Source organism: Ovis aries, chromosome Y, assembly GCF_016772045.2.
Source record: "Ovis aries strain OAR_USU_Benz2616 breed Rambouillet chromosome Y, ARS-UI_Ramb_v3.0, whole genome shotgun sequence".
In the NCBI taxonomy this organism is placed as follows: domain Eukaryota; kingdom Metazoa; phylum Chordata; class Mammalia; order Artiodactyla; family Bovidae; genus Ovis; species Ovis aries.
In genome coordinates, this window is record NC_082741.1 from 2621787 (window position 1) to 2693875 (window position 72089).

General features: G+C 41.7%; 3 protein-coding genes across 4 annotated transcripts in view; all 3 read left to right on the plus strand.

The window, feature by feature from the left end:
• The window catches only part of LOC114111263 (odorant-binding protein-like), an 11682-nt gene extending 9337 nt beyond the window's left edge, over positions 1–2345 (plus strand). For both annotated transcript variants that reach the window (XM_027962982.3, XM_027962983.3), the window contains exons 5-7: positions 205–306; positions 501–547; positions 2136–2345. In XM_027962982.3, the coding sequence (XP_027818783.1) occupies positions 205–306; positions 501–523 (125 nt within the window). In that variant the 3' untranslated portion in view covers positions 524–547; positions 2136–2345. The remainder of the gene's footprint in view (positions 1–204; positions 307–500; positions 548–2135) is intronic.
• A 23221-nt stretch (positions 2346–25566) lies between these two features.
• Positions 25567–33018, plus strand: LOC101116018 (odorant-binding protein-like). Its single transcript, XM_060408479.1, has 8 exons — positions 25567–25641; positions 26974–27186; positions 27670–27809; positions 28685–28755; positions 29742–29852; positions 30906–31004; positions 31282–31329; positions 32808–33018. Exons 1-7 carry the CDS (start codon positions 25567–25569, stop codon positions 31287–31289), a joined length of 717 nt encoding a protein of 238 aa, XP_060264462.1. The 3' UTR covers positions 31290–31329; positions 32808–33018.
• Positions 33019–52367: 19349 nt separating this feature from the next.
• LOC114111162 (PRELI domain-containing protein 1, mitochondrial-like) lies at positions 52368–53604 on the plus strand. Its single transcript, XM_042241778.2, has one exon. It carries the CDS (start codon positions 52553–52555, stop codon positions 53201–53203), a length of 651 nt encoding a protein of 216 aa, XP_042097712.1. The 5' UTR covers positions 52368–52552; the 3' UTR covers positions 53204–53604.
• The last annotated feature ends 18485 nt before the right edge of the window (positions 53605–72089 follow it).

The following is a 72089-nucleotide window of genomic DNA, read 5'->3' on the forward strand; positions in this document are numbered from 1 at the left end:
GTGGGTGGAGGGGACTAGCTACAGAGCTGGACAGGGGATAATTTTTGAGAGAGACAGCAGACATCTGTGTCATGGGAAATGGTAACTGAGACTTCTTAAACTATTCCAAGTGAAATCTGATAGGCACATTGTTTTTATTCTGTATGAAGACATGTTTAGGACTTCTAACACGTAAATTTCTACCTCTTGCATGGTGATATTCAGGCAAAGAAAATGACGTTGATAAGGAAGGCTTAGAGATATTCAAGAAGGAGACTCTAAGTCGGAAGATTTCAGAAGAAAACATTAAGGATTTAACCGAACCTGGTAATGGAAGTGTATTTTTTCTGAACATACCTTTCGCCTCATATGTAACTATGCTGTCAGGAAACAAATCAAGTTATTGACAATATGTTCTTCCATAAGTAATCATTTATATAATCTCTAAATTGAAAAAAAAAAACACTTGCAAAGTTTAGGGAATGGTATTAATTGGTGGGTTGTTCATTTTGTTCCCCCAGATAAATGTCTTGCTGTGGCGTGAAAATAACTTCGAAACGCCCTAATTGTAAGTAAGCATAATCTGTTATAAGTGCTGTTTTATCAAATAAGTCACCAAGTAAACTCTGTGATTTCATACTTTCCAAATTTTGCAGGTAACACTTTTTTTCAGTGCCAATAGCTTACTTTCTATCACTAGCGATGTTTCTCTTACATTAGACAATTTCTCTTCTTTCGAGCCATATTAAATTGCAGAAGAGTTGGTAGATTCATGCTGAGCAGGTTTGGTGGGAAAGCCTTCACGTGCAGGAAGCTTGCAGACCAGAGTCATCAGAGAGAAGCAGGAATGGCCACAAGCTGGTGGAAACTAACTAGTATTACTGTCAGTCCTGACCTCATGGTTGTTCACACACATCCCTCGTGCAGAAGAACTGAAAACAAAGAGCTCACGTTTTCTGCAACACCTGTGTGTAATCTCACATGATTCTGACAGAACCAGTAAAGTCCTTCCACCTGGACTGTCTGAAACACGTATTTGAATTATATTTGCATTTAGAAGGTGATTTTCCTAAAGTGAGATCTTTCAACTTTCTCAACTAAGACAGCCTCAGAAAAACAATACAGATAAGGCTAAAGTGTGGCTTATAAGTTTCTGTGGAGAAAGAAAAATGAAAGAAAAAGAACAAAGAAAAATTCTCGCTTCCAGGTGAAAATGATAAGAAAGGTGTGGTACCTATATCCCATGCACTATTACTCAGCCACAAAAAGGATGACATCATGCCATTTGCAGCAACATACATCGGCCTAAGAGACTGTCATACTAAGTGAAATCAGTCAGACGGAAAGACAATTACCATATGATATCACTTATATGGGGAACCTAAAATGTGACCTGAAGGACCATATTTACAACACAGAAAGAGACACACAGACATAGAGAAAACACCCGTGGTTACCAAGGGAGAAGGGTAGGGCAAGAGAAGGATTGGGAGTTTGGGGTTATCCGATGCAAACTATTATATGCAGGATGGAAAGACCAAAAAGGCCTGCAGTATAGTACAGGGATGTACATGCAATTCTCTGAAAAAATGTGATTGGGAAAATCATCTGAAAAAGAATAGCTATATGTATGCAGAAACTCCACATTGATGAACACCTGAAACTAATAGAACATTAATAACCAGTTAGACTCCAATATTGGCTTCCCTGAGAGCTCAGTTGGTAAGAATTGACCTGCAGTGCAGGAGACCCTGGGTCAGTTCCAGGGACAGGAAGATCTGCTGGAGAAGGGTAAGCTATCCACTCTAGTGTTCTTAGGCTTTTCTTGTGGCTCAACAGGTAAAGAAGAGTTAAAAAATAATAATTCTTGAAGACCCAAAAGACAAAACGTGTGTGATTAGAGGCATGTATTCTGAAATCAGTACTCCTAGAATCCATCCCAAATGGGAAAGTTGCCCCATATGTACATACTGGGGAAATTCTACATGGATCCCCACCTACACTGTTGAGATGTGGAGTAAGAGGTCTGCCAGGATTCTGAGGTTGGATTCCCTACCAGCTCCTGTAGCCTGGACATCGACTGTGTGAGGCTCATCCCTGTCAGCCATCACACAGCCAACTCTACTAAAGCTCTGGTTCTGTGTTTTCACCTACAGAGAGAGTCACTGAGACTAGACACATCCTCTTCCCCATGGAATCAAGATCAACAACATGAAGATGACTTCCTTGTTTCCTGATTATCATGATCCTTCTCTCTTCACACTCACATTCCTTCCCCATCTCATCTCTCATGGCCACTGGTCATGTCCTGTGTTGTGGTATTTGATTTCTGTGGGTTTAAATAAATTGGTTTAATATAGAACAGATTCACTTGGGTCTTTACTGAGTGTCTGTTTTAAAACACATAAATATGCACAGTAAATTTAACTATCTGGAAACATATGCATTTCCTAAGATAGGTGTTTATCAGAGACAATTCCAAGAAGGATGAACTGGAGATGCCGTGGAGGTGTCCAAGGCAGAAGGAGAAAAAGGCCTAAACCATCACAGAACAAAGGGCAGGGTTATGAACCTCCTACTGCAGCGGGAGGGGGCAGTCTGCTCAAGAAGGATGTCCCTAGGAAGCAGTGTGCTCATTACAGGGGAAGGAGGTGGTGTTCCACTCTCTGAGCTTCATAGAGAGGAAATGTAAGGTGCCATGGACCACAGTTGTGGGGAAACGTGTAATCTCACAGCACCAGCACTTCTGCAATTGAGCTGAAGGATGGATAGTTCTTAACGATTGGATCAGTGGAAAGGAAAGAGTCTCTGAGACCAGACTGGTCCTTCTCTGCACAGCATCAAGGTCAGCAACACAAGGATGACTTTCCCGGTTCCTGATCAACACGATCCTTCTCTCTTCACACTCACACTCCATTTCCCATCTCATCTCTCCTAGACACTAATCACAACCAGTCTTGTGGTGTTTGATTTCTGAGGGTTTAAATAAACTGATTAATTTAACTTATGTGTGTTTGTTCCAAAAGCCCCCATTTTCTAACACACAAAAATGCACATTAAACTTAACCATCCAGAAACATACGCCTGTAAGAGGTTAGCTGTCCCATCAGAGACAATGATGGAGTAAATAGAGATATCCTAGAGGTGTCCAGGGGAGAAAGAGAAAAAGGACTAAGCAATCAAGGTCAAGGGACAGGGTTCTGATTCTTATACTGCAGTGGGAGAGGGCAGTCTGGTCAAGAAACACATCCCTAGCGAGCATCTCATTCATAACAGGATGGGAACCTGAATTCCAGTCTCTGAGCTTCATAGATAGGAAGCGTAAGAAGGCATGGGCCACAACTGAGGAAAAATGTGTATTCTGAGAGCACCAGCACTTCTGCAGTTGAGCTGAAGGACGGACACTCCTTGACCTTTGGGTCACCGGGAATCAAAGGTGGAGCAGCCCTGGAGCCTTGGTCAGTTCACAGGACCACCACTCAGGGCAGTGTTCACAGGTACCAGATGACTGACAGTGCAGTCAAGAGGTTGTGAGTCTTCATGACATTTAAAGGTGGTCTTCCAGCCTCTTATGTTTCCAACACCTGTGGATGCTAGGATTTCCAAGGAGTGGCATTCCCACAGTCATGGGCAGAACATACCGGTCAGCTCCCCATGGTGGTCCAGCTGTTTGCAGACTACAAGAACTAGCCTCCTCAAGATGTAGAACTGATTCCAAGGGTTGGGGCCACAGCTCCGACATTTGATCTAAGAGCTGGGAAAATAATACTAGAAGTAATGTAACAGAGTAAATGTTATAGATCCTACATAGACATGGCCTCCAAATGGGCTACAGCTGGCCAATGTCAAAGCACCAGTAATGTTTTCATGGCTTACTTTGTAGTAATGGAGGTCGAGGACAATGTTTAATTGTATAGCAGACTGTATGCAGTTAGAGTTGTGACTCTGGTCTTCACAGAATGTCTGGAAATCCTGGACTGGATGCGTGGATACACAGAGAGGTAACTGAGCACACAGGGGGTGAATCTCTTAAGAAATTTTGAAATAAAAGACCTGGCATAAACAACGCAACAGTTCTGGAATATCATATACACGCATTTGTATTTTATATATACATATACATATATATATATACTTATATATACACACATATATATATACTTCTATATACACACGCATATATATATATACCTATACATATTTGTGTGACTGTGTATATGTAAAAACTAAATTAATAGAAATGGATTATTACCACAAACTCAAAAGATAAAGAGTATAGGGAAGCTGTAAACAGAATTGTGTTTATGGAATTAGTACTCCTGATGAAATGTACATATTATTTGCACAATGTACTAAAAAAATTAATGTTTTAAATCCCAAAATTTCTAATGTGCTTTACTGCAGGGGTTAATAGTCAGCCACCCGTTGCTCTGGCTAAGTCATGAAAAAATCACCATGGAAAAAGAATAAAAGCAAAATACAGCAATGCAGCATAACCCAAATAAAAGAACATCAGGTTGATTAGTTGGGGTCAGCATATCCTGCTAAGCTAAGGGAAAACGTATAGCGTGGACCTTGGAACGCTGGGCCGGCGCAAGTTCAGAACGCTGCTTGTGAACACACTAAGATGTTTCCCCAAGGTGTATGCAGGCCGATGATCTCCAGCTAGGCGACAGTCCTTGTACAACAAAATAACAGAGATAGTTTAAAGTAATCAGTAAAATGGGAGGCGTGACCGGGGACACATGAGCCCGACTTCATCGTAGCACAACAGAACTTTCTGTGGGTCAAGACACTAAACGTGGCTCCGAGGAACAAGGTTCTTGATCCAACAGGTCTTGAGTCCCCTGGCCCCATCTTAAAAACTACAATTATATCTCTAGTTTCTTTCTCCCAAACTGTGTGTCACCACTTTCGACGCCTACCTGCTGAACTGGCTTCAGCACTTTAGCTATCAAAGACATTGAGTAGAAATGTTCTATAAATTTGCAGGTCAAGAAGAGGCAATAGAAAATTATTGAAGAAGTAAAGAAGAAATATCATTGAACTTAAAGAAAGCTGTCCACAGACACATGATCATAGTTCAGTTCAGTCGCTCAGTCATGTCTGACTCTTTGTGACCCCATGGACTGCAGCTCACCAGGCCTCCCTGTCCGTCACCAACTCCCAGAGGTTACTCAAACTCAAGTCCATCAAGTCCATCATGCCATCCAACCACCTCATCCTCTACCATCCCCTTCTCCTCCTGCCTTCAATTTTTCCCAGCATCAGTATCTTTTCAAATGAGTCAGTTCTTCGCATCAGGTGGCCAAAGTATTGGAGTTTCAGATTCAGCATCCATCCTTCAAGTGAATATTTAGGACTGATTTCCTTTAGGATGGACAGGTTGGATCTCCTTGCAGTCGAAGGGACACTCAAGAGTCTTCTGCAACACCACAGCTCAAAAGCATCAAAACTTCAGTGCTCAACTTTCTTTATAGTGCAACTCTCAGATCCATACACGGCTACTGGAAAAACCGTAGCCTTGACTAGACAGACCTTAGTTGGCAAAGGAATGTCTCTGCTTTTTAATATGCTGTCTAGGTTGGTGATAACTTTTATTCCAAGGAATAAGCATCTATTAATATCATGGCTGCAGTCACCATCTATGGTGATTTTACAGCCCAAGAAAATAAAGTCTGTCACTGTTTCCACTGTTTTCCCATCTATTTGCCATGAAGTGATGGGACCAGATGCCATGATTTTCGTTTTCTGAATGTTGAGCTTTCAGCCAACTTTTTCACTCTCTTCTTTCACTTTCATCAAGAAGCTCTTTAGTTCTTCACTTTCTGCCATAAGGGTGGTGTCATATGCATATCTGAGGTTATTGATATTTCTCCCAGCAATCTTGATTCCAGCTTATGCTTCCTCCAGCCCAGAGTTTCTCATGATGTACTCTGCATAGAAGTTAAATAAGCAGGGTGACAATATACAGCCTTGATGCACTCCTTTTCCTATTTGGAACCAGTCTGTTGTTCCATGTCCAGTTCTAACTGTTGCTTCCTGACCTGCATACAGATTTCTCAAGAGGCAGGTCAGGTGGTCTGGTATTCCCATCTCTTTCAGAATTTTCCACAGTTTGTTGTGGTCCACACAGTCAAAGGCTATGGTACAGTCAGTAAAGCAGAAATAGATGTTTTTTTGGAACTTTCTTCCTTTTTCTATGATCCAGTGGATGTTTGCAGTTTGATCTCTGGTTTCTCTGCCTTTTCTAAAACCAGCTTGAGCATCTTGAAATTCATGGTTCGTGTGTTGTTGAATTCTGGCTTAGAAAATTTTGAGCATTACTTTACTGGCATGTGAGATGAGTGCAATTGTGTGGTAGTTTGAGCATAATTTGCATTGCCTTTCTTAGGGATTGGAATGAAAACTGACCTTTTCCAATCCTGCGGCCATTGCTGAGTTTTCCAAATTTGTTGGTGTATTGAGTGCAGCACTTTCACAACATCATCTTTTAGGATTTGAAAGGGCTCAACTGGAATTCCATCACCTCCAGTAGCTTTGTTCATAGTGATGCTTCTTAAGGCCCACTTGACTTCACATTCCAGGATGTCTGGCTCTAGGTGAGTGATCATACCATCATGATTATCTTGGTCATGAAGATCTTTTTTGTACAGTTCTTCTGTGTATTCTTGCCACCTCTTCTTAATATCTTATGCTTCTGTTAGGTCTATACCATTTCTGTTCTTTATTGAGCCCATCTTTGCATGAAATGTTCCCTTGGTATCTCTAATTTTCTTGAAGAGATCTCTAGCCTTTCCCATTCTACTGTTTTCCTTGATTTCTTTGCACTGATCACTGAGGAAGGCTTTCTTATCTCTCCTTGCTACTCTTTGAAACTCTGCATTCAGATGCATATATCTTCCTTTTCTCCTTTGCTTTTCACTTCTCTTCTTTTCACAGCAATTTACAAGGCCTTCTCAGACAGTGATTTTGCATTTTTGCATTTCTTTTTCTTGGAGATGGTCTTGATCCCTGTTTCCTGTACAATGTCAGGAACCTGCATCCATAGTTCATCAGGCACTCTATCAGATCTAGTCCCTTAAATCTATTTCTCACTTCCACTGTATAAGGGATTTGATTTAGGTCAGACCTGAATGGTCTGGTGGTTTTCTCTACTTTCTTCAATTTCAGCCTGAATTTGGCAATAAGGAGTTCATGATCTGAGCCACCGTCATCTCCCAGTCTTGTTTTTGCTGACTGTATAGAGCTTCTCCAACTTCGGCTGCAAAGTGTATAATCAATCTGATTTCGATGTTGACCATCTGGTGATGTCTATGTGTAGAGATTCCTGTTGTATTGTTGGAAGAGGGTGTTTGCTATGACCAGTGCATTCTCTTGGCAAAACTCTGTTAGCCTTTGCCCTCTTTCATTCTGTACTCCAAGGCCAAATTGGTCTGCTACTCCAGGTGTTTCTTGACTTCCTGCTTTTGCATTCCAGTCCCCTATAATGAAAAGGATATCTTCTTTGAGTGTTCTAGAAGGTCTTGTAGGTCTTCATAGAACTATTCAACTTCAGCTTCTTCAGCATTACTGGTTGGGGTATAGGCTTGGATCACCATGATATTGAATGGTTTGTCTTGGAAACGAACAGAAATCATTCTGTCGTTTTTGAGATTGCATCCAAGTACTGCATTTCAGATCCTTTTGTTGACTATGATGGCTACTCCATTTCTTCTAAGGGATTCTTGTTCACAGTAGTGGATATAACGGTCATCTGAGTTAAATTCACTCAGTTCAGTCCATTTTAGTTTGCCGATTCCTAAGATGTTGACTTTCACTCTTGCCATCTCCTCTTTGACCACTTCCAATTTGCCTTGATTCATGGACCTAACATTCCAGGTCCCTATGCAACATTGCTCTTTACAGCATCGGACCTTGCTTCTATCACCAGTCACATCCACAGCTGGGTATTGTTTTTGCTTTGGCTCCATCCCTTCATTCTTTCTGGAGTTATTTCTTCACTGATCTCCAGTAGCATATTGGGCACCCACCGACCTGGGGAGCTGATCTTTTTGTGTCCTATTTTTCTGCCTTTTCATACTGTTCATGGGCTTCTCAAGGCAAGAGTATTGAAGTGGTTTCCATTCCCTTCTCCAGTGGACCTCATTTTGACAGAACTCTCCACCGTGACCCATCCGTCCTTGGTGGCCCTACAAGGAATGGCTCAGAGCTTCGTTGAGTTAGACATGGCTATGGTCCATGTGATTAGATTGGTTACTTTTCTGTGATTGGGGTTTCAGTTTTCCTCCCTCTGATGCCCTCTCCCAGTGCCTACCATCTTACTGGGATTCTTCTGACCTTGGATATTGAGTATCTCCTCTCAGCCGCCGCTCCTGATCTTGGGCGTGGGGTATCTCCTCTTGGCCACTTGCAGTTCCAGCATTGTGCACAGTCGCTCTCCATGGTGGTGGTTTAACACTAAGTCCAACTCTTGGGCCCATATGAGTCCGTATTCAAGTATTTTCATTTTAATTTGCTAATTAATCCTTTAGACAGAATTAGGGCCTTCCAGCAGATTTGTTTACATTCTATATACTCAGAGAAGACGCCACCATGCAGCAGCACCCTTTACAATAAACAGGACATGGAATCAATGTAAATGTCCATCCACAGATAAATGGGAAAAGATGTCATTGTTTTTGTTGCTGTTTACTCATCATGTCATCTGACCGTGACCCCATGGACTATAGCCCCCCGCCCCCCGGCACCTCTGTGCATGGGATTTCCAAGGCGAAAATACTGGATATACACAATGGAACGATACTCAGTCATTTGCGGAGATCTGCATGGAACTTCAGACTGTCAGACAGAGTGAAGGAAGTCAAGAACAGAAACAAATATCATAAATTAACGCATGTATGTTGAATCTAGAAAAGTACACACACATCGAATTCCAGGGAAGAAGTAGAGACTCGGATATAGAGAACAAACTTATGGACACCAGTGGGGAAGAGGAGGCTGGGATGGATTTGGAGATTGGGATTGACACATATACACAATTGTTGTTGTTGTTGTTCAGTTGCTAAGTCATGTCCAGCTCTTTGTGACTCCATGGACTGCACTATGCCAGGTCTCAGTCTTTCAATATCTCCTGGAGTTTGCACAAAGTCATACCACTGAGGTGGTGACACCATCCCACCATCTCATTCTCTGTCGACTCCGTCTCCTGCTGCCTTTAGTCTTTACCAGCATCTTTCTCTTCTTTTGTCTTTTGATACAACTGATACTATGTTCTCTATCTATAGAGAACTATGGAGAACCTCCTGTATAGCACAGGGAACTCTACTAGTTGATATTTGGTGATCCAATGGGAAGGAATTTAAAAAAATAAGTTAGTATATGTACGTGCTCAGTCACGCAGTTGTGTCCAATCCTGTGATCCTATAGACTGTAGCTTGCCAGGCACCTTTGTATATGGGGATTCTCCAGGCAAGAATACTGGAGTGGGTTGCCATGCCCTCTTCCAGGGGATCTTCACAACACAGGGGATCTTCACAACCCAGGGATTGTACCCAAGTCTTCAGCACTGCAGGCAGATTCTTTACCATCTGCGCCACCAGGGAAGCAAAGAATACTGGAGTGTGTAGCCTATCCCTTCTCCAGGGGAATCTTCCTGACCCAGGAATCAAACTAGGGTCTCCTGCAGTGCAGACGGATTCTTTACCACCTCAGCTACCAGGGAAGCATATGGATAGCTGATTCACGTTTTGTAAGCAGAAACTAATACAGCAATGTGAAGCAGCCATACTCCAACAAAAATTTCATAACAATTCTATACACATATGCATGCTTTCTTGTTACTGTACAGACACAATGGCATACTGGAGAGCAGTCTTTGTTTTACACATTCACGAGAATTAAATATAAAGAGCATTGTATTTCTGTTTATTTCAAATGCTAACAATTTTACAGATTGTGTCGATTCACAGAGAACTAATTTATACATAAAAATTCCTTTGTTTTCCACTATGAGTGTTGGAAAATCCCATGGATGGAGGAGCCTGGTAGGCTGCAGTCCATGGGGTCGCTAAGAGTCGGACACGACTGAGTGACTTCACTTTGACTTTTCACTTTCATGCGCTGGAGAAGGAGATGGCAACCCACTCCAGTGTTCTTGCCTAGAGAATCCCAGGGACGGGGGACCCTGGTGGGCTGCTGTCTATGGGGTCGCATGGGGTCAGACATGACTGACGTGAGTTAGCAGCAGCAGCATGAATATACAATAACCATGAGATTGTTAAATTTATTTCTAAATGTTTCAACACCATAATCAACAAATCAGTTACTAGTTTTTTGTCTGTATGAATTGTTCAAAATTCCTTTAAATGGAATGCCTTATCAAAGTGAGTAAACTTCCAGGGACTACCTACATGTCCAGAGATGAGGACTTCACTTTCCAGTGCACAGGGTGTGGATTCAATCCCTTGTTGGAGAGCTAAAATCACACATGCCTTAGTGGCAAAAAACCAAAAGATAAAACAGAAGCAAAATTGCAACAGATTCAAAAAACAGTTAAAAAATGGTCCCCATAAAAATTTGTTTTTTTTTCTTCCTTTTAATTAATTAATTATTATTATTATTTTTACTTTACAATATTGTATTGGTTTTGCCATACATCAACATGAATCCTCCATGGGTGTACACGTGTTCCCAATCCTGAATCCCTCTCCCACCTCCCTCCCCATACCATCCCTCTGGGTCATCCCAGTGTACTGAACAAACTTGTAGAATTGTGAAAGACACAACCAACAAAGGCAACCTTTCGAAAGACATTTGTACTTTGTGCTGTTGAATCGTGTTGTGTTCTTCTCACAGATACACACTAAACTCTCTCTTCCAACTATCCTCAGGGCACCACTCAAAACCTTCTCTAGGATTATATTTCTTCCTTCCAAAACAGGATTCAAATATACTCTAAGTTCCGCCATCTTTATCCTTCATCCCACAAATTATAAGCAGTGATTTATTTGGCAACTCTTTCTTAGCTTGTATTAATATGTATTGACTCCTTTCACAGAAAGGCTATTCACTGGACAATGTTCTGACTCTGCTTCCTGCTGAATTCTGAGGCTTGGGCTCTCTTGCTGGCACTAAATCAGTATTTACTGAGTTCAGGACAAAGGGTGGACATGCGGAATCTTACAGAACACACACGTTCTTTACGATGCACATGTAGGTAAACTTTTACAGCACGTGGTACTGAACTGATTCTCCAGTCTGTTCCTGTCAGATAAAGGAGAAATCAAGACATTGTGCATAGAACAAAATGCTTTTTTCACTGGTGCACCCTCTTTGAGAAGGGCAGGTCTCAAATTTACTGCTTATATTGGCTCTTGTTTCCAACCTAACATTAGTTAAGACTCACCCTTTATTACATAGGTTGGAGGGGTGGAGAACTTGCATCTCTATAAACGGATATTAATAACACACTCGGATCAAGGAGTGAGTCAAGAAGCTGACTGACTGAAATATCCACAAAGGAATTAACTGGTCATAATTCAGCAAAACGAACATGCATGATGCAAAGAAAACAGACATTGACTGATAATCACCAATACTGGAACACAGAAAGAAAGGTGCCGGTGGTGAGACACAATGGGGCCTTTCTCTACGGGACCGGTCCTCCCTGACATGCGTAGGAAATTTCCTCCTGCCCACGTCAGCCTGGAAGCCGAAAAGTTTCCAAAGGATTAGGAAGGTCATGGACCTATCACTTTTCTTTTTATTCATCTCTTTGTTCCTGTCTACCTGGAGAGCTTCAAGAGGTTCTCAAAGGCAATACGAGCTCAAAGGAAGCTCCGAGTGGTGAGAATTTCTAGCAGAAACCCTGAGATAAAGCATAGATGCTACCTGCTCCGTTCATATTGAGTGCTGATCTATCTTTTATTCGACTCTGTGCACCTCAACGTGTTTCCCTGATATTTAGTGAAAAACATAATAACTCTGTCCTTAGACTAATGGGGGACCCTTGGGAGTTATGCTGAAATGTCCAACCTGGGTAACCATCAGGGCAAACTCTACTCTGTGTTAACATGCTTCTAGGTGGGGACTCCCTAGAGAACAAGATGGATGTCTTCCTTCTGTCCTTATACAATCTTGTATGTCTCACTGGGCTTTCCTAGTGGCTCAGATGGGAAAGAATTCGACTGCAATGCAGAAGACCCAGGTTAGATCCCTGGGTTGGGGAGACACCCTGGAGAAGGGAATGACTCCCCACTCCAGTATTCTTGCCTGGAGAATCCCAAGGAGAAGAGCCTGGTGGAATACATTCCATGGGGTTGCAAAGAGTCACACACAACTGAGGGACAAACAGCATCACTTGTCTAACTAAACCTTGATGACTGGTATCATAGGTCTCAGGGACAATCAGTCACTGTCGGGGTGCTGGGTGTCTTCTAGAATCTCCTGGGCCAGTGTCCCCAGCCTTCTAGATCCTTCTTCCTTGACCAGTGGACAGAGCTGACCAGGACCCCTACTTTTGAACCCACACTCCCACGCGTGTGACTGGATGAACCTTGGACGTGGCTCTGGATTCAGAGTCCTTCACAGGTCTTTTTGTCTTTCTTTTCACCAAGAGATGGTCTTGTTATACCCATTGTTGCCCAAATCTGCCCATCAAGAACAACCCCCTCCCCCCCAGGAAACACCCTGAATCAGGACAGCCCTGGTGGTCCAGGGGTGAAGATGCCACATTTCTACTGCAGGGGCTGCTGGTTACATCCCTGGTCAGGGAACAAAGACCCCTGGTTGAGAAAATGAGTAAGAACAGATTCTTTGACTGTTTGAGTGTGACCTTGAAAATAACTAGGCATTTAGAATTAGGAGGTTTTTTTTTTTTTTTCCCCTTCAAAATCTTAGATATTATAAGAACTACTGTCTTGCTTTCTCACTTGCCTGAGAAAAAACTGAATCAGTGAGTGAATGATACATTACAGATTGGATGGATTAAGGAGTGTCTGGGAAGAGAGAGATGAAAATGCTTTGCTGACATACCCTTTCAGAGCACGTTAAGGGGCACTGGTCAGATCGTGCTCTTGGTTACAAGGAGGACAGAACCCACTGTTGGGAAGGAGGAGGTGATTAACTTTGTGCTGATGTCCTCCTCACTTCAGAGAAGTAGGAGTCTTTCTAAGGTTCTCTTAGGAAACAATTTAACTTTATGAAACCACACACTCAGTTTTACTTTAAGGAAGTAAATTTTAAACCACTTGCTCAATGTTAGGGAAAAAATAGGAAGCAATACAGGAGTGGGGGGTGTGTGTCCTGGACAGTTTATTCCATTTTGGATCTCAAGATACGAAGGAAAATAAATCCTCCTGACCCGAAATATGGGAAGTGTATTGTGATTTCTCAGTCACTCTAAAGGTCAAATGTCCAGATTCACTCAGCTCAGTTCAGTTCAGTTCAGTCGCTCAGTCGTGTGCGACTCTTTGCGACTCCATGAATTGCAGCACACCAAGCCTCCCTGTCCATCACCAACTCCCGGATCTTGCTCAAACTCATGTCCATCGAGTTGGTGATGTCATCCAGCCATCTCATCCTCTGTTGTCCCCTTCTCCTCCTGCCCCCAATCCCTCCCAGCATCAGGGTTTTTTCCAGTGAGTCAACTCTTCACATGAGGTGGCCAAAGTACTGGAGTTTCAACTTCAGCATCAGTCCTTCCAATGAACACCCAGGACTGATCGCCTTTAGGATAGACTGGTTGGATCTCCTTGCAGTTCAAGGGACTCTCAAGAGTCTTCTCCAACACCACAGTTCAAAAGCATCAATCCTTCGGTGCTCAGCCTTCTTCACAGTCCAAATCTCACATCCATACATGACCACTGGAAAATAGCCTTGACTAGATGGACATTTGTTGGCAAAGTAATATCTCTGCTTTTGAATATGCTGTCTAGGTTGGTCATAACTTTCTTTCCAAGGAGTAAGCGTCTTTTAATTTCATGGCTGCAAACACCATCTGCAGTGATTCACTCAACCTTCTCCTAAAACAATCCTCATGATTATATGACAAAATGCCATAAAAGTTCATCCCTGTGAAGCAGGATATTGAAGATGACTTCTGTATAACTTTGGGCTTAAGAGGGATGACCATTGGTTCATGATATCGCACCAACATAGCGATCCTATAAAAAGTGTCACAATTCTCACCCTCTCCAACCGCTGGGACACCCTCAGCCTTGACAGAAGAATGTCCATGAGAGACCCAAGATGAAAGTTCTCTTCCTGACTCTTCTCCTTGGTCTGGTTCGTGCCGCCCAAGAAGAGGAAGCTGATGGTCTGATCTGGGAGGTCTTGTGTGTGTGTGTCCCTTTTGTGATTTTGTTATATGGATCCATAAGCTGAACTATTTCCCTGCAACTCAGCTCTGCTCCATTTCCTGGCTCTATACCTCTTCCATTTGGTCTCTGCAGCATCTCTACTCTGTATTAACTGACTCTCATGCATTTTTCCTGCTGTTGTAACAGAGAAAGATGATCAGCCAAACAGCTGTTGGAGTTCTTGCATTTGACATCAGAGCTCAAGCTATGTCAGAAATGTCTTATTTTTTTCTTTCACTCTGAGTTCAGTTTTAAATTTATTTTATCAGTTGCTTTCTTCAGTCAAGCCAGATAGCATGTGCTGATTTGCACAAATGGTGGGAGATTCATGAGGGATGATTCTGGATGAAATAAAAAGACAAGGACTGAAATTTCTAAGGGGAATTTTGCGGTTAGCTCTCAAGAGAATGGAGAACTTTCTCCATTGCATCCAGTGACAAGGCAAAGACCGCTGAGAATGCGCCTTTCAGGGTTTACTTGTATTTGATGATACAAAGAGCACAGGAGACTCTACTTTTTTGTCAAGTAAGTAGAAATAACCCAGAGGGGAGACACCTACAAACCCTGAGCCTGAGGGAGAGTGTTTTCCCATCTGCAGGGAGCTCTCTGGACGATGTTGAGAGCATGATGCCCTGAGCTGTGGGGCTGAGCAGGGTCTCTGAGCTGGGGGTGGAGGCGGTGGGGGGGGGGGAGCAGTTCCCCTGAGAGCCTCCAGGGAATTCCTGGAATCTTTGCTTACAATAGGGATAGGGGGGTCCCAGAAGCTCCACTTTCATCAACTCATTGAAGGAAAGAGGGATAGAGCAGAGGGAAGAGGCTCGTGTCCTGGAACCCACAGTCCCCACCAAGGACTTGACCCCTTCCTGCAGAATCTGTGAGAGACGGTTCCCACTGAGCCCAGAAGCTGAGGGCGAGGGGAGATCACACCGTGAGCTCTGCCAGCGGGGCATCCTCATGGGAGGTTTCATCACCACTGAGTTTACTAAAGACCCACAGCCCCAAGGACGACTCAGGGAATGTCCATTACACTGCACACAGTTTCCTAAGAACATGCAAACTCAGGGATGTATAGGGAGGGATAAACCTGTGAAGAAAAAAAAACAACTAAGAGATTTTTGCTTGGAGAGATTGGTTTAAAGACATATTAACATATACAAGTTATATATCATTTATTGCATATGTGTATGTCTATAGTACCCTTGCAAACAAACTACAACCACACAAATAGGTATAGATGCACAGACGTACATATATCCTATGTCAGGAGATGTAACAGTCTGTTTTCACTAATGTTTTTAAGAATACCATAGTATCTTTCTCTGTTGTTTTTGCAAGTTTTGAGTTTTATGTTTCTATTTGCATGAGGCTGCTCTTTCTGAAATTCGCTTTACTGAAGTGTATTTAGGTGTTATTATATGCACCTTTATGGGGGGCATAGTTCATTGTTTTTTATCAGAAGCACAGCTTTTTCATGACCTCCACAGTCCAGATCTAAAATTCCGCCATCTTTGCCAAAAATCTCCTTTTCCTCGCCATTAAATATCTACCCCTTGAGCCACAGGTAATAATGGATCTAACTATTCTCTCCTCTTCTAAAACTTCAGATGACAAGATTATGAGCCCTGCGTCATTTTCCCCATCAGCATGAATATTTAAAAGTTTTTCTCTGCGTCTGCATATGTAGGGAGTCACATTTTTCAAGCCACGTGAAAGGATATTGCTTGCATAGAGAACAGTTTGTACGTTCTGCAATTCTGGCAAACTGGGTTTTCTTCCGAATTTGGTTGTTTTGAGTAACTTCAATGCCGTCTCATAATGAGTAACAACAGTGAACACAATTCATTGTGGAAACTATTTTCCAAGGTATCTGACCAAAAGTTAATCCGATTTTTGTTGGGTTATTGTCTGTTTAATATTTGTTTCATGTGTATGCTAGGTGACAAATACACCTTTTTCCACACATGATATATATGAAATGAAAGTCTTTTGTTATATAGTGACAATATATATTTATCATATATTATACATATATATTTCCTTATGTGATATAAGCATATCATGTGTATTTGTGTGTCTGTCTGTTTTTGTCAATGTGCATGTATACATACAAGTGACTTTCAATATTTAACCCTCTTATGGTGTTGTGATGGAAGAATAGTGTGTGTTTTGATAAAATCAAATGTTTCTTTCTCTAATTGTTATGATTTTTTCTCAATATATTCTCTGATGAATCACTGCCTGGGTTGTGAGAACCCACAAGGTCTGTCATGGTGGCGATACATGTCTGTTTCCAGGGACTCATTTTTAGAAGGTGTTTTCTGTTAATTTTTTCTTAAAATTCTACATTTCTCCATGTTCATTTGGCTCTCAACACGACTTGCTTTGCATTTGCAATTTATCTTTGGAACTGCTGCTCAGATTTAATGTGAGCACAAACCATCCCTGTCATTCGATAGTGACTTGACCATAGAGAACATATGTCTTCTCTTTGAAGAGGTCACATTGCTCACAGGCACTCTGGTGACACCTCACACAAAACCTTTGAGGAGAAACAAAGAAAATTCTACTTATATGTCAAATGTTTTCATGACGATGATTAACCACATTGCATATGTGTTGTTTTTAAGGGTGAATGGAGAATGGGTAGAAAAATATGTCAGGGGAACAAAGAAAGCCAGCAACACTTAAACTGATGAGTATAAGTATGAGTGTTTCATTGGGCAAAGCATGTTTGGGTGGAGATTTTGGCACAACTATATTCAATAAGCTCACACATCTGAATTCTACTCCTACTAACAGTCAGAGGGATGAGCAGGCTGCAGTCCCTAAGATTTCCAATCAGTTTACTTTGGCGTGATACCAGGGTTCAAACAGACCTGAACCCTGGTCTCCTCCAGGGTTCTCCTCCACAGGTCTCTCCCAATTATGAGTGTCACTCATTAAGAATAACTTGTATAGACCTCTTTTTCCTTTAGTTCTCATAGACAATTTACAACAGTCTTACAAACTGACATCTCAAGGGTCCATTACGAGTGTGCACATCATTGTCATTCACTTTTTAAAAACAATCTTAAAATATCTTCATCCATCCAAGGTAAAGTGAATGAACCTGAGCCCAAGGAAATCATCCTGAGTTCAACCAAAAAGGTAGCTTCTGTTCAAAGCCTTGGGGATGCTGGCTAAAATTTATATCCCTAAATTCTTTATAATGGCATAAACAACATTCCTAATTTTACATGGCCTAAGGAGTACATATTTGACTACAATTTACATGTATCAGGTTGATTGTATGAGAAGGTGGAATAAAAAAGTCTTTCCTGTTTTCCTTGATGTCATAACAATTGCAGCATTCAGCCCACACACGGAGTGAGACACAGATCAATACAGGATATACCACTGCTAATATCCTCACTTTGCCACCATAAATCTGATAGAAGGTAGGGTCATATATATGTATCTTTTCTCTCTCACACAGATGAAGGTACAAATGTATTTGAAATTGTTTACAAGTCCAACAAAGTTTTGGTAGCACGTGTTGACAATGTGTATAAAGATGCAAAGACAAGATTTGCTGTAATATTTGGTATGTATGATACTGTCTTAATCACATCGAAATTCTCATGTAACATTTCCATTGCCAGTACTTTTATTCAGAATATCAATGTTTGGTGAAAATGTCCATTATGCAGTCTACAAGGCTTGCCTCTTTGTTCAGTGAGTTAAGGATCCTGAAACAAAATCTACCAACAAAAAGGAGCTTGTACAGATGGGGAGACTCGGATCATCAGCCATTTCTAATAATTTTCACTCTCAATATTAAAACATGAAAAATTGAATTTTACTAAAAATCTTAATTAAAAAAACTTTTAATAGGATAATTGCAATATTGTGTTGGTTTCTAGTTTTTCCTTTTTAACATTCTAATTTCAATGATGGTGACAATGAGGCTTCTCTCAATGTCTTCATGTTATACCAGTGTTCCAGTGCACTCTAAGCCTTGGAACAGAAACTTTTATAATAAATCTTCATCCTGATCAATTTTTTCAAATGCATCGTTCTTATAAACACTGATGTCACCCCACATAACAACATAGAAGTAGTGAGAAGTGTGAATACCAGTAGCAGAAGATGAATCTATTTCTGAACAGGTATTGAAGCATTAGTTAATTAACTAATAAATTATCTCTCATTATTATGTGTGATATGGTGAGTGTGGTTCTGTCAGAGCAGAATGGTGTTTCTTATTTATTTTGGTTCAGAACAAGACCTGCATGGCAGATACAGGTATTAGAAGTGGGTCATGGAGCAAGTAGGATCCATCCTGTGATGGATGGAGCCCCAAATTCATGGAGCTCTTGAGTCTTTGGGGTCCTGCTGTTGATGCTGGTGGGAGTCTAGTTAAAGTTTGACACAGCTTAATTGCTAAGACAGACAGCAGACATCGGTGTCATGGGAAATGGTAACTGTCTGAGGCTTAATTTATATCAAGGGAAGATCTGACTTGCACACTCAACTTTTTGTTCTGCGTTCAGAAGTTTCTCTGGGTTCTAAGGGGCAAAAATTCTGCTTTCTGTGTGATGTTTTTTTAGTTAAGGTAAATGATATTGAAGCTGAAGCCTCGGAGAAGTTCAATGAGTTGGTAAAAGTAAAGAAGATTGAAGATAAAAATGTTTTGAAGATCCTTGAGACTAGTAATGGAATTAGACTTTTTCCTAAATATGAAATTTCCTTGACATGTAAATATACTAACAGGAAAAAAAATCAATTTATTCAAATTTTCTTTGTCCATAAATAATGGTTTTCATAATCCCTTATAAAAAAAAAAAAAGAAACAGCCTTGGAAATCCAGGGCAATGGTAGTAATCGGTGGATCATTTCTTTCCGTCCTTTTGATTTCCTGCTAGGGGAATGTCCTCCCTGTGCAAAACTATGGAGTTCAAAACAAGCTGAGTGTAAGTGAAAATGGTCTGTTACTAATGTTGCTCCACTAAATAAGTCAAAAAGCACACGTAGTGATTTCACACCTAGCAAATTATTCAGGTAAGGATTATATCCCAAACACTTACATTCTACCCTAAAGAACTGTGTCTGTTACATTAATTAATTCCCTGCTCCTGAGCCATATTAAATTGCAAACAGTTTAGTTGATTAATGCCGAGCAGCTTTGGTGAGAGAGCTTTATGCTGCAGGAATCTTGTAGACAAGGGTCATCTGAGAGAAGCAGGAATCCCCAAAAGCTGGTGGAAACTAATTAGTGTTCCCATCAGTCCTAACCTCATGGTTGCCCACACACTTCCCTCCTCCAGAAGAACCAGGATTGAAGAGAGCTCAGAATTTATTTCTACAAGGTCAGTGTTTAATCTCGCATGATTCTGACAGAATCTAAAGGCCTTCCAACCACACTGAAACATGGATTTGAATTCTATTTCTCTACCAGGGGCTTCCCTGATAGCTCAGTGGGTAAAGAATCCGCCTGCAATGCAGGACACCCTGGTTCAATTCCAGGGTTGGAAGAACCCCTGGAGAAGGGAAAGGTTACCCATTCCAGTATTCTGGCCTAGAGAATTCCATGGACTCTTTACTCCATGGGTTAGCAAAGAGTCGAGCCCAACTGAGTGGCTTTCGCTTTCCCTTTAAGGAAGTGATTTTCTTAAAGTGAGATCTTTAAACATTCTAAACTAAGACAGCCTTAAAAAACCACACTGATTTAGACTAAACTGTGGCTTTTTAAATGTCTGTTGAGAGAAAATTTGACAACAAAAAAAAAAAAGCAAAAGAAAACCCACTAGCTTCCAGATTAATATGAAAAAAAAATGTGCTTCATATATACAATAAAACATTCAGTTCAGTTCAGTTCAGTCACTCAGTCATGTCCGACTCTTTGTAACCCCATGAACTGCAGCATGCCAGGCCTCCCTCTGCATCACCAACTCCCAGAGTTCTCTCAAACTCATCAATAAAACATTACTCAGCCATAAAAAAAGAATGAAATCATACCATTTGGAGCAACATGGATGGACCTACAGATTTTCAACCTGAGTAAGTCTGAAAGGGAAAGACAAGCATCACGTGATATCAGTTATATGTGGCACCTAAAATATAGCATAAAGAAATTTATTTACAATACAGAAGTAGGCTCACAGACATGGAGGGCAGACTTGTGGCTGCCACAAGGGGGAGGGGCTTGGTGATGAGAAGGACCGAGAGTTCGGGATTAGCAGATGCAAACTAATATATACAGGATGGAGAGACAAAAAGATCTTATTGTGTAGCACAGACAACTACATGCAATACTCTGAGAAAACGTAGATAAGAAAGGACTCAGAAAAAGAATAGATATAAATGTGTTTATGTTTAGACTAATCACATTGATATACCCCTGAAACTAACATATCATAGCTAATCAACTATAATCCAGTGTAACATAAATATTAGAAATGAATTCTTGATGAACCCATCAAAGATGAGACTCGAGTGACTAGAGGCATGTGCTCCACTTACCGAGCCTGAAGATGCATATTGAAATCATTATTCCTACAGTCAGTCCCCAGTGGTAAAGGTCACCCCATATGGACGTGTTGGGGGAGATTCCACATGGACACCCACCTATATCACAGAGCTGTGGAGTAGTGAAGTCCACCAGGATTCTCACACTGGATCAGCTACCAGCTCCTGTACCCTGGACAGCCTACCGCCTGAGGCTCACCCCTGTCAGCTGTCACACAATCAACTCTACTAAACGTCTGCTTCTGTTTTATTCACCTACAGAAAGAGCCTCAGACCAGACATGTCATCTTCTGCGTGGAATCAAGATCAACAACATGAAGACGACTTTCCTGGTTCCTGATGAACATGCTCCTTCTCTCTTCACACTCATGCTTCCTCTCCCATCTCATCTCTCCTGGTTACCAATCATATCCTGCTTGGTGGTGTTTGATTTCTGAGTGTTAAATAAATTGGTTTAATACACACCTAAGTTATGTGTGTCGGTACCGAAAGCCCCCGTTTTAAAACACACAAATAAGCACATTAAATTTAACCATCCAGAAACGTATCTCTTCAAAAGACAGGCGCTCCACCAGAGACAGTTCTTAGGAGGAGTAAAAGGGGATGTCCTAGTGGTGTCCAGGGGAGCAGGAGAAAAAAAAAAAGACTAAACCATCACGGGACAGGGGACATGGTTATGGATGCCCTTACTTCAGTGGGACAGAACAGTCTGCTCCAGAACAATGTCCCTAGAAAGCATCTTATTCATTACAGGGAAAGGAGCTTGTGTTCCCCTCTCTGATCTTCATAGAGAGAAAGTGGAAGATGCCTTGGGCCAAGACAGGATAAATCAGTATTCTGACAGCACCAGTATTTTGGCAATTGAGCTGAAGGACTGATGTTTCTTACCTTTCAGATCACTACGAATCAAAGAAGGGCAGGAGCTGAGCCTTGGTCAATCCATAAGACCATGAGGTCCATGTAGTGTCTGCAAGAACAAGATGACTGACCGAGTCATACAGGAGGTTGTAACTGTTCACAGTATCTGAAGGTCGTCTTCCATCCATTATCTTCCATCCTTCTCAAGATGAGAAGCGGATGCTAGGATTTGCAAGGACTAGGTGTCCCCACTGTCATGCACAGAGGATACTGCACAGCCCCCGTGGTTCTTGCGATGCTTACAATCTAAGAGATCATCCACCCACAAGATTTAGAACATACTCCAAGGGTTGCATGAAAGTTGAGAGATTTGGTGCAAGTCCTGAGAAAACAACACTAGACCTGAGTGATACTTAGCAGAATAAATATTTTAGTTTCTACAAAGACACAGTCCAAATGTCTATAGCTGGCCACTGTCAAATGCACCAGCAATAAGTGTTTCTATGCTTTAGTGCATAGTAAGGGAGGTCACGGGCTTTCTTTAAGTTCTCCCACGTGCATAGCAGAGTGCATACCTTTGGGGCTCTGGCTTTGTCTTCACAGTACGTCGGGAAATGCTGAATTGTATGGGTGGATACACGCAGACGCGATTGCAGAGAGTAAAGGCTTAAAACTCCTAAGGGATATTGAAAGACAAGACCTCATGTATACAAGACAAAAATATACTGATATATCTTATATATATATATCTTATATATATATATATACACACACACATACATGTGAGTGACTGTGTGTATTTAGATAACTGTATTTATTTTTTAAAAATGAATTTTTACCACACACCATACAAAGAGGATGAGAAAACTATAAACAGGTTTATGTTATTGGAATTAATGCTCCTGATGAAATGGACACATTCCTTGAAAGCTGTATTACTGAAATTCATATGTGACAAACAGAAAATTTCTACAGCCCTTTATCTATTAAAGAAATTTAGTAGAATGCTCCACAAAGTTGAAAGTTAAGATGACTGGACTCAAAACCAAGAATTCAAGAAGAATTATCATGAAGCTCCTAGAAAGCCAGCCCTAGACACATGATCATATGAGTTCATGAATTGTTTTCCATTTTAATTTGTTCCTTAATTCCCTAGACAGATGTAGGTAATTCTGACAGATTTGGTAAAATTCTGTATACCCAGAGAAAACCATCATTCCAAAATGTGCATGCACCCCAGTACACAGCAGTAGTATTTACCATAGCCAAGACATGGAAGCAATCTAAATGTCTACCACCAGAGGAATGGATAAATAGGTGGCTGTTGTTGTTTAATCACTAAGTCATGTCTGACTCTCTGTGACCCCACGGACTGTAGGTGACCAGGCTCCTCTGTCCATGTGATTTCCCAGGAAAGGATACCATATATACTCAGTGTAATACTACCCAGCCATTTGCAGAAATGTAGATGGAACTATAGACTGTTATATAGATGGAAGTAAGTTAGAAAGAGAAAAACAAGTATCATATATTAACTCACACGTTAGATGTGGAATCTAAAAAAGTGGTAGAGAAGATCCTAGTTCCAGGGCACATATAGAGACACAGATGCAGAGAACAAATCTATGGACACTTAAGGGGAAGGAGAGGGTGGGATGGATTGGGAGATGGGAATTGACACAAATACTCTGTTGATATTATGCATAAAACAGATAACTAACGAGACTCTGTGAGAGCACAGGGAACTCTACTCAGTGCCCCACGGGGACTTAAAGGGGATGGAAATTTAAAAAATAAATTAAAAAGAGCATAGATGTACATGTGCCCTGATTAACTTTGCTGCACAGCAGAAACTAACAGAACAGCATAAAGCAATTGTATTCAAGCAGAAGTCTTATAACCAGTCTATATAATATCATATGCTTGCCTTCTCATTAATCCACAAATGAATGCGATGAAGAGCAGTGTTTTTTAAGACATGCATGACAGTTAAACTATAAACAGGATCATGTTTCTCCTTAGGTACTATATTTCTACAGACTGTATTGACTTAGAGTTGGACACGACTGAAGCGACTTAGCAGCAGCAGCAGCAGCAGCAGAGATCTAATTTATGAATCCAAGATCTGTATTTACTGTTATGAATGTATCATAGCTACAAGATGGTTAAATTTATTTCTAAATGTTTCAACACCACAATCAACACACCAATGAATGTTTTTTTTCTTTTTATTATCAACTGTGTCACAATTTCTTCAAATGGAACGCCTTATCAAAGTGAACACACTTCTGTGGACTTTCCTGATGGTCCAGTCATTAGCATTTTGCCTTCCAAAGCAGGGGGTGCTGGTTCGACTCCTGATTGGTGAGGTAACATCCCATATGCCTCGCAGCCAAAACACCAAAATATAAAACAGATACGGTGTATGATGTTAGTCACTCATTCACCTCCGACTCTTTGTGACCCCATGCACTGTAGCCTGCTAAGCTCCTCTGTCCAGGGAGAATTCTCCTGGCAAGAATAGTGGAGTGGGTTGCCATTTCTTTTTCCAGGGAATCTTCCTGATCCGGGGATAGAACCTGGTTCTTTGGCATTGCAGGCAGACACTTACAGTCTGAGCCACAGGGAAGCCCATCAAACAAGACTGAGCACGTTCAGGGTGGTAGGTCCATAGAATTCTGATAGATACAACCAACCAAGGGGACCTTTCAAAGCAATCTGTATTTTCTCTCGAGTTGTTCTGTGCTCTTCTCACTGCTTCACACTTTACTCACCCTTCCATCTATCCTTAACTCAGTTCAGTTCAGTCACTCAGTCGTGTCCGACTCTGCGACGCCATGGGCCACAGCATGCCAGGCTTCCCTGTCCATCACCAACTCTTGGAGCTTGCTCAGACTGATCAGGTGGCCAAAGTCTCAGAGCTTCAGCTTCAGCATCAGTCCTTCCAATGAATATTCAGGACTGAATTCCTTTAGGATGGACTGGCTAGATCTCCTTGCAGGCCAAGGGACCCTCAAAAGGCTTATCCAACACCACAGTTCAAAAGTATCAATTCTTTGGTGCTCAGCTTTCTTATAGTCCAACTCTTATATCCACACATGACTACTGGATCAACCATAGCTTTGACTAGATGGACCCTTGTGGACAAAGTAATGTCTCTCTTTTAATATGCTGTCTAGGTTGGTCATAGCTTTTCTTCCTCAGAGCATCACTCAAAACCTTCTCTATGGAAATATTCCCTCGTCATCAAACAGGAGCCCAAACACACTCTTCACTTTCCTTTTTTTTTTTTTTTTTTTAAATTCTCATCTTACAACTTCTAAAGAGGGATTTACTTGGCAATTCTTTGTTAGCTTCTATTCATATGCATCTGACTCCTTTCACAGGAGGCAGCTCACTGGATGATGTACTGAGTCTGTCTGCTTCCTGCTGAATTCTGAGGCTCAGCTCTTGTTGGCACTAAACCTGTATTCACTGAATTCAGGTCCAAGTGTGGACAGGAAGACTCTTACAGAACACACGTCCTTTATGATGTCTATATAGAGGTAAATGTTTGCAGCATGCTGTACCGAACTTATTTCTCATCTGTGACTGTCAGAGGAATTAGAAATCAAGACCCTGCCTCCTTGCACACAACTTCAGAAGGGCCAGTCAGGGGTTTACTGTTGCTGACGATGGCTCTTTTTTCTAACCGAACATCAGCTAACACTCACCCCTTATTACAGTAGGGTGGAGGAGGTGGAAAACTCCAACTCCTATATGACTGATGTTAACAACACGCTGTGATCAAGGACAACGTCAAGAGGCTGATGGATTGAAGTGTCCAGAATGGAAGGAAGCATCCATCATTCAGCAAACTAACATGTATGATAAAAAAGAAAACAGACACCGCTTGACAAATACCAATACGGGAACATACAAACAATGGTTCCGAATGGTGAGATACACTGGGACCTTTCTCTATGGGACCAGTCCTCTCTGATATTTGTAGGAAATTTTCTCCTCCTCAAGTCAACCTGCAACAAGCCAAAACGCTTCCACAAGTATTAGGAAATGTATGGATATGTTACTTTTTTACTTTTCCTATCTCTCTTTTCCTCTTCTCCTGGAGAGCTTCGACAGGTTCTCAGTGGAAAATACGAACTCAAAGGAAGCTCCAAGTCGTGACGATTTTTAGCAGGATCACTTGAGGCAAAGTATAGATATCACTGCTGCCACTCACACTGAGTGTTGATCTGTCCTTTACAGGGGCTCTGTGCACCTCAAAGTGTCTCCCTGACATTTAGTAGCAAATGATCCATCTTTCCTGAGTCAGACTGATGGGGCACCCTTGGAAGCTATGCTGAAATCTACAGCCTGGGTTGACCATTGAGAGGGGCCCCTACTCTGTGTTACCCTGCTTCTAGGTGGGGACTCTCAAGAGACCAACGGGCATATGTATCTTTCATCTCTGTACATTCGAGTTTATCTAACTGAACCCTGATGGCTCTCTTTCCCTGACACCGCAGGTCTCAGGGACAAACAGTCACAGAGTTGGGGTGTGGGGTGACTTCTAAACTCGCTTGGGGCCAGTGTACTCAAACCTTCTAACCCTTCTTCGTTGTCCAATAGAGGTGTTAATGAGCACCACTTCTGCTGAAGCCGTGCACCCATGCGTATGACTGAATGACCCTTGGTTCTGGATCCAAGATCCTTCACAGGCCAAGCCGGGAATAAATTGCTGACAAAATTCCTCAGGCATGAGGTTAAGGAGCATTGATTAGGTGAGGTTCAGGAGCATTGATTAGGTGAGGTTAAGGAGCGTTAATTAGGTCCTCTTCCTAGTTATAAGATGGACAGAGCCTGCTGTGAGTCTGGAGGAAGGGATAAAGACTTTGCTTTGACATGTTTGTCATCCCAGAGAAACAGGAGGCTTTCCAATAGTCTCGTGGGAAATATTTTTAAGTTTATTAAAGGACACACTCAACTTAGTTTTAGAAAATACATTTTAAACTATCTAAATGTTAACGAAACAATACAGGAATGGGGGTGTATGTACCTTGGACAGCACATCCCAGTCTGATGTCAGAATATAAAGGAAAATAAATACTCCTGACCTTGAAATATCGGATGTGTTTTGTGAATTCTCATTCACTCTAAAGGTCAGATGTCCAGAATCACTCAAGCTTCTCCTAAAACAATCGTCATGATAACAATGACAAAATGACATGAAAGATGGCTCCTGCCAAGCAGGATACTGAAGATGACTTCTATGTAACCCTGGTCTTAGGAGGAGCAACCATTGGTTCATGATGCGTCACGCCAACATATCAGTCCTATAAAAAGTGGCACCAGCTTCCATCCTCTCCAGCTACTGGGATCCCCTCAGCCTCGACAGAAGAAAGACAACGAGAGCCTCAAGATGAAGGTTCTGTTCCTGAGTTTACTACTTGGTGTGATTTGTGCTGCCCAAGAAGAGGAAGCTCAGCCAAGTCTCTCAGAGGTACCAGGGATGGTCTGATCTGGGAGGATGTCTTGGAGTGTGTGTGTGTGTGTGTGTGTGTGTGTGTGTGTGTGTATTCCTTTTGTGATTTTGTTATCATGGATCCATAAAGTGAGCCATCTCCCTCCACCTCAACTCTGCTCCATTTACGGGCTCTAGGCCTGTTCTGTTTCATCTTTACTGTGTATAAGTTGCCTCTTATGCATTTCTTTCTCTGCTCTCATAACAGAGAAAGAGGATCAGCCAAACAGCTGTTGGATTCCAGATCCTGCATCTGACACCAGAGCTCAAGCTTGCTCAGAAATGTCCCGATTGCTTCTCTCACTCTGAGTTCAGTTTTACTGTATTTTATAAGCCCTCGTCTGTTCAGTCAGTTTTGATTATGTCTCTGATTTGCACAGCTGATGGGAAACTCATGCCTGATGAGGCTGGATGAAAGAGAAAGACAAGGACTACAATTTCTAAGGGGAATTTTGCTGTTAGCTTTCAGGGCAATGGAGAACCGCATACATTGCTTCCAGTAACCTGGGGAAGATCAAGCCCAACGGGCCATTCAGGGTTTACCTCCAGAAACTTCTGTTTGATGATGAACAGGGCACAATAGACTTCTACTTTTACGTCAAGTAAGTAAAAATCACCCAGAAGGGAAACACATGTAAACCCCGAGCCTCGGGGAGGGTGTGACTTCCCCGTCTGCAGGGAGCTCTCTGGATGTGTTGAGAGCATGACGCCCTGAGTTGTGGGGCTGACCAGAGTCTCTGAGCTGGGGGTGCAGTTCCCCTGTGAGCCTCCAGGGAATGTCCTGGAGCTTTTGCTTGGGGGAAGGGTGTTCCAGAAGCTCCACTCGCATCAGCTCATTAAAGGACAGAGGGTCACATATACAATCTCCTTATGTCATATAAGCATATCGTGTGTACACGTGTGTTTTCTTGTGCGTGTATAAGGTGTTAACATTTGTGTCTTTCAGTGTTTAATCCTCTTATGGTACTGTGATGGAAGAACAGTGTGTATCTTCATAAAATTAAATATTTCTTTTCCTAAGTGGGTGATTTTTCCCCCTATTATTTAATCAATCATTGCCCAGGTTATGAGAACACCCAAGGCCTGTTATGTTGACCACAACTATCTCTTTACAGGAAGTATTTAAAAAAACAAAACAAAACAGGTATTCTTTTATTTTTCTAAAATTCTAGATTCTTCCATATTCTGCTTTAAACATGATTTACCCTGTGTTTGAACTTTATCTTTGGAACTATGGCTCAGATTTAATAGACAAGCCCTCCTTGTCACCCGATAGTGACTTCCCCTCAGAGAACATGTTTCCTCTCTTTTGAAGGCCACATTATTACAGGCACTAAGCTTATACATTACACTTAATCTTTGGGAAGAAATAAAGAAAATCCTAATTTTATATCATTTTTTTTCAGTCATTTTACATTTTTACAGTCATTTTTTTCATGACTTTAATCCACCTGCTTGAATGTGTTTTGTTTCTAAGACACAAGGGAAAATGGGAATATAAACACGTCACGGGAATAAAGCAAGATGATGGCACTTTTGCTGTTGACTGTAAGTATGAGTTTCTCACTGGTCAGAGTATGCTTAGGTAGAAATCTTGGTACAACTTCATTCGATAACCCCACATACCTGAATTCTACTCCTACTAACAATCGGAGGGGTGACCAGGCTCCAGTCCCTAAGATCTCCAAGCCCTTTGTCATGAGACAAGGGTTCAAACACATGGCTTGGAGGTCTCCTCGCAATTATTAGTGTTACCCAATGATATAGCATGTGAAGACTTGTATTTCATATGGTTCTGACACGTAATTTACAACAACCTGATGAACTGATGATATCTTCCCTGGTGGCTCAGAGGTTAAAGCATCTGCCTCCAATGTGGGAGACCTGGGTTCGATCTCTGGGTTGGGAAGATTCCCCTGGAGAAGGCAGTGGCACCCCACTCCAGTACTCTTGCCTGGAGAATCCCATGGATGGAGATGCCTGGTAGGCTACAGTTCACGGGGTCGCAAAGAGTCGGACACGACTGAGCGACTTCACTTTCTTTCACTTTATGAACTGATGTCTCATGAGTCTAAAGTATGCACATCAGTATCATTCACTCAAAAAAAAAAAATCTTAAAACATCTTAATCCATCCAAGGCTCAGTGGATGAACATAAATCCGAGGAAATGATCCTGAGTTCAATCATCAAGGCAGCTTCTGTTGAAAGCCATGGGGATGCTGGCTAACATTGATATTGTTAGGTTCTTTATAACAGCCCCGAAATATATTCCTATTTTTATGGGGCCCAAAGGGTACATATTTGACTACAGCTTAAGTGTATCCAATCAACTGTATGAAAATTTGGGGCGAGAAAAGGCTTGTCTGTTTCGCTTGCTGCCATAACGACCGTAGCCTTCAGCTCACCCGCGGAGTGAGACACAGATCTATAGCGCGTGTGCCGTTGCTGCTACACTCAAAAGGTCACAATACATCCAACTGACAAGACATTAAGGCAAGGTTGTACATATGTATCTTTTCTCTCTCTCTCACAGATGAGGGTGAAAATGTATTTGCGGTTACTCATGCGTCCAGAAACATTCTGGTAGCCCATAACATCAACGTGGATGAACACGGCAAGAAGACAGTACTCACTGGACTATTTGGTATGTATGACAGCTTCCTATTCACAAGGACAAGATCATGTAACATTTCCTCTGTCTGTGTCTTTGTCCATAAAATCAGTATATGGTGACTATATCCGTTACTCCGTCTAGGGGACCTATTTCTTTTCGTTCACGGTGTTAGGGACTCTGGAAAGTAATCTACCAGGGAAGAGGAGCTTGTAGGGGTATGGGGATCAGATCATCAGGAATTTAAAAATAATTCTCACCTGTGGAAATTTCGAAACAAACTAAATTTCACTAAAAACAGCTTAAGGTTTTTTTAAAATTTTAATGGGAGGAAAATTACAATGTTTTTTGGTTTCTAGTTCTTTCGTTTGCTTTGTTTTTTTTAAACACCTCAAGTAATGTCAAGCCATGGCTAAAATGAGGCTACTCTCAATTTCCTCAGTTGATACTAGCTTCTCAATACTCTCTAAGCCTTGGAACAGAAACTTTTATAATAAAACTTTGCCCCTTTCAAACTTTCAAATGCATTGTTTTTATGAACACTGATAACACCCCCAAATAACCACACAGAAGCACTGAGAAGTTGGAGAGTTATGTGAACCAACAGGATATCAGGTGTCTACTCCAAGAAAGGTATAGGGTAGAATGGTGTATTATTATAGAATAGTTAATGTCCCATTATCATTTGTGATGTGGTGAACACATCTCTCTGTCAGGGGAGGACCCTGTTTCCCATTTATATGGGTCCAGAGCATGACCCAAGTGGCACCTACAGACACCTGGGAAGCTGGTCATGGAGCAGGTCATTCGCTTATTGTGATGGATGGGCCCTCAAATTTATTGAGCTACTGTGAGCCTTTAAGGGTCCTGTTATTGATACCGCTGGGGATCTAGTTACACAGTTGGACAGAAATTAATTCTTAACACAGACAGCAGATTTCTGTCTCATGGGAAATGCAAATTGTTTGAGGCTTAATTTGTAACAAGTGAAGATCTGACTTGCACACTCAACTACTTTTTCTGCACTGAGAAATTTCTCTGGGGTCTCAGAGGTAAACATTCTGTTTTCTGCATGTTATTTTTCAGTTAAAGTAAATATTGAAGAGGAAGGCTTACAAAAGTTCAAGGAGCTGACACAAGAAAAGGGGATTAAAGAGAAAAACGTTGTGAATTTCATCGAAACTGGTAATGGGATTATACTTTTTCCTAAATATAACATTCTGATATATCATTACCGATAGTTAATGATAAATATATCATTATCATATAAATCATTTATCATTATCATATAAATATTCTATTAATAAACAAATCAACTTATTTAAAATTTCTTTCTCCAGAAATAATCTTTTCCATAACCTCTTACTTAAAGAAAACAAACAAACAAAACCAGCCTTGTAAATCCTTTGGAATGGTAGTAATCTGTGAATCTTTATTTCCTGTCCTTTTCATCTTCCCCCAGATGACTAGCTTCCTTGAGGAAAACTATACATTTCAAATCAACCTCGGGGTAAGTGAAAAACATCTGTTATTAATGTTGCTGCATTAAATAAATCAATAAGGACACATGGTGATTTCATACCTCTCACCTTCTGTAGGTAGTGGGTTTTTTTTGCCCCAACAACTTACATTCTATCACTAGTGAACTTTTATTGTTATACTAGCTTATTTCTCTTCTCTGGAGCCATATTAAATCGCAAGTGGGTTGCTTGATTAATGCCGAGCAGCTTTGGTGAGAGAGCCTTATCCTGCAGGAATCTTGCAGACCAGACTCATCAGAGAGAAACAGGAATCCCCACAAGTTGGGGGAAACTAATTAGTGTTCCTGTCAGTCCTGACCTCAGGGTTGCCCATACACATCCCTCCTCCAGGAGAACTGGAATTAGAGAGAGCTCAAGCTTTCTGCAAAACTAATGTTTAATCACATATGTTTCTGACAGAACCTAAAAGGACTTGTCACCATGTGTCTGAAGCATGCATTTCAATTATATTCCCCTTCAGAAGGAGATTCTCTTAAAGTGAGGTCTTTGAACTTTGAAAACTAGGACAGCTTCCGAAATTGCCACTCATCTCATGTAAAGTGTGGCTTCTAATTTTCTGTTGAAGAAAAAAATGAAAGACAAAAATCAAAGAAAAATTGTAGCTTCTTAATGAGTGTGATAAGAAAGACGTGAGGCATATAGTCAGTGGAATATTACTAAGTCAGAAAAAAGAATGAAATGATACATTTGCACCAACGTGGATGGGCCTGGAGATTGCCATACGAAGTGAGGTAAGTCAAAAGGGAAAGGTAAATATTATATGACATCACTTATATGTGGAATCTGAAACATGACACGGAGGAACTTACTTACAAAACAGACTCAATGACTTGGAGAAGAGACTTGGGGTTGTCAAGGGGGAGGAGGCTGGGGAAGAGAAGGATGGAGAGTTTGGGATTAGCAGATGCAACTATTATCTATAGGATGGATAGACAACAAGGTCAAACAGTATATCCCAGGGAACTATCTGCAGTATTCTGTAGAAACCTACATAGGAAACGAATCTGAAAAAGAATAGATATTTATATGTGTACATACAAATTAATCAATTTGCTGAACTCCTGAAACTAAGATAGCATTGTCAATCAAATATAGTCCAATATAAAATAAAAACTAAAAATTTGATCCTTGAAGATTGAAAAGATAGAACTTGCGGCATCCGAGGCGTGTGCTCCAATCACACCCCTGAACAGGCATTCTGAAACTGTAGCTCCGAGAATTGACCCAAATGGGAAACGTTACCCCATATATACCTCCTGGGCAAAATTCCATATGGACCCCCACCTACATCAGAGAGATGTGTGATATTCACGTCCACCGGCATTCTGTCCATTGCATCAGCTACAAGCTCCTGTACCACAGACAGCCTACTGCCTGAGGCTCACCGCTGTCAGCCGTCACACAGTTGACTCTCCTAAACCTTTGGTTCTCTTTTACTCACCTACAGAAAGAGTCCTTTGTCTCGATGGAATCAACATCAACAACATGATGGAATCAAAATCAACAACATGAAGACCACTTTCCTGGTTCCTGATTAACATGGTCCTTCTCTCTTCACACTTACACTCATCTTTCCTGTCTCAAATCTCCTGGTCTGTAATCACGTTCTGTCTGGTGGTATGTGATTCCTGAGGATCTAATTAAATTGGTTCAATACACACCTGACTTATGTGTATCTGTAGAGAAAATCTCCTTTTTAAAAAGATGCACCTTAAATTTATCCAGAAACATATGCCTTTAAATGGATAGCTGCTCAATTAAAGATACTTATGGAGTAAATAGAGCTGTCCTAGAGGTGTCCAAGGGAGAGAAGAGAAAAGACTAAGTCTTCACGGGACAGAGGACAGGGTTCAGGATTCTCTCACTGGAGGGAAGGGAACGGTCTGGTCAAAAAGACGTCCCTGGAAAGCATCTTTCTTCATTACAAGGAAAGGAGCAGATATTCCACTGTCTGAGCTTCATGGGGAGAAAGTATAAGATGCCAAGGGCCACAAAGTATAAGATGCCAATGGCCACAAAGTATAAGATGCCAACAGCCACAACAGGATGAGTGGGTATTCTGACAGCACCAGAAAATCTGCAGTTGAGCCGAAGGGCTTGATGTTTCTCACCTTTTGGATCACTATGAATCCAAGGTCGGCAGGCATTGAGCCTTGGTCCATTCATAGGACCACGCAATCAGTGCAGGCTTTGCAGGAGCAAGATGATTGGCAGGTCAGGAAGGAGTCACAAATGTTCACAGCATCTAAAGGGGGCCTTCCATCCTCTTCTACTTCAAAGAGCAGGGGGTGTTAGTGTTTCCACCCACTGTCCCTGGGGGAGCACACTGATCAGCTCCCTATGCTCCTCGAGGGCTTTACAATCTGCAAGCCCAAGCAGCCTCAGGATGTAGGACTTATTTCAAAGTTTGGGCCAAAGCATAGAGGTCTAGCTTAAGAGCTGGCAGAATAAAACTAGACCTAAGTGATACGTAGCAGAATTAATGTGTTAGTTCCTACAGAGACTTGACCTCCAAATAAGCTACAGCTCAGTTCAGTTCAGTTCCGTCACTCAGTCATGCACGACTCTTTGCGACCCCATGGACTGTCGCACGCCAGGCCTTCCTGTCTATCACCAATTCTCAGAGTGTACTCAAATTCATGTTCATTGAGTCGGTGATGCCATCCAATCACCTTATCCTCTGTCAGCCCCTTCTCCTCCTGCCCCCAGTCCCTCCCAGCATCAGGGTCTTTTCAAATGAGTTAGCTCTTTGCATCAGGTGGCCAAAGTATTGGAGTTTCCGCTTCAGCATCAGTCCTTCCAATGAATATTCAGGACTGATTTCCTTTAGGATGGACTGGTTGGATCTCCTTGCAGTCCAAGGGACTTTCAAGAGTCTTCTCCAACACCACAGTTCAAAGGCATCAATCCTTTGGTACTCAGCTTTCTTTATAGCCCGACTCTCACATCCATACATATGACTACTGGAAAAACCATAGCCTTGACTAGATGGACATTTGTTGGCAAAGTAATGTCTCTTCTTTTCAATATGCTGTCCAGGTTGGTCATAACATTTCTTCCAAGGAATAAGTGTATTTTAATTTCATGGCTGCGGTGACCACCTTCAGTGATTTTGGAGCCCAAAATAATAAAGTCTGTCACTGTTTCCATTGTCTCCCCACCTATTTGTCATGAAGTGATGGGACCAGGTACCATGATCTTTTTTTTTTCCTCAGGATATAGGACTTTTTAAAATAGTTGAGCCAAAGCATAGAGATTCAGCTTCAGAGCTGGCAAAATAAAACTAAACCTAAGTGATATGTAGCAGAATTAATGTTTTATTTCCTGCAGAGACTTGGCCTCCAAATGAGCTACAGCTGGCCAATGTCAAAGGCACCGGTAATGAAAGTTTCCCTGGCTTAGTTGGTAGTAACAGAGGTCAAGGACAAGGTTTAAATTCTCCTGCTTGTATAGCACAGTGTATGCAGTTGAAGTTCTGACTATGATCGTCATACAATGTCTGGGAATGCTGGACTGATGGGTAGATATACACAGAGGCAACTGAACACCACAGAATGGGGTGAATCTCTTAAGAAATTTTGAAGTACAAGATCTCTCATGAACAAGTCAACAATTCTGAAATATCATATACACATATATGTATTTATGTGTGTCTATAGCTGAGCGATGAAGAATTGATGCTTTTGAACTGTGGTGTTGGAGAAGACTCTTGAAAGTCCCTTGGACTGCAAGAAGATCCAGCCAGTCCATTCTAAAGGAGATCAGTCCTGGGTGTTCTTCGGAAGGAATGATGGTAAAGCTGAAACTCCAGTACTTTGGCCACCTTATGTGAAGAGTTGACTCATTGGAAAAGACTCTGATGCTGGGAGGGATTAGGGGCAGAAGGAGAAGGGGACGACAGAGGATGAGATGGCTGGATGGCATCACGGACTCGATGGATGTGAGTCTGAGTGAACTCCGGGAGTTGGTGATGGACCGGGAGGCCTGGGGTGCTGCGATTCATGGGGTCGAAATGAGTCGGACACGACTGAGCCACTGAACTGAACTGAACTGATATACACATACACATATACACTCAAATATACATGTGTGTGACCGTGCGTATCTGTGATAACTATATTAATAAAAAATGGATTATCATCACAAAGTCAAAAGATACAGACTATGAGGAAACTATAAGCAGATATATGTTTTTTTGGAATTAATACTCCTCACAAAAATATACACATTATGTGCATGATGGGTTATAAAAATTAATATATAATAAATCCAAACATTTCTAATATCATTTATCTCTAAATGAAATGGAGAAAACTGTTCCTTAACTTGCAGGCCTAGTGTATTTAATAGAAAATTTAGAAGAAATATCACTAAATTTAGAGAAAGCCATCCACAGATACATGATCATATGTGGTGATGGTTGTGGTTCAATCGCCAAGTTGTTTCCAAATCTTGGGACTGTGTGAGTTCGTAGTAAAGTTTCTTTTTTCCATTCTGATTTGCTACTTAATTCTTTAAACAGAATTAGGTACCTGTCACAGATTTCTTTAAACTCCATAAGCCCAGGTGTGCTGTGTTTAATCGCTCAGTCATGTCCAACTCTTTACGACCCCATGGACTGTGTAGCCCACCAGGCTCCTCTGTCCATGAGGATTCTCCAGGCAAGAATACTGGAGTGGGTTGCCATGCCTTCCTCCAGGGGATCTTCCCAACCTAGGAATCAAACCCAGGTCTCCCACATTGCAGGTGGATTCTTAACCATCTGAGCCACCAAACTCATAGAAAAACAAATCCAAAATGTACATGCATGCCACTGGTTAGCAGCATGATGAACAATAGTGAGAACATGCAAGCAAGCCATATGTTCATCAACAGAGGAATGGAAAAAGATGTCAATACTTGTGTTATTATTTACTTGCTAAGGCATCTGACTCTTTGTAGCCCACTCGGCTCCTCTGTTCATGGGATTTCCAAGGTAAAAATACTGTATATATACAGTTCCATATATATACTATGGAACACTGTTTAGTCATTTGCAGAGAAGTGGATGGACCTACAGACCATCAGAAAGAGTGTAGCAAGTTAAAAACAGAAAAACAAATATTGTCTATTAACACATGGATGTGGATTCTAGAGAAGTGTACAGATAAACTGAATTCCAGAGCAGACAGAGAGACACAGACACAGAGAGCAAACATATGGATACCTAGGGAGAAGGGGAGGACGGGATGGATTGGGGGATGGGGGCTGACACAATATACACTATGGATGTTGTTCAGTCACTAAGTTCTGTCCAACTCTTTGTGACCCCATGGATTGTAGCACACCAGGTTTCCCCGTCCTTTGCTATCTCCTTAACTAGATGAGAGGATCAGATGACTAGTCATCTAGTCAAGGCTATGGTTTTTCCAGTGGTCATATATGGATGTGAGAGGCTCAGTTACGTGGGAGGAGAAGGGGTCGACAGAGGATGAGATGGTTGGATAGCATCACCGACTCCATGGACATGAGTTTGGGTAAACTCTGGGAGTTGCTGATGGACAGGGAGGCCTGGAGTGCTGCAGTCCATGGGGTCGCAAAGAGTCGGACATGACTGAGCGACTGAACTGACTGAACTGACTTGCTGTCTCCTAGAGTTTCTATCTCCTTGCTATCTCCACCCAACTCCTTCTCCTTCTGCCCTCAGTCTTTCCCAGCATCTTTCTCTTCTTCTTTCTTTTAATACTGTTGATGCTCCATATAAAATAGAGAACTACAGAGAAATGTCCAGCACAGGGAACTCCCCTCTACTCAATGCTCTGAGGTGACCCAATGGGAAGGAAATCTGAAAAAAAAAAAAGTTGATATACGGATATGGATAACTTATTCACTTTGCTTAAGCAGAAGCTAACGCAGCAATGTAAAGAAACTATACTCCAACAAATTTTATAACAATTCTATATACATATTCATGCTTTCTCATTGTTGCACAGATGCACAAACATACTGGAGAGCAGTTGTTTGCTTTACACATATGTGAAAATTAAAATATAAAGAGCATCATGTTTCTGTTTATTTCAAAGAGTCATAATTTTACAGATTGTGTCGATTCACAGAGAACCTATTTATGAATCCAATTTCCTATATTTTCCACTGTGAATCTGTAACAATGACAAGACTGTTAAATTTATTTCTAAGTGATTCAACACCACAACCAACAAACCAGTTAAGGCTTTTTGTCTCTATGAATTGTGTCATAATTCTTTTAAGTGGAATGCCTTATCAAAGTGAATGCATTTCAAGGGTCTTCCCTGATGGGTCCAGAGGTGAGGACCTTTCAATGTGGGTTCGATCTGTGGTTTGGGAGCTAAGATCACACATGCCTTGGAGGCAAAAAAAAAAAAAAAAAAAACCAAAGGATGAAATAGAAGCAAATATGCAACCATTTTAAAGTTTTAAAACACAGTCTGTATAAAAAATAAAATTTCTTTTAAAAAAGTGAACACACTTGTAGAATTTTGAGAGATACACCCAACCAAGGTGACCGTTGAAAACACATTTCCATTTTCTGTTCTCAGGTAGTATTGTGTTCTCACAGATACAAACTAAATGTGCTTCTCCAACTATACTCAGAGCAGTATACTAACACATATATATGGAATTTAGAAAGATGGTAACGATAACCCTGTATGTGAGATAGCAAAAGAGACACAGATGGATAGAACAGACTTTGGGACTCTGTGGGAGAGGGAGAGGGTGGGATGATTTGGGAGAATGGCATTGAAACATGTATAATATCATGTAAGAAATGAATCATCAGTCTAGGTTCAATGCAGGATACAGGATGCTTGAGGCTGGTGCACGGGGATGACCCAGAGAGATGGTATGGGGAGGGAGGTGGGAGGAGGGTTCAGGATTGGGAACTCATGTACACCCGTGGTGGATTCATGTTGATGTATGGCAAAACCAATACAGTATTGTAAAGTAAAATTAAGTAAAAGGAAAAAAAAGTGAACACACTTGTAGAATTTTGAGAGATACACCCAACCAAGGTGACCGTTGAAAACATATTTGCATTTTCTGTTCTCAGGTCGTATTGAGTTCTCACAGATACAAACTAAACGCACTCCTCCAACTATACTCAGAGCATCACTCAAAACCTTCTCTATGAAAATATTCCTTCTTTCCAAAACAGGACCTGAAACACACTCTAAGTTCCCATCTTTGCTTATTCCTCACCCTGCAACATATAAACAGGGATTTATGCGGCAATTTCTTGCTTCTTGTATTAATATATATTTGTGTGCTTTCACAGGAAGGCAGCCTACTGGATGCTGTGCTGAGTCTGTCTGCTTCCTGCTGAATTCCGAAGCTCCTGTTGGCACTAAATCTGTATTTACCGAATTCAGAACAAAGCTTGGACAAGGAGGAATCTTACAGAATGCACGTTCTTTATGATGCACCCAAGAGTACGTGTTTACACATCATTGCACAAAAAATTATTCTCTAGTTTGTTGGTAAAGGTAAAGGAGGAATCAAGACATTCTGCAGAGATTGTAACTTTTCTCTCACTGGTGCCCACACGTTGAGAAGTGCTGGTCTGAGGTTTGCCATTGTTGATGCTGGCTTTTGTTCCCAGCCTAACATTAGCTAACAGTCACCCATTATTACATAGGGTGGAGGGTGGAAAACTCTAATTCCCATATAATTGATATGAATAATAACACGCTTTGAAAAAGGACTAAGTCTAGAGGCTGACTGATTCAAATGCCCACAAAGGAATTAAATTGTCCATCATTCAGTAAAACTTAACATGCACGATGGAAGGAAAACAGATGCTGATCAATAAATTCCAGTACGGGAACATGAAAACAAAGATGCCCAGTGGTGACAAATAATGGGACCTTTCTCTCTGGGACTGTCCTCTCTGATATTTACAGGAGATTTCCTCCTGTCCACGTCAACCTGCAATCCTAAAAGTTTCCACAAGTATTGGGAGGGTCATGGATACATCAGCTTTCTGTTCGTCCACCTGAAGGGCTTCGAGAGGTTCTCAATGGCGATACGAGCTCCACAGAAGCTCTGGCACGAAAACTTGAGACAAACTATAGACGTTACCTCCTCGGCTCACATTGAGTGTGTATCCTTTGGGCTGTGCGCATCTCAAAGTGTCTCCCTGACATTTAGTGGAAGAATGATCAATCTTTCCTGAGTCAGACCAATGGGGCACTCTTGAAATCTCTGCTGAAATGTACAACCCGGGTAACTATTCAGAACAGTCCCTGCCCTGTCTTACCCTGCTTCTTGGTGGACAGTCCCTAGAGAACAAGAGTGGATATCTTCCTTCCCTTTTTCCACATTTCTGTTTGTCTACCTGGGCTTTCCTGGTGGCTCAGACAGTAAAGAATTTGTCTGCAATGCAGGAGACCGGGGTTCTATCCCTGGGTTAGTAAGATCCCCTTGAGAAGGAAATGGCAACACACTCCAGCATTCTTGCCCAGGGCTCCTTCTTCTGAACCTACATTCCCATGGATGTGACTGAATAAACCTCGGAAAATGACCGTGGATTCTAGTCCTTAACAGGTCCTTTCATCTTTCTTTGCACCAAGAAATGCCCCTATTATACACATAGTTGCCCAAATCTGCCTGTGAAGAACAAAAACCCCCCAGAAAACAACCTGAGTCAGGACTACCCTAGAGGCCCAGTTGTTCAGACTCCACACTTAACAACGCGAGGTGTGCTGGTTCCATACCCAGTCAGGGAATTAAGATTCCTGGTTGAGGAAAAAAAAAATACAAAGAAGAGATTCTTTGACTTTTTGAGTAAAATAACTAGGCATTGAAAATAGTTGAAAATAACTAGTCATTTAGAGTCAGGGAAAAACAATTTTTTTTTCCTTCAAAATTCTAGAAATTGCAAGAACTACTGTGTTGCTTTCTTTCTTGCTTGAAAAACAAGTCAGTCAATGAGTAAATGATATGTTACAGGTTAGACAGGTAAAAGTGTGTCTGGAAAAACAAGTGATGGAAATGATGTACAGACATGCCATCCTCAGATGCGGTGAAGGGGCATTTGAATGGATTGTCTTCTTAGTTATAAGGAGGACACAGCCCACTGTGAAGCAGGAGGAGGTGATAAACACTTTGTGCTGACGTGCTCCTCAACTTAAGGGAAATAGGAGGCTTTCCAAGTGTCTCTTAGGAAATATTTTTAACTTTGTTAAAACACACTCAACTTTAGTTTTAGGAAGTACATTTTAAACCTTTGCCTCAACATTAAGGAAACACTACAGGAGTTGGGGCTATGTCTCCTGGACAGTTTGGATCTCAGGATGCAAAGGAAAATAAATATCCGAACCTTGAAATATCAAATGTGTATCTCACTTAGTCTACCGGTCAAATGTCCAGATTCAGCTGAGCTTCTCTTAAAACAGCTGACCTTTGCCAAGCAGGATATTGAAGATCACATCTCTGTAACTGTGATCTTAGAAGGGGCAACCATGGGTTCATGATGCGTCACACCAATGTAAGGATCCTATAAAAAGTGGCACCAACTACCATCCTCTCCAACCACTGGGACACCCTCAGCTTTTCCAGAAGAAAAACCACGAGAGACACAAGATGAAGGTTCTGTTCCTGACTCTTCTCCTTTGTGTGGTTTGTGCAGCCCAAGACGAGGAAGCTGAGCAAAGTGTCTCAGAGGTACCAGGGATGGCTGATCTGGCAGGAGGTCTTGGTGTGTGTGTGTGTGTCTGTGTGTGTGTGTCTGTGTCTGTGTGTCTCCCTTTGGTAGTTTTCTCATGTGGATCCATGAGCCAATCCATCTCCCTTCAACTCAACACTACTCCATTAGCTGACTCTATACCTGTTCTATTTGGTCTCTGCATCATCTCTTGTGTGTACTAATTGACTCTCATGAATTTTTCCTACTCTTGTAACAGAGAAAGAGGATCAGCCAAACAGCTGTTGGAGTGCTTGCATTTGACATCAGAGCTCGAGCTCTCTCAGAAATGTCTCAATTCCTTCTTTTCCTCTGACTTCATTTATTTGTGTACATTATTTCACACATCCTGCTTTGTCCCGTCAAGTTAGATAATCTGTGCCTGTCTGCACAAGGGATGGGAAACTCGTGATGAATGATGTTGGATCAAATAAAAAGACAAGGATGAAAACTATAAATAGGTATTCTACCTTTAGCTTTCAGGACAATGGAGATCAGTGCACATTGGATCCACTAACCCAGACAAGATCCAGGAGAACGGGTTATTCAGGGTTAACTTCCGTCAGCTTGTGTTTGATGATGTAAAGGAGACCTTAGACTTCTACTTTTGGGTTAAGTAAGTAAAACAATGTGGAAGGAAAATATCTATAAACCCCGAGCCTGGGGGAGGGTGTGGCTTCCCCGTCTGCAGGGAGCTCTCTGGATGGTGTTGAAAGCATGACCCCCTGAGCTGTGGGGCTGAGCAGGGTTTTTGAGCTGGGGGGGGCAGTCCCCCTGTGAGCCTCCAGGGAATGTCCTGGAGTCTTTGCTTACTGGTGGAGGGGGAGGCAGGGTCCCAGAAGCACTGCATCCCACTCCCACTTTATCAGCTCATTAAAGGAAAGGGAGTACATTGCAGAAAGAAGAGACTCATGTCCTGGAAGCCACAGTCCCCACCAGGGGCTTGACCCCTTCCTGCAGAATTTGTAAGGAACGGTTCCCACTGAGCCCAGAAGTGAAGGGCAGGGTGGGGAGAGCACACAGTGAGCTCTGCCCTCAGGGCGTCCTCATGGGAGGTTTCATCACCACTGAGTTTACTAAAGACTCACAGCCCCAAGGACCACTCAGCAAATGTCCACGACATGGCAGACAGTTTCCAAAAAATATATATTTTAAGAAAAAACAACTAAGAGTTTTCTGCTTGGAGAGACTGGTTTACATATATATAAATGCATAAACATTGATATTATATATCGTATACGTATATAATCGGTACTAAACTTGCAATCAGATTGCAACTACACATACAGATACAGATAGATACACACACACACACACACACACACACATTGTATCACAGGAGATATACCTATCTGATAACACTAATTTTTTAAAGAATATTATATTATCTTTCTTTTGTTATGTTTACAAGTTTGGTTTGAACTTGGTTTCCCTGGTTCAGAATGTAAAAAATCTGCCTGCAATGAGGGACACTTGGGTTGGATCCCTGAGTCAGGAAGATCCCCTGGAGGAGTGCATGGCCATCCGCTCTACGATTCTTGCCTGGAGAATCCCCATGGACAGAGGAGCCTGGCGGTCTACAGTCTATGGGGTCACAAAGAGTCGAACAGGACTGAGCATCAGCAAACACATGCAGATGCTTGAATTTTCACGAGTGAACGCTTTCTAAAATCAACTGTACCGAAGTGAACGTATGTGTAATTATACGCATCCTTGTGTGTGTGTGGGATAGCTCAGTGTGTTTTCACAGGTGCACACCTTTTTTCACAATCTCCACAGTGCAGATATAAAATTCCTCCACCTCTGCCAAAAATCTCCTTTCCCTCACCAGTAAGTGTCTACCCCTTCAGCCACGGGTAACAAGGGAACTGTTTAATCTCTCCTCTCCTAGAACTTCGGACAATAAGATGACGAGTCCTGCTTCATTTCCCCAGCTTTGATCACTCAGCATAGTATTTTAAAAACTTATCTCCGATCTGCTTATGCAGGATGTCACATTCCTCAAGCCAAGGGAAAGGATATTCTTTGCATCTATAAAATTTTGTAAATTTTGCAGAATGGGAAAATGGTCTTGTTCCCACTTTGTGGTTGCTTTGAGTAAATTTGATGAATTTTTGCAGTGTTAATGACAGTGAACACAATGCATTGTGGAAATAATTTCTAAGGTGTCTGTTAAAAAATCAATCCAGTTCTTGTTGGTTTATTCCCCTATTAATATTTGCTTTGGGTGCATGCTTCCTATGGGCCAAATATAACTTTTTTCACACATCACAAGTACGAAGTCAGTCAAAGTCTTCTGGTATTTAGTTGACAATATACACTTCTCATAAATTTTACATACATACATACATACATATATACATATGACTTCCTTATGTCATAGAAGCATATCATGTGTACTTGGGTGTTGGCTCCTGTGTGTGTGTGTCAATGTGTGTGCACACATACAGCTGTCATTCAGCGTGTAATCCTCTTGGGTATTGTTATGCAAGAAGAATGTGTGTTTTGAGAAAACATTTCTTTCTCTAATTTTTTGTGATTTTATTTTTCCTATCATATTGTCTAAAGAATCATTGTCTACACCTCTCTGTTTCCAGGAATTATTTTTTGTAAAGGCTTATTCTTTTAATTTCTCCCTAAAATTCTAGATTTCTCCATGTTTCAGTTCAGTTCAGTCACTCAGGCGTGTCCGACGCTTTGCAACCCCATGAATCACAGCACGCCAGGCCTCCCTGTCCATCACCAACTCCCGGAGTTCACTCAGACTCACGTCCATAGAGTCCGTGATGCCATCCAGCCATCTCATCCTCTGTCATCCCCTTCTCCTCCTGCCCCCAATCCCTCCCAGCATCAGAGTCTTTTCCAATGAGTCAACTCTTCTCATGAGGTAGCGAAAGTATTGCAGTTTCAGCTTTAGCATCATTCCTTCCAAAGAACACCCAGGACTGATCTTCTTTAGGATGGACTGGTTGGGTCTCCTCGTAGTCCAAGGGACTCTCAAGAGTCTTCTCCATGTTTACTTGGTTTTAAACATGACTTGTTTTGCATTTGTAGGTTATCTTTGGAAAAAGTGAAAGTGAAAGTCCCTCAGTCATGTCCAACTCTTTGCGACCCCATGGACTATACAGTCCATGGAATTCTCCACGCCAGAATACCAGAGTGTGTAGTTTTTCTCTTCTCCAATGAATCTTCCTGACCCAGGAATCAAACCAGGGCCTTCTGCACTGCAGGCAGATTCTTTGCCAGCTGAGCCACAAGGCAAACCCAAGAATACTGGAGTGGGTAGCCTATCTCTTCTCCAGCTGATCTTCCTAACCCAGGGATTGAACCCAGGTCTCCTGCATTGCAGGAAGATTCTTTACCAGCACAGCCACGAGGGAAGCCCATATCTTTGGAGGTACTGTTCAGATTTAATGTGTAGACAAGCCATCCTTGTTCCTTGATAGTTACTTGATCTTAGAGAACATATTTCTTCTCTTTTGAAAGTCAAATTGCTCACAGGCACTAAGGTGACACCTCACATTTAATCTTTGGGGTAAAACAGAGAAAACCCTAATTATATGTCAGATTGGTTCATTATTTCAACCACCTTGCATATGCTTTGTTTTTAAGGCAGGATGTAAAATAGAAATATGTACATGTCACGGGAATGAAGCAAGAAGATGTACTTATACTGTTGACTGTAAGTATGAGTGTCTCACTGGTCAGAGCATGCTTGGGTAGAAATCTTGGCACAACTTCATTTAATAACCCCACATACCTGAATTCCACTCCTACTAACAATCAGAGGGGTGACCAGGCTCCAGTCCCTAAGATCTCCAAGCCCTTTGTCATGAGACAAGGGTTCAAACACATGGCTTGGAGGTCTCCCTGCAATCATGGGTGTTACTCAATAACTGGTGTAGACCTGTGTTTCGTAGGGTTCTTACAGATGACTTACAACAGTCCTACAAACTGACATCTCAAGGGTCTATTTTGAGTTTGCACTTCATTGTCTTGCACTTTTTAAAACAATCTTAAAATATTTTAATCCATCCAAGGTCTGGAGGATGAACTTGAATCCAAGGGAATCATTCTGAGTTCAGCCATAAAAAGTAGTCTTCATTCTAAGCCATGGGGATGCAGCTATTATTTTTATCCCTAAGTTCTTTGTAACAGCCTTAAGCAACATTTCTCATTTTACATGTCCTAAGGGATACATGTTTGACTACAATCTATGTGTTATCAGGTCAACTGTATGAAAAGGTTGGAATAAAAATGTTCTAGCTACTTTTGTTGCTGACATTGCAACTTTAACATTCAGTCCACCCATGGAGTGAGACACAGATCAATTCAAGAGGAGCTGTTGCTAACGCTCTCAATTTGCCATGATCAATCGTCCTGACAATAAGTTAAGGTGATGTAGTGTATAAGTATATTCTCTTTCTCACAGATGAGGGTAAAAATATATTTGAAGTTAAATATGCATCCAAAAAAATCCTGGTAGCACATACTCACAGCGAGGATAATGATGGCCAGACAACAGAGTTGGCGGGAGAATTTGATAAGGGTGACATCTTCATATTCACATTGACATTGTCATGAAACATTTCCATTGTCAGCACTTTTATCCATAAAGTCAGTAGGTGGTATGCGGATTTTGCAGTCTACGGGACCTAGCTTTTTTATGTTAACTGAGTTAAGGAGAGAGGAGCTTATAGGGGTGGGGAGGATCAGATCATCAACACTTCTAACTAATTGCTACCTGTTGACAGTAACAAATCAAAAATTTGAGAGTTACTTTGAAATACTTTTTAATTTTTTATTTATTACTGGAGGACAAATGAAATATTCTGTGGTATGCATATTTTTTAAACTTTAATTTCAAGCCATGGCGTAACGGAGCTACTCTCAATGTCTTCAATTCATACCGGTTTCTCAATACACTCTAATTCTTGGAACAGAAACTTTTATACTAAATCTTCGTCCTGTTCAACTTTTCAAATGCATTGTTCTTATGAACACTGACATCGCCCCAAATGACCACATAGAGCCCCTGAGAGGTGTGAAAGCCGCTGGAATAACGTGTGTATATTTCAAGAAAGGTGCTGGGGAGAACAGTGGGTTAATTAAACAGTAAATCAACTCATGTTATTATATGTGACATGGTGAGTACGTCTGTCACGGCAGAACCAGGTTTCCTATTTTTTTGGATTCAGAACAAGACATGAGTGATAGGTACAGCATTTAGGACGTAGGTCACAGAGCAGGTAGATTCCATACTGTAATGGATGGAGCCCCAAATTCATGGAGCTTCTGTAAGTCTTTGGGGTCCTGCTGGGGATGCTGAGGGGCAGTCTATTTACAGAGTTGGGCAGGATTAATTCTAAAGTCAGAGAAGCAGACATCTGAGTCACGGGAAATGGTAGTTCTTTGAGACTAATTTCTATCAAGTGAAAATCTGTCTTGCACACTCAACTTCTTGTTCTACATTCAGATATTTTTTGGGAGTTCTAAGAGGAAAATGGAGAAGGCAATGGCACCCCACTCCGGTGCTCTTGCCTGGAAAATCCCATGGATGGAGGAGCCTGGTAGGCTGCAGTCCATGGGGTCGCTAGGAGTTGGACACAACTGAGCGACTTCACTTTGACTTTTCACTTTCATGCATTGGAAAAGGAAATGGCAACCCACTCCAGTGTTCTTGCCTGGAGAATCCCGGGGACGGGGGAGCCTGGTGGGCTGCCGTCTATGGGGTCGCACAGAATCGGACACGACTGAAGTGACTTAGCAAGGGGCAAATATTCTACTTCCTGCATGGTGTTTTGCAGTTAAAGTAAATAATATTGAAAAGGAAGCATGGCAGAAGTTCAAGGTTCTGACAAGACAGAAAAACATCAAAGAAAAAAATATTGAGAATTTCTTTGAAAGTGGTAATGAAATTATATATATGTATTTTTTTTTTTTTACTAAATGTATCATTCCCCTGATAGGTAAATATACTATCAGGAGACAAATCAATGTATTTAAATATTCTTTTTCCATAAATAATCTTCTTTATAATTCTTCACTTTAAAAAAAAAGAGTCTTGAAATTCCTTGGGAATGGTAGTAATCGGTGGATCATTTTTTCCCTATCCTTTTGATCTTTCCCTAAATGGGTATCACCCCTGTGGACAGGAGACCTCAATCACCTCAGAGTAAGTGAAAACAGGTTACAAATGTCACTCCAGTCAGTAAATCAATAAGGACACAGGGTGATTTCATACCTGCCAAATGTTGTAGGCAATGGTTATTTCTCCCAACCACTTACATTCTATCCTAGAGAGCTTTGTCTGTTACATTAGGTACTTTCTCTTCTCTCGAGCTGTATTAAATTGCGGATTTGTTGTTTGATTCACGCTGAGCAGCTTTGGGGAGAGAGCCTTAACCTGCAGGAAATCTTGCAGATCTCACGCATCACAGAGAAGCAGGAATCCCCACAAGTTGGTGGGAAACCATTTAGTATTCCCGTCAGTCCTGACTTCATGGTTGTCCACACACATCCCTCCTCCAGGACACCTGGGTTACAGAGAGCTCACATTATCTACAACATCAGTGTTTAATCTCACGTAATTCTGGCAGAACCAGTAAAGGCCTTCCAATCACACTGTCTGAAACATGCATTTGAATTATATTCCCTGTCAGAAGAGGATTTACTTAAAGTGAGATCTTTAAACTTTCTACATTAAGACAGCCTCAGAAGATAACACTGATTTAAGCTAAAGTGTGGCTTTTAATTTTCTCTTGAGGAAAATTTAAAAAAAAAGAAAGAAAGGAAAGAAAGAAATAAGCGAAAGACAACTAGCTTCCAGGGGAATATGATAAGAAATATGTAGGACATATGTTCAATGGAATATTACTCAGCCATAAAAGACAATGAAATCACACCATCTACACCAACATGCATGGACTTATAGACTGTCATACTAAGTGAAGTAAGACGAAAGAGAAAGATAACTATACACGATACTACTCAAACGTGGAAACTAAAATGCGGCATGAAGGAACTTCCTTACAAACCAGAAACAGACTCACAGGCATAGAGAACACAGTTCTGATTCATAAAGGAAAGGGGCTGGGGAAGAGAAGGATTAGGAGTTTGGGGTTAGCAGATGCAAAATGTTGTATACAGGATGGATAGAAAACAAAGTCAAACTCCATAGCACCTGGAACTGCCGGGAGCTGCCATGGGAGATCCCACCCATGACAGGGTCATGTGGAAGAGATCTGTTAAGCAAGAACTGTTAACTCAAGGGGCTCCCTAGGCTTTCTCGAGCATCTATCCCCAAACCAGAATCTGTGTGTTTTACTATTTCATGACTTTCACCAACTCCTCTGACATTAACAAGGGGATAACCCTGACCACCTTTCTCTGGAGAAAGTCAACTTAGGGCTATAGCTAATAAGTCTCCTGGACATGAGAGGAATATTTCAAATCAAACCGCCTCTGTTAGCATTCTAGCTTGCTCAGCAGGTTTATCCAGACTCTTGCAGCTACGCATGTGATTATTTACAGCCTCCCAACTGTGAGAGGCAAGGAAAGCCTAAAACATAGAGCCTTTGAAAGAGTTAAAAGTTATTAGAGTAGTGCTGGTGTAGGATTTCATTATTGGGCCAATGCTTGTTGCTAAGTTCCCATATCTCTTATCCACTGTGCACCTGGGAGTGCACTAGTTAACATAGTGAGAATGTAAGAAAAACAAGTGTAGCCTTGAAATTAACCACATCAGAGTTTTGAGCTAATTGGTTCTTTCCTGTAACTCATTGCACCTTTATTCTGTGAAATGTAACTCTCTTTGGCATTTTCTGAGGCTGACATAGATTAGAACTATAAAGAAAAAAGACTTTGAGGGAAAATAAGTTTTCTGGTTGAGCAGCCTTTATCAAAAGAGGGTCATAAAATGTTCACAGGCCGCCAAGGCCAGAAGATACTGTACACAACATCATTTGTGGGAAAGGTATGCAGAAAAAAACCCTGGTTTCGATAAGGGCAAAACTGCTGGAATGTTTGGGCTGACTCTGTATGACCTTGCATCTTTCATTTCCCTCTATGTATGAGGCAAGGTATAAAAGTACCTTTTGAAAAATAAAGCTTTTGGGCCTCGCTCATTGAAACAGCTTGGTCTCCCCGTATCAGTCATTTTCTCTCTTACTTTCTTTTTCAAGCTGATCCCTTGGAGCATAGAGGCTCCCTGCGTTCACTTATCTGCCTGGGTTTCTAAGACCTGAACGGGAAGATAAACCAAGGAATATCAGCCTCTTTCTCTCCTCTATTTTCCTATCTTCAACATTCTTTCCTTATTTCTCTCTCTAAATCAATCGCAATTGCTGATGCCGTTCCTCCTTCGGGTTTCCCTGGATCCTGTGGGAGCTGGACCCTGGTATGGAACTATACTCAGTATTCTGTAAAAACCTAAATAGGAAGGGAATGTAGAAAGAACAGATATTAATATCTGTATGCATAAATTAATCACTTTATGGCATGCTTGAAACTAGTGTAACACGCTAATCAAGTGCACCCCAGTAAATAATAAACAATTGATTCTTGAAGACCCAAACAAAAAGTTTATGGGATTACCAACATGTGCCAATCACAGAGTCTGAACATGCATTCTAAAATCATAGTTTGTAGAATCCAACTACAATGGGAAAGGTCTCACCAAATGTACATCCTTGGGAGAACTCCCCCATCTTCATCACAGAGATGTAAAGTGTTGAGGTCCATTGGGCTTCTGAAAATGGATCACCTACCAGCTCCTGTACCCTGCACAGCCTACTGCCTGAGGCTCACCCCTGTCAGCCGTCACACAGTGACTCTACTAAACCTTTGGTTCTGTTTTGTACACCTACACAAATAGTCCCTGAAACCAGGCACATCCTCATCTCCATGGAATCAAGATCAACAACATGAAGACGACTTTCCTGCTTCCTGAGTAACGCCATCCTTCTCTCTTCACACTCACCCTCCCTTTCCTGTCTCCTCTCCTGGTCACTAATCACGTCCTGTCTGATGGTGCTTGACTTCTGAGAGTTTAAATAAATTAGTTTAATATACACAAGACTCAGGTGCATCTTTACTGAAAGCCTCCAGCATGCTTGGGGCTGGTGCATGGGGATGACCCAGAAAGATGTTATGGGGAGGGAGGTGGGAGGGGGGTTCATGTTTGAGAATGCATGTAAGAATTAAAGATTTTAAAATTTAAAAAAGAAAAACAAACAAACAAAAAAAACCCAAACAAATGTGCCCATTAAATTTAACTACCTAGAAACATAGACCTTTAATAGTATAAGTGTTCATCAGAGACATTTCTGACGTTAATTAATTACAGATGCCCTAGAGGTGTCCAGGGCAGAAGGAGAAAAAGTACTAAACCATCATGGGACAGGGGACAGGGTTATGGATCCTCTTGCTGCAGTGGGAGGGGAGATTCTGGTCAAGAAAGTTGTCCCTAGTGAGCGTTGTATTCATCACAGGGAAAGGAGCTTGTGTTCCACTCTCTGAGCTTCATAGAGAGAAAGTGTTAAGATGCCATGGGCCACAACTGAGGGGAAAAAGGCATTCTGACAGCACACGATCCCTTCTGCAACTGGGCTGAAGGATTTTTATTCTTTAATGACTGGATCACTATGGATCAAAGAGGTGGGCAACAGGTTCATTCGTAGGACCACAAAGTAGGTGCATTGCTTACAGGAACGAGATGACTGACAGCTCCAGCAGGAAGCTGTCACTATTCACAACATTTAAACCATGGAAAGCATGGTCTTCCGTCCTCTTATGCTGCAAGTAACAGTGGATGCTGGTAGTTTGAAGAAGAGGCCATTTCCATGGTCATGGGCAGAGAACGCTGAGCAGCTACCCATGGTGTTTGAGCTGTTTACAACCTATAAGACCCAGCAAATACTCAGGACATAGAACTTATTCCAAGCATTGGGCCAAAGCCCAGAGATCCGGTCCAAGTCCTGGGAAAATAATACTAAACCTAAGTTATTAACTGAGTATGTGCTTTAGTTCCTACATAGATATGACCTCCAAAGGGGCTACAGCTGGCCAATGTCAAAGGCACTAGGAATGAATGTTTCCTGCATTAGTTGGTAGTAATGGAGGTCAAGAACAACATTTAAATTCTCCCACTTGTATAGCAGAGTGTATGCAGTTGGACTTCTGACTCTGGTCTTCACAGTCAGTTTGGAAATGCTGGATTGGATGGGAAGATACTCAGTTCAGCTCATTTCAGTCGCTCAGTTGTATCTGGCTCTTTGCTACCCCATGGATTGCAGCAGGCCAGGCCTCCCTGTCCATCACCAACTCCCAGAGTTTACTCAAACTCATGTCCATTGAGTTAGGGATGCCATCCAACTACCTCATCCTTTGTTGTCCCCTTCTTCTGCCTTCAGTCTTTCCCAGCATCAGGATCTTTTCCAACGAGTCAGCTCTTCACATCAGGTGACCAAAGGATTGGCATGTCAGCTTCAACATCAGTCCTTTCAATGAATATTCAGGACTGATTTCCTTTAGGATGGACTGGTTGGATCTCCCTGCAGTCCAAGGGACTCTCAAGAGTCTTCTCCAACACCACAGTTGAAAAGCATCAATTCTTGGAACACTTAGGGAACTGATTACTGGCTATATTAGTCTCTCCCCTTTTGACTCCCTCTCTTCTCCTGCTAGTCACCTCTATCTCCCTCCTTCCTCTTCTATTTTTCATGAAACTCTGTGAACCTCTCTGGGTGTTCTTCACTGTGAGGAATCTTTTCACCATTAACCTAGAAGTTTTTATCATCTACACTGAATGGACGGAGATGTCTTGAGGCTACTGTAACAATAAGAATGAAAGCCAGAGGCAGGAGCCTTAAATCCAAAACTTGAGAATATCAGAAAACTTCTGACTCCAGGGAACATTAATTGACAAGAGTTCATCCAAAAGCCTCCATATCAACACTGAAACCAAGCTTCACTGAAAAGCCAACAAGTTCCAGAGAAAGACATTTCATGCTAACTCTCTAGCAACACAGGAACCCAAATGTGAGCATTAAAACACAGGCTGTCCAAAGTCATGCCAAACCCACAGACACCCCAAAATTCAGTGATGGGCACTTCATTGTTCTCCAGAGACAAGAGATCCATCTCCACCCACCAGAACACCAATGCAAGCGTCCCTAACCAGGACGTTTTGACAAGCCACTAGTCCAAACCCACCCACAGGGAGCAACCTCCGCAATAAGGAGGAACCACAAACTTCAGCCTACAAAAAGGCCACCCCAAACACAGCAATCTAAACAAAATGAGGGCGCGCGGCCCGATAATTCCTCATGGCGGCGGCGGCGGCGGCGGTGGCTGGTCGGGTGCGGCGCTGTAGCGACTGACCTGCTGCTAGCCTGGCGGCTGAGCGTCGAGCTCCAGCCCGGCCTCCACGTGCCCCTCGGGGTCCGCACCCCTGATGCTGCTCGGGCGCTGAGCCCGCCGCGGCCGGGACGATGGTGAAGTATTTCCTGGGCCAGAGCGTGCTCCGGAGTTCCTGGGACCAAGTGTTCGCTGCCTTCTGGCAGCGGTACCCGAATCCCTATAGCAAGCATGTCTTGACGGAAGACATAGTGCACCGAGAGGTGACCTCTGACCAGAAGCTCCTGTCCCGCCGACTCCTGACCAAGACGAACAGGATGCCCCGCTGGGCTGAGCGACTGTTTCCTGCCAATGTTGCTCACTCAGTGTACATCCTGGAGGATTCTATTGTGGACCCACAAAACCAAACCATGACCACCTTCACCTGGAACATCAACCACGCCCGGCTGATGGTGGTGGAGGAACGATGTGTTTACCGTGTGAACTCTGATAACAGCGGCTGGACCGAAATCCGCCGGGAAGCCTGGGTCTCCTCTAGCTTATTTGGCGTCTCCAGAGCTGTCCAGGAATTTGGTCTCGCGCAGTTCAAAAGCAACGTGACCAAGACTATGAAGGGTTTTGAATACATCTTGGCCAAGCTGCAAGGTGAGGCCCCTCCCAAAACCCTTGTTGAAACAGCCAAGGAAGCCAAGGAGAAGGCCAAGGAGACGGCTCTGGCAGCTACAGAGAAGGCCAAGGACCTGGCCAGCAAGGCAGCCACCAAGAAGCAGCAGCAGCAGCAGTAGTTCGTGTAGCCAGCCCAGGCCCCGAGGCAGCAGTCTAGCAGACTACCAGCTCCAGTCCCTGTGCCCCCTCCTCCTGTACTTTATAATTAAAAGCCAGCTTCTAGCCCTCTCGACTATCTGGGTGGTGGGCTGAGGGTAGGTGCCCTGTTTGGCATCTCCAGCACAGCCAGCCAGTTACCCATGTCTGAGCCGGGCCTCCTTCTCCTGCATCGGGTGGCGGAGGACAGAGGCACAGTGACTTGCCCAGGGTCACTGCATCCAAGTGAAGTGGTCGTAAATGCTAGACTGTAAGCTCCGTGAGGGCAGGGACTGTTGTTTTATCCTCTGATGTGTCCCAAGTATCTGAAACAAAATCTTGCATGTAACAGGCACTCAATAAATACTTGATGAATTCAATCGGACACACACACAAAAAAAATAAAAAAACAAAATGAAAAGGCAGAGAAATATTCAGCAGGTAAAGGAACATGATAAATGTCCACCAAACCAAACAAAAGAGGAGGAGATAGGGAGTCTATCTGAAAAAGAATTCAGAATAATGATAGTAAAGAATATCCAAAGTCTCGAAAACAAAATGGAGTTACAGATAAATAGACAAAAGGCAAGGATTGAGAAGATGCAACAAATACTTAACAAGGACCTAGAAGAAATAAAAAAAGAAAGAAAGAAAGTGAAAGTGAAGTCACTCAGTCATGTCCAACTCTTTGCTACCCTGTGGACTGTAGCCCACTAGGCTCCCCCATCCATGGGATTCTCCAGGCAAGAATACTGGAGTGGGTTGCCATTTCCTTTTCCAGGGGATCTTCCCGACCCAGGGATCGAACCCGGGTCTCCTGCATTGCAGGCAGATGCTTTAACCTCTGAGCCACCATGGAAGCCCTAAATAAAAAAAGAGTCAGTCAATAATGAATAATGCAATAACTGATATAAAAAGCACTCTGGAGGGAACCAACAGTAGAATAACTGAAGCAGAGATAGGATAAGTGAGGTGGGAGATAGAATGGTGGAAATACATGACACAGAGAGGAAAAAAGAAAGAAATGAGGACAACATCAGAGACCTCCAGGACAATGTTAGACACCCCAACATCCAACTTATAGGAGTCCCAGAAGAAGAAGACAAAAAGAAAGGTCATAAGAAAATACTTGAGGAGATAACAGTTGATAACTTCCCTAAAATGGGGAAGGAAATAGCCACCCAAGTCCAAGAAACACAGAGGGTCTCAAACAGGATAAACCCAAGCAGAAACATCCCAAGACACATATTATCCAAAATTATTCAAATTAACAAAGATCAAACACAAAGAGCAAATATTAAAAGCAGCAAGGGAAAAGCAACAAATAACACACGAGGGCATTCACATAAGGATGATAGTTGATCTTTCAATAGAAACTCTTCAGGTCAGAAGAAAATGGGAGGACATACTTAAAGTGATGAAAGAGAAACCTACATCCAAGATTACTATATCCAGTAAGGATCTCATTCAGATATGGAGGAGAAATCAAAAGCTTCACAGACAAGCAAAAGCTGAGAGAATTCAGCACCACCAAACCAGCTCTTCAACAAATGCTAAAGGATCGTCTCTAGACAGGAAACCCAGAAAAGGTTTATAAACTCAAATCCAAAACAACAAAGTAAATGGCAATGGAATCATACTTATAAATAATTACCTTAAGTGTAAATGAATTGAATGCTCCAGCCAAAAGACAAAGACTGGCTGAATGGATACAAAAGAAGACGCTTATATATGCTGTCTACAAGAGACCCACCTCAAAACAAGGGACACATACAGACTGAAAGTGAAGGGCTGGGGAAAGGTATTTCACGCATATGGAGACCAAAAGAAAGCAGGAGTAGCAATACTCATATCAGATAAAATAGACTTTGAAATAAAGGCCGAGAAAAGAGACAAAGAAGGGCACTACATAATGATCAAAGGATCAATCCAAGAGGAAGATATAACAATTATAAATCTATATGCACCCAAAATAGGAGCACCACAATTTGTAAGGCAAATGCTAACAAGTATGAAAGGGGAAATTAACAGAAACACAATAATAGTGGGAGACTTTAATACCCCACTCACACCTATGGCTAGATCAACTAACAGAAAATTAGCAAGGAAACACAAACTTTAGGTGATGCAAAGGACCAGTTAGACCTAATTGATATCTATAGGACATTTCACCCCAAAACAATGAATTTCACCTTTTTCTCAAGTCATACGGAACCTCCTCCAGGATAAATCACATACTGGGCCATAAATCTAGCCTTGGTAAATTAAAAAAAAAAAAAAAAAGAAATCATTACAAACATCTTTTCTGATCACAATGAAGTAGATTACTTGTCAACTATGGGGGAAAAAACCCTTAAGAATATAAACTTATGGAGGCTAAACAACACACTTCTGAATAACCAACAAATCACAGAAGAAATCAAAAAGAAATCAAAATATGGGTAGCAACAAATGGAAATGAAAACACAGCAACCCAAAACCTATGGGATTCAGTAAATGCTGTGCTAAGGGAAGGTTCATAGCAATACAAGCTTACCCCAAGAAACAAGAGAAAAATCAAATAAATAACCTAACTTTATGCCTAAAGCAACTAGAAAAAGAAGAAATAAAGAACCCCAGTGTTAGTAGAAGGAAAGAAATCATGAAAATTAGGTCAGAAATAAATGAAAAAGAAACAAAGGAGACTATAGCAAAAACCAACAAAACTAAAAGCTGGTTCTTTGAGAAGATAAATAAAATAGACAAGCCATTTTCCAGACTTCTCAAGAAAAAAAAGAGAGAAGAATCAAATTAAGAAAATTAGAAATGAAAATGGAGAAATCACAACAAACAACACAGAAATACAAAGGATCATAAGAGACTACTATCAGCAAGTATATGCCAATAAAATGGACAACTTGGAAGAAATGGACGAATTCTTAGAAAAGTGAAATTCTTCCAAAACAGAACCAGGAAGAAATAGAAAAACTTAATAGACCCATCACAAGCACAGAAATCAAAACTGTAATCACAAATCTTCCAACAAACAAAAGCCCAGGACCAGATGGCTTCACAGGTGAAATCTAGCAAAAATTTAGAGAAGAGCTAAAACCTATCCTACTTAAACTCTTCCAGAAAATTGCAGAGAAAGGTAAACTCAGTCTATGAGGCTACCATCACCCTAATACCAAAACCAGATAACAATGCCACCAAAAAGAAAAGAAAACTAAAGGCCAACATCACTGATGAACATAGATGCAAAAATTCTGAACAAAATTCTAGCAAAATTCTGAACAAAATTCTAGCAAAATTCTAGCAACATATTACAAAGATCGTACATCATGACCAAGTGGGCTTTATCCCAGGGATGCAAGTATTCAGTATTCATGAATCAGTCAATGTGAACAAATTGAAAGATAAAAACCACATTAACAAATTGAAAGATAAAAACCATCTCAATAGATGTAGAGAAAGCCTTTGACAAAATTTAACATCCATTTATGATAAAAACTCTCCAGAAAGCAGGCATAGAAGCAAAACACCTCAACATAGTAAAAGCCATATGTGATAAACCCACAGCAAACATTCTCCTCAATGGTGAAAAATTGAAAGCATTTCCCCTAAAGTCAGGAACACCACTACTATTCAACATAGTTTTGAAAGTTTTAGCCGCAGCAATTAGAAAAGAAAAAGAAATAAAAAGAGTCCAGATTGGAATAGAAAAAGGAAAACTCTCACTGTTTGCAGATGACATGATACTCTACATAGAAAACCCTAAAGACACCACCAGAAATTTTCTAGAGCTATTCAATGAACATAGTAAATTTGGAGGATATAAAATTAACACACAGAAATCCCTTCCATTCCCATACACTAACAATGAAAAAAACAGAAAAAGAAATTAAGGAAACAATTCTATTCACCATTGCAATGAAAAGAATAAAATACTTAGGAATAAATCTACCTAAAGAAACAAAAGTCTGATATATAGAAACCTATAAAACACTGATGAAAGAAATGGGAAATGACACAAATAAAGGTAGAAATATACCATGTTCATGGATCATATGAATCAATATAGTGAAAAAGAGTATAATATCCAAAGCAATCTATATATTCAATGCAATCCCTATCAAGCTCCCAATGGTATTTTTCACAGAACTAGAAGAAATAATTTCACAATTTGTATGGAAGTACAAAAAAACCTCTCCTAGCCAAAGCAATCTTGAGAAAGAAGAATGGAACTGGAGGAATCAATCTTCCTGGCTTCAGACTATATTACAAAGCTACTGGCACAAAGACAGAAATATAGATCAATGGAATAAAATAGAAAGCCCAGAGATAAATCCGTGCACATATGGATAACTAATTTTTGACAAGGGAGGTAAAAATATACAATGGAGAAAAGACAATCTCTTTAACAAGTGGTGCTGGGAAAACTGGTAAACCACTTGTACAAGAATGAAACTAGAACACTTTCTAAAACCATACATGAAAATAACTCAAAACGGATTAAAGATTTAAATGTAAGACCAGAAACTATAAAAATCATAAGAGGAAAACACAGGCAAAACACTCTCTGACATAGATCACAGCAGGATCCCTCCATGACTCATCTCCCAGAGTAATGTAAATAAAGACAAAAATAAACATGTGGGACCTAATTAAACTTAAAAGTTTTTCCACAATGAAGGAAACTTTAAGCAAGGTGAAAAGACAGCCTTCAGAATGGGAGAAAATAATAGCAAATGAAACAACTGACAAAGAATTAATCTCAAAAATATACAAGCAGCTCATACACCTCAATTCCAGAAAATTAAGCAACGCAATGAAAAAAAATGGGCCAAAGAACTAAACAGACGTTTCTCCAAAGAAGACATACAGACAGCTAACAAACACATGAAAATGTGCTCAACATCACTCATTATCAGATAAATGCAAATCAAAACCACAATGAAGTACCATCTCACACCACTCACAATGTCTACTATCAAAATGTCTACAAACAATAAACTCTGGAGTGGGTGTGGAGAAAAGGGACCATTCTTACAATGTTGATGGGGATTCAAACTAGTACAGCCACTATTGAGAACAGCATGGAGTTTCTTTAAAAATCTGGACATAGAACTGCCATATGACCCAGCAATCCCACTGCTGGGCATTCACACCGAGGAAACCAGAATTGAAAGAGACACATGTACCCCAATGTTCATCGCAGCACTGTTTACAATAGCCAGGACATGGAAGCAACCTAGATGTCCATGGGCAGATGAATGGAAAAGAAAGCTGTGGTACATATACCGAATAGAATATTACTCAGCTATTAAAAAGAATGCATTTGAATCAGTTCTAATGAGGTGGCTGAAACTGGAGCCTATTATACAGAGGGAAGTAAGTCAGAAAGAAAAACACCAATACAGTATATTAACGCAAATATATGGAATTTAGAAAGATGGTAATGATAATCCTATATGTGAGACAATAAAAGAGGCACAGATGTAAAGAACAGACTTTTGGACTCTGTGGGAGACAGCGAGGGTGGGATCATTTGAGAGAATAGCATTGAAACATATATATTACCATATGTGAAATAGATCACCAGTCCAGGTTCAATGCTTGAGACAGGGTGCTCAGGGCTGGTGTACTGGGATGACCCTGTGGGATTGTATGAGGAGGAATGTGGGAGGGGGGTTCAGGATGGGGGACACATGTACACCCATGGCAGGGTCATGTCGATGTATGGCAAAACCCACTACAATATTGTAAAGTAATTGCCTCCAATTAAAATAAATAGATTAATTAAAGAGAAGAAGAAGAATTCCCTACTGTCAAAACCCATTCCACAATCTTGTGGAAAAAGAGGGCAACAACCTTTCTGCTTTGCCAGATGGATCTTTCCACGAGTGTCTCCCATTGGTGCCACTGTTTTATATGTTGGATTTCTCTTCTTTTTGTTTGTTCCTGTAAAGTCTCTGCTGCCGTCAACTTAGAAATACTGAACTTGAAATCTAGGAGGCAGAATTTCAAGTTACGGACTTTAGCACTTTTCCATGTATGGAAAGGTGCAAGACTCAGGGCTCATTACAAACACTTTCTTGGTATGTACGTCAGCCATCTGAGGGCCTGTAATCCTATGTTCTCAGCGTTTCCTCTGGGTTCACCATAGGGAGTTGCTGTAATCTGATGGCTACTAGATGGCAAGTATTCTCCTTCTTCAGGGCTCACCAGCTCATGCTGGAGGTCTGCAGTTGCTGATTTCATTTCTCAGGTCTTCCCCTCTTGGTCAAGAATTTAACCAATATTTTGGAGACGTTTTGTGATTAACTTTTATCCCATGGCACTGGGAGGCTCATCCTAGTCCACGGAAAAATTCTTGATATGCCACTCCAGGTGTTAAGTTTTGGATGAGGCCCCATCAATAATTAAAAATACTCTGGGTTTTGTTTAACTATAATCTAGGATTTAAACTGTGGAAAATTCTGAAAGAGATGGGAATACCAGACCACCTGACCTGCCTCTTGAGAAACCTGTATGCAGGTCAGGAAGCAACAGTTAGAACTGGACATGGAACAACAGACTGGCTTCAAATAGGAAAAGGAGTACATCAAGACTGTATATTGTATCCTGCTTATTTACCTTATATGCAGAGTACATCATGAGAAACCCTGGGCTGGAAGAAGCACAAGCTGGAATCAACATTGCTGGGAGAAATATCAATAACCTCAGATATGCAGATGACACCACCCTTATGGCAGAAAGTGAAGAGGAACTAAAAAGCCTCTTGATGAAAGTGAAAGAGGAGAGTGAAAAAGTTTGCTTAAAGCTCAATATTTAGAAAACAAAGATCACTGCATCTGGTCCCATCACTTCATGGGAAACAGTTGGGGAAACAGTGGAAACAGCATCAGACTTTATCTTTTTGGACTTCAAAATCACTGCAGATGGTGATTGCAGCCATGAAATTAGAAGACACTTACTTCTTGGAAGAAAAGTTATGACCAACATAGATAGCATATTGAAAAACATTACTTTGCCAACAAAAGTCTGTTTAGTCAAGGCTATGGTTTTTCCAGTGGTCATGTATGGATGCCAGAGTTGGACTGTGAAGAAAGCTGAGTGCCGAAGAATTGATGCTTTTGAACTAGGTGTTGGAGAAGACTGTTGAGCGTCCCTTGGACTGCAAGGAGATCCAGCCAGTCCATTCTAAAGGACATCAGCTCTGGGTGTTCCTTGGAAGGACTGATGCTAAAGCTGAAACTCCAGTACTTTGGCCACCTCATGTGAAGAGCTGACTCACTGGAAAAGACTCTGAGGCTGGGAGGGATTGGGGGCAGGAGGAGAAGGGGACGCCAGAGGATGAGATGGCTGGATGGCATCACTGACTTGATGCACATGAGTTTGAGTAAACTCAGGGAGATGGTGATGGACAGGGAGGGCTGGCATGCTGTGATTCATGGGGTCACAAAGAGTCGGACACGACAGAGCGACCGAAGTGAACTAAAGTGTATACTGTCACCGATAGAACAGAAAAGTTTGGGTGAATTTTTGGGTCCTCTGTGCATGTACATTAGAAAAGGTGTTATTTGGTACATAGTACATGTGCATGCAAAACAAATATTAAAGGGCAAGACAAATTGGATCAATTTTTGAATGGACACCTTGGGAAAGAATATCCAGAATGGACTGAATTCACAAGCTACTGGAAGCAACGTTACATGGGAACAAAATAATTTTCCAATAACTGCAAATACACAAAACTTTATCTATGCAAACAAGTCCTTTCAATTGACTTGAAAAACACGACTCCTTGCATATGCAGACACGGCGAGGCGTGTAGTCTTAATTGCATCTAAAGGACCGGGGGAGATCCTGTCCCCTGTCCCCTGTCCCATGGTTGTTTAGCCTTTTTTCTCCCTGTCTCCTGGACACCTGAGTGCATCTCTATCGAATCCTCATCAGAATTGCCTCTGATGAACACCTGTCTTATTAAAGGCACAGTTTCCTGGGGCTTCCCTGGTAGCTGGTAAAGAATCCACCTGAAATGATGAAGACCTGGGTTCAGCCCCTGGGTTGGGAAGATTCCTTGGAGAAGGGAAAGGATACCAATCCCAGTATTCTGGCCTGGAGATTTCCATGGACTATATAGTCCATGGGGTCACAAAGAGTCAGACATGACTGAGTGACTTTCACATTTCCTGAATATTTAAAGTGGAAAATCGTGTGTTTGAAATCAAGTGACTTTTGCACAGACACACATTTGCAGGGAAGATATTAACTCAATTTATGTAAGCCTTCAGAAATCAAATGCCACCAGACAGCACATGACCAGTGACCAGGAGAAATGAGACGGGAAAGAGGGTGAGTGTGAAGAGAGTAGGATCCTGTTAGTCAGGAAGCAAGAAAGTCGTCTTCATGTTGTTGATCTTGGTTCCATGCAGAAGAGGATGTGCCTGGTCTCAGTGACTCTGTAGGTGAATAGAACAGGATCAAAAGTTTAGTAGCGGTGACTGTGTGATGGCTGACAGGGTTGAGCCTCAGGCAGCAGGCTGTCCAGGGTACAGGAGCTGGTAGGGGATCCAGTGGACAGAATCCTGGTGGAAAGTGATACTCCACATCTCTGAGATGGCAGGTTCCCTGTGGAATTTTCCCCAGAATGTACATAAGGTGGGAGATTTTCCTTTTGGGATTGATTTGAGGAGTAATGATTTCAGAATGCATGTTCATGGTGAATCTTCGTCTAAAGGTGGTTTACTGTCAATGTGGTTGAGTTACACTCCTCCCAATTCCACAAATTTTACCTTTGGGTCTTCAAGAACTAATTTCTGTTTTATTTTTAATTTCGTTTTGGAATATAAGTGACTATCAATGTTGTGTTAATTTCAGGGATACTGGAGCCTGATTAAAGTATACATACATATATTAATATTGATTGTTTTTTCAGATTCTTTTCCAATTGAGGTTTTTACAGAATATTGCATTTGGTCCCCTGTGCTATGAAGTTGGACATTTTTCTCTATCCATCCCATACATAATAGTTTGCCTCTGTTGATCCAAACTCCCAATCTATATCGTTCCCAAATCCTTTCCCCTTTGCAAGAACAAATCTGTTCTCTACGTCTGAGTCTATTTCTGTACTGTAGAAAACATTCTCCATCTCTTATTTTTGATTCCATGTATAATTGATACATATTGCATTTGTCTATTTCTTTCTGACTTACTTCACTCAGTATGACCATCTGTAGGTCCATACACATTGCTGCACATGGCATGATTTCATTCTTTTTTAGGGCTGGGTAATATTTCATTGAATATTTGCAACTTTTAAAAAATCATATTCATCTGCAAGCTGGTGTTTTTCTTTGCCTTTTTTCTTTCATTTTTTTTTTCCTCAACAGGAAATTAAAGCCACACTTTAGCCAAGATCAGTGTCGTTTTCTGAGGCAGTCCTACTTTGAAACCTTAAAGATCCCAGTAACAGAAATTACCCTCTAAAGGGGAATATGATTCAAATGCATATTTCAGACAGTGTGGTTGGAAGGGGTTTAGGTTCTGTCAGAGTCACATGAGATGAAGCACTGGTCTTGAGAAACCGTGAGCACTGTTTAATCCTGGTGTTCCTGGAGGACAGACATGTGTGGACAACTATCAGGTCAGGACTGACGGGAACACTGAGGAGTTTGTGCCAACTTGTGGGGATTCTTGCTTCTTCTGATGACTTTGGTCTACAAGATTCCTGCAGGATAAGGCTCTCTCACCAAAGCTGCTCAGCAATAATCAAGCAAACAGTTTGTAATTTCAACTGTCTCAAGATAAGAGAAATTACCTAATGTAACAGACAAAACTCTCTAGTGCTAGAATGTAAGTTATTCGGACAAATCATTGTTACGTGCAATGTTTGGCTTCTATGAAATAGGCACAGGTGGTAAAGAACCTGCCTGCTGATACAGGCAATGTAGAAAGGTTTGTTTGATCCCCTGGTTGAGAAGATCCCCTGGGGAAGGAAATGGCAACCAACTCTAGTATTCCTACTTGGAGAATCCCATGGACAGAGGAGCCTGGTGGGCAACAGCCCATGGGGGTCATACAGAGTCTGACACAACTGAAGCCACTTATTGGGCATTAGGCATAAAATGGCAATGTGTCCTTTTTGACTTATCTGGTGGGGCAGCATTAGTAATGAATTATGCTTACTTACCAAACTGTTGAACTCAATTTTATTCACTCTGCTGGACAGTCATCTGTGGAAAAATGAAATAGGAGAAATTAAAGAGCCTCTGATTACTACCATTCCCAGTATTTTTAAGATTTCTTTTCTTTTTTAAGTGAAGTATTTTTTAAGAGGAGCTTCCCTGGAAGCTCAGTCAATAAAGAATCTGCCTGCAGTACAGGAGACCCAGGCTCCATCCCTGGGTCTGAAAGTTTGCCTGGAGAAGGAAATTGCAACCCACTCCAGTATTCTTTCCTGGAAAATCCTATGGACAGAGGAGTCTGTCAGGCTACAGTGCATGGACTTACAAGAGTCAGATAAGACTTAGAGACTAAACCACCATCAACCACCATTCTACGTGAGATTACGTATGGAAAAATAAATTTAAATAAGTTGATTTGTTTCCTGATAGTTACATACCAGGGGAATGATATAGTCAGGAAAAATGTATAATTTCATTACCATTATCAGTGAAATTCATGATATTTTCCTCTGGAATCCCTCTGTCACTTGCCTCCTTTTTGAACTTCTCATAGTCAATGTCTGAAATCTGGTCGCGTTTGCCTGAAAGTCACCATGCAAAAAGGAGAATGCACAGAAATTTCTGAATATACAGAACAAGGAATTGAATGTGCCAATCTGATCTCCACTTGTATAATTTAAGAGAGCCTCAAACAGTTCCCATGTCCCATGCTGCAGATGTCTGCTGTCCTCAGACTTAATTTCCCTCTAACTCTGTAACTAAACCCTGCCACCATCAGCAGCAGGACCACCAAAGACTTGCAGGAGCTCCATGGATTTGAGACTCAACCCATCACAGCAGACACCTGACTTGCTTCTTTTTCAAGCTTCCCAGAACCTGTACCCGTACTTCTGTCTTGTTCTGGGCCCCACTTAGCAGGGAGCAGGGTTTTCCCATGGTGGAGACACATTAACCCCATCACATACCACTTGGGAGACAATTTACTCTTTAGCCAACCATTCTACACAGTACATTTTCTGAAACAGACATCTACTGGCATGATGGTACACTCACCTCAGTGTTTCTGTGTGGTCATTTGGGGTCATGTCACTGTTCATAAGAAGAGTGCATTGTGATAATTTAACAGGACGAAGATTTATTTTACAAGTTTCTGTTCCAGGAGTTATAATGCATGAGAAAACTGATATAAAATGATGTAATTCAGGCCAGCCTCATTATAGCCATGGCTTGAGCTTAGTTGATATATATTTTTAATAGTCTATAAAAATTATTTTTTTAAAAATATCAACAGGTAGAGACTATGTTCAAATGTTTGAGAATTATTTTTGGCCCCTGTATCTTAGTAGATTTCCTTCCAAGATACTTAAGTCAATGAACACGAATACGAAGAGCTTGTACACTGAATAGTGAATATTGTCTATACCTCATGATTTTCTGAATGAAAGTTCTGGCATGAACATGTGGCTTGACAATGGCAATGGGAATTTGAGAATGCTGTACATACCGAGTATTCCAACCAACTCTGTCTCTTTTCCGTCTTCATCCACATTGTGAATAGATCCTATTATGGTGTCAAGTGACAGTCGAAGAATTTTAACTTTGTTTTGCCCCGCATCTGTGAGAGAGAGAAGAGATACATATGTACAACCCCACGTTCATTTGCTGGCAGTGGGATGTATTGTGACAGGCCGAGGGCCTTATGAACTGCACGTGTGGTACTGATGGATGCCTCTATCCATTGGTGCAATGCATGCTACCATGCTTAGAACAGCAAGAAAAGCAGGCAAGACTTTCCCTCAACCTCACCTTTTCCTATACTTAACCAGTCACTCCTTGCTGTCCTACTGAGATGCTTTCTAGAACCTGTGTCCTAGTGAAACCAATAGCTGCATTTTTTTAAACTTGTCTAATTTCAGTTAATTTTTTGCTACTCTGAATTGCCGTCACTGTCTGCAGATTTCTCTACCTGCATTGACCCGGGGGCCACTCTCTAGTTGTGGAACACGGGCTTCACGTTGCAGTGGCTTCTCTTGTCGAGTAGAGACTCTAGGAGGCGTGGACTCTGTCGTTGCTGCTAGCTTGCTCTAGAGCACCTGCTCAGTAGCTATGGCACATGCGTTTTGGGCCCCATGGTGAGTGGGATCATCCCGGGTCTGGGGTCCAATCCATGAGTGCTGTGTTGGCCAGACGATTCTTATCCACAGGACCACTCGGGAAGTTCCCAGCACTGTTTTCAACAGCATGAGGGTGTTACCAAGCAGAAGTTCTAAAAGCCTTTGTATTCCTGTTACCCCAGCCATGGCACTGATTTCTCTGGACCAAAATCAGCCTACCATTCATAAGCTTGTGTTCCTGAGTGCTTAGCCTGTGCCAGGCAATCTTCACAACACTTTACATTAATTATTGTGTTTCCTCTGCCCCCTCAGTCTCGGGTATTACAGAGCCCACTGCCAAATCTGTTGTTCTGAAGACAGTTCACCTTCTGGGACGTGCAGGCAGTGAGCTCCATCCCCACCTGGAACACTGCCCCTCCTCTCTGCCCTGCCCATCCACTCTGCCCCATGTGTCTGGACAAGAAGCAGCTCTGACCTACTGTGGGTCACCTCTAAACAGTCTACATCCTGTCTCTCCTGGCCTCCATCACAGCTTCCTGCAATCACTCAGCAAGATGGGATGTAAACTGCACAACTGTGTTCCTGAAACATGAAAACACCTTCCCTCAGTGTCTAAAATACTGAAAAGCATTAGTCTGCTTGAGAAGGAGAAAAAAAAAAAAACAACCCAGCTGAAACAGCTTCACCGTCTCATAACCCCGAAAATATATACAACATGCCCAAGCCAACCATGAGTCCACGAACCTTGGATTGCATTGGGATAATTTAAGCCAAACGATGCATGTCCTCAGATTATCAGTGACAACCTGTTCTTTACCATCACTTCACCAAGGTGGGCATAGCAGCAGCACTGAATTGGCTGTGAAGGCGATGGCACAGTTGAGTAAAGCTATCTTCTGGGTGTTGGGTCACCGTCAAGGTCACTGCTTGTGCTGTGCTTGATGTGAGATGCCTCACTACACAAAACAGAGCTGGGGGTTAGCTCCTGAAACAGACCTGTGCAAGACGGCAAACTATTCTATTTCCCTCCCTTGTTATTTGCTCTGTAAAAATCCAGCTAAAAAGAATTACAAAATCTAAGGAAACAATAGCAGTGGAAGCATTCCTGATTCAGTCAAAGGAAAAAATAATATGGAAATTATGATGCTGGGAAAGATTGAAGGTGGCAGTAGAAGGGGGCGACAGAGGATGAGGTGGTTGGGTGGTATCATTGACTCGATGGACACAAGTTTGTGCAAGCTCTGGAAGTTGGTGGTGGACACGGAAGCCTGGTGTGCTACAGTCTGTGGAGTCACAAAGAGTTGTACATGACTGAGCAGCTGAATTGAACTGAAGAATATGAAAGCATAGTTTAAAAATCATCAACTGTAAGAAATTATCCACAAAAGTATGGGGAAATATTTCAGGCATACGTTTTACTTCTTTTCGGTCATTGCATTTGCAACTGTGCCAATACTTTGTTACGGCAAGGGTTGTGATCACATACGGAAATATTCAAATTTTCATCAACCGTGTACCTCTTCAGCCACTTAAAATTAGGAATGGTGCTTAGAGCCCTCATGGAGGACTTCAGGATATAAATCTGAGCCAGGACCCCCATTGCTTCGAACACAAGCTGCCTTTATGATTGAACTCAGGATAGTTTCCTTGGATTTAAGTTCTTTCACCAAAGTTTTATCAGATTTAGATGTTGTAAGACCATGTTTAAAAAGTGATTGATGCCAATGTGCAATCTCAAGACAGAACCTTGAGACGTCGGTTCACAAGGCTCTTGTAAATTTTCTGTGAGAACCATGTGAGTCTCAGTCCAGTCACTCAATCATGTCTGACTCTTTGTGACCCCACAGACTATAGCATGCCAGGCCTCCCTGTCCATCACTCACTTCCACAGTTTACTCAAATTCCTATCCATTGAGTCCGTGATGGGATCCAACCAACTCATCCTCTCATCCGCTTCTTCTCCTGCCTTCAATCTTTCCCAGAATCAGGATCTTTTCCAATGAGTCGGCTCTTCACATTAGGTGTAAAGGTATTGGAGTTTCAGCTTCAGGATCAGTCCTTCCAATGAACGTTCAGGATGCTCACGGTTAGAACCGTACAAAATACAAATTCGACACCTGTGCTTAGTCACATTTTTCTCGTTGTTCAGATGCTAGGTCACTTCCGACTCTTTGTGATCTGATGACTATACCAAACCAGGCTCTTCTGTTCTCCACTATCTCTCAGTTTGCTCAAACTCATGCCCATCAGGAAGGTGATGCCATCTCTCCATCCAATCCTCTGGCACCCCATTCTGCTTTTGCCTTCATTCTTTCCCGGCATCGAGTTCTTTTCCAACAAGTTGGCTCTTATCAGGTGGCCAAGGGATTGGAGCTTCAGGTTCACCATCAGCCCTTTCAATGAATACTCAGGGTTGGTTTCCTTTAAGATTGACTGGTTTGATCTTCTTGCAGTTCAAGGGTCTTCAAGAGTCTTCTCGAGCACCATAGTTGGAAAGTATCAGTTCTTCGGAGCTCAGCCTTCTTTATCATCCAGTCATCATATGATCTTTTTGCTCTCACATCCATTCATGACTACTGGAAAAACCATAGGTTTGACTCGATGGGTTGTTGTCAGCAAAGCAACATCTCTGCCTTTAAATGCACTGTCTAAGTTTGTCTTACCTGTACTTCCATGGAGTAAGCGTCTCTTAGATTCATGGTTGCAGTCACCATCTGCAGTGATTTTGGAGCCCATGAAAATAAAATCTGTCACTGCTTCCACACCTTCCCCTTTCTAGTTGCCATGAAGTGATGGAACCAGATGCCATGGTCTTAGTTTGTTGAATGCTGTGTTTTAAGCCTGCTTTTTCATTCTCCTCTCTCACCCTCACTCAGAGGCTCTTTAGTTCCTCTTCACTTTCTGCCATTAGAGTGGTATCATCTGCATGGCAGAGGCTCTTGATACTTCTCCTGGCAATCTTGATTCTAGCTTGAGATTCACCTAGCCTGGCATTTCGCCTGATGCACTCTGCATGTAAGTTATGTGAGCAGGGTGACAATATACAGCCCCGAGGTACTGCTTTCCAGTTTGGAACCAATGCATTTTTCCATGTGCAGCTCTAACTGTTGCCTCTTGATCGGCATACAGGTTTCTTAGGAAACAGGTACGGTGTTCTGGCATTCCCATGTCTTTAAGAATTGTCCACAGTTTGTGGCAAGCCTTTAGTTAAAGTCTTTAGCATAATCAGTGAAGTAGAAGTTAATGTTTTTCTGGAGCTCCGTTACTTTCTCCATGATCCAGAAGATGTTGAAAATTTGATCTCTGGATCCCCTGCCTCTTCAAAACCCAGCTTGCACATCTGGAAATTCTCAGATCACGTGCTGCCAAAGCCCAGCTTGAAGGATTTTGAGCATAACCTGACTAGCATGTAAAATTAGCATGACTGTGTGGTAGTTAACATTCTTTGGCATTGCCCTTCTTCTATATGGGAACAGAAACTGCCTTTTGCAGTCCTGTGGCCAATGCTCAGCTTTCCAAATTTGCTGACTTATTACGTGCCGCATATTAACAGCAATATCCTTTAGGATTTTAACTAGCTCACATTGGATGTCATCAGCTCCACTCATTTTGTTCATAGTAATATTTCCTAAGGCCGGCTTGACTTCACACTCTAGGATGTCTGGGTCTAGTCTTACTGAATAAAACTCAGTTGTGTGGAGACAGTCTGGTCCTTGACTTCTAATTGTTAGTAGGAATAGAATGCAGGTGTTTAGGGTAACTGAAGGAAGTCAAGACCAAGATTTCCACCCAAACACACTCCTCCCAGTGAAACACTCTTACATTCAACATCAAATACTTACATGTAATGTGATAAACTAAAGTTTTTTCCTTTTCTCCTGTGACTTGTTTTCTGACACACTCTCCATCTGACCTTAAAGACAAAATATTTCAAGTTGTTTTATTAAAATGGCAAAATTCGGTATATAGTTAGTTCCTTTTTGTATCACACCCCAGATTGTGCTTGGGTCATCTTAGTACCTGGGAACAATGTGAACAAATGTGAACAATGCGAACAAAGAGAAGAAACCTGTTGTTCAAGATCAAGCAACTATCCGGTGACAAGGATGCTTTCTCTACACATTAGATCTGACCAGTAGTTCCAAAGATAAACTTCAAATACAATATAGGTCCTGTTTACAGCCAATACATGTGGAGACGTCTAGCATTTTAGGAAGGCCCAATAAGAACGAGCCTTTCCTTCAATTAGTTTCTGGAAACTGAGAGGAATAGCCATCATGACAGACCTCGGGTGTTCTCACAACCCAGGAGTGATTCATTAGAGGATGTGAGACCCTAATATCACCAAGAGTTAGAAGAAAATTTTCCGTTTTCTCAAAAGGCACACTCTTTATCACAACACCATACAAGATTTAAGCTTTAAAGACACATCTATGTGTGTATACACATTGACACATACACACACACAAGCAAACACACAAGTACACATGATATGCTTATATGATATAAGGAAATTGTACATATGCAGTGTATGTTAAGAATATACTGTCAGCTATGTAACAGAAGAGTTTGGGTGACTTCCTATATTGTCCTATGTACATGTATGTGAAAAAAGTGTATATTTGGCACATAAAATGCACAGGAAACAAATACTAAAAAGGAAATTACTCAACAAGAATTGGGTTAATTTTTGAACAGACTCCTTGTAAAGGAACCTCCACAGTGAATTGAGTTTACAGTTATTAGTCTTTAGGGAAATACACTGAAGTGACTGAAAAGAATCATAAGGTGGGAACAAAACAATTTTCCAAAAGCTGCAAATATGCAAAATTTTATCTATGCAAACCAAGCCCTTTCATGTGGCAGAAAAACATAGCTCCCTGTATATGCAGACACAAAGTTAAATTTTAAAACCATTGTGCTGAGTGAGAGAAATCCGGGAAAATGGTGCAGCGTGCATAACTTTGTCGTCTGAAGATCCAGAAAAGGTGAGGATAAGCTGGTCAGGTCTTACCTGTTGCCCGAGGGGTAGATGTCAATTAATGAGTGATGAAAAGGAGCTGTGATGGAGAAATTATATATATAAATATATTTGATCCTAATGTTTAGTTTTGGCTGTGCTAGGTCTCCGTTGCTATGCGGGTTCTTCTCTGGTTTTGGAGAGCGAGGGCTACTCTGAGTGCCAGCGCGCAGGCTGCTCCCTCTGGCGGCTTCTCTCATGGAGCACGGGCTCTGGATCGCGCTCTAGAGCGCGGGCTCAGTAGCTCTGTCACAGGTGCCTGGTCTCTCCGCAGCTTGGGAGATCTTCCTGGACCAGAGACGCAACTTGTGTCTCCTGCATTGGCAGGCGGATTCTTAACCCCCGAGCCACCAGGGAAGCCCAGAATTCTTTATCTCAACTGTGCAGCTCGTGGAACAGTTGTGGATTATGAAAGCTCATTGAGTTAAGACCTCGACAAAGGGCAGATTACGCATAAATACACGTCAGTAAAGCTGATTTCGGAAAGGGTGGCTGCTTGAAAAGTTAAACACAGGACACAAAAATTGTAAAGATGGCAGAGGACGATAAGAGGTGTTCTTAAAATATTAGTGATAACACACATGCATATATGTGTGTGTGTGATATATATCTGTGTGTTTGTATGAGTCTGTTTCTGTATGTGTGGTTATAATTCAACTGTATGTATACTGTCTCAGCTCAGTGGTAAAGAATCTTCCTGCAACGCAGGAGATGAGGGTCCCATCTCGGGGTCAGGAAGATCCCCTTAGAGAAGGGAATAGCAACCCACTCCAAAATTCTGGCAGGGAGAAATCAATGTTCTTTACCCTAGTACCAACTAGGACGCTCATCTGGGGCTGTGAGGACTTCAGTGAATTCAGTGGTGATGAACTATCTTGTGAGGATGCCCCACAGAGCAGAGCTCACTGCGGGCTCTCTCAGTACCCTCGGTTCTGGGCTCGGTGCGAACCGTCTCTAACAAACTCTGCAGAAGGGGTTCAAGCCCCTGGTTGGTTCCAGGACACGAGCCTCTTCCTGCTGCAGAGTTTAATGAGTTGATGCCAGTGAAGCTTCTAGAACTCCCACCCTCTTCTAAGCAAAGGCACCAGGACTTCCCCTGGAGACTCACAAGTGAACTGCCCCCACCCCAGCTCGGAGACCCTGCTCATCCACAACTCACAGCATCACACTCTCAACATCGGCCAGAGAGTTCCCTGCAGGTGGAGAAGCCACACCCTCCACCAGACTCAAGAGCTTACAGGTTTTTTGTTTTTTGTTTTTCCCTTCAGGGTGATTTTCACTTACTTGACATAAAAGTCGACGTCAACTGTGTCGTTTGCATGAAACTCAACATGACGTACGTAAATGTGGAATGGCCCGTTCTCAGTGATCTTGTCTTTGTTACTGGCTGCGATGTAATGTGTTTTCCATTCCCCTGAAAACTGAAATCAAATTCCTGTGAGGAAGCTTCGGCCATCTGCAAATTCTGCTGATATCATTCCTCAGGAGTTTCTCTTATCCTTTCACTTGGGCAGAAGTTACCTATCTTTATGGACACAGCCCTAGGTATAAAATCATGTGAAAACTC

Bases quoted from the DNA above. Each gene is read 5' to 3' on its own strand.
- LOC101116018 (XM_060408479.1), top strand. From the start codon at position 25,567: ATGTATGATAAAAAAGAAAACAGACACCGCTTGACAAATACCAATACG. The intron at 27,187-27,669 runs GTACCAGGGATG...TTTTGCTGTTAG, and splicing joins CTCAGCCAAGTCTCTCAGAG to CTTTCAGGGCAATGGAGAAC. The intron at 28,756-29,741 runs GTAAGTATGAGT...TCTCTCTCACAG, and splicing joins TGGCACTTTTGCTGTTGACT to ATGAGGGTGAAAATGTATTT.
- LOC114111162 (XM_042241778.2), top strand. From the start codon at position 52,553: ATGGTGAAGTATTTCCTGGGCCAGAGCGTGCTCCGGAGTTCCTGGGAC.